This window comes from Mobula birostris, chromosome 29 (genome assembly GCF_030028105.1).
Source record: "Mobula birostris isolate sMobBir1 chromosome 29, sMobBir1.hap1, whole genome shotgun sequence".
In the NCBI taxonomy this organism is placed as follows: Eukaryota; Metazoa; Chordata; class Chondrichthyes; order Myliobatiformes; family Myliobatidae; genus Mobula; species Mobula birostris.
The window spans coordinates 29,467,739-29,539,303 of record NC_092398.1 but is presented as its reverse complement, the minus strand read 5'-3'; the positions used below and the strand labels follow the sequence as shown (position 1 = coordinate 29,539,303).

Genomic DNA, 71,565 nt, shown 5'->3' with positions numbered 1-71,565 from the left:
GGTTGGGGAATGGGACACGGAGAGAGCTAAGGGTGTCAGGACTGGGACACGGATACAGGGAAGGGGTGGGGGAATGGGATACGGAGACGGAAGGGGTGGGGGAATGGGATACGGAGACAGGGAAGGGTGTAGGGGATTGGGACACGGAGACAGGGAGGGGTGGAGGGGAATGGTACACGGAGACAGGGAAGTGTGGAGAGGAATGGGACACGGAGATAGAGAAGGGTGGAGGGGAATGGGACACGGAGACAGGGAAGGGTGGAGGGGAATGGGACACGGAGACAGGGAAGGGTGGAGGGGAATGGGACACGGAGACAGGGAAGGGTGGAGGGGAATGGGACACGGAGACAGGGAAGGGTGGAGGGGAATGGGACACGGAGACAGGGAAGGGTGGAGGGAAATGGGACACGGAGACAGGGAAGGGTGGAGGGGAATGGGACACGGAGACAGGGAAGGGTGGAGGGGATGGGATACGGAGACAGGGAAGGGTGGATAGGAATGGGACACGGAGACAGGGCAGGGTGGAGGGGAATGGGACACGGAGACAGGGAAGGGTCTAGGGGAATGGGACACGGCGACAGGGAAGGGTGTAGGGGAATGGGACACGGAGATAGGGAAGGGGTGGGGGATAGGGAAACGGAGACAGGGAAGGGGTGGGGTATAGGAAAGCGGAGACAGGGAAGCGGTGGCGGATAGGGAAACGGAGACAGGGAAGCGGTGGGGGATAGGGAAACGGAGACAGGGAAGGGGTGGGGGATAGGGAAACCGAGACAGGGAAGGGGTTGGGGAATGGGACACGGAGAAAGGGAAGGGTGGAGGGGAATGGGACACGGAGAAAGGGAAGGGTGGAGGGGAATGGGACACGGAGACAGTGAAGGGTGCAGGGGAATGGGACACGGAGACAGGGAAGGGGTGGGGGATAGGGAAACGGAGACAGGGAAGGGGTGTGGGATAGGGAAATGGAGACAGGGAAGGGGTGGGGGATAGGGAAATGGAGACAGGGAAGAGGTGGGGGAATGGGACACGGAGAAAGTTAAGGGTGGTGGGGAATGGGACACGGAGAAAGGGAACGGTGGAGGGGAATGGGACACAGAGACAGGGAAGGGTGTCAGGAATGGGACACGGAGACAGGGAAGGGGTGGGGGATAGGGAAACGGAGACAGGGAAGGGGTGGGGGAATGGGACATGGAGACAGCGAAGGGTGTCAGGAATGGGACACGGAGACAGGGAAGGTTTGGGGGAATGGGAAACGGAGACAGGGAAGGGGTGAGGGAATGGGACACAAAGACAGGGAAGGGGTGAGGGAATGGCACACGGAGACAGGGAAGGGTGGAGGGGATGGGATACGGAGACAGGGAAGGGTGGATAGGAATGGGACACGGAGACAGGGCAGGGTGGAGGGGAATGGGACACGGAGACAGGGAAGGGTCTAGGGGAATGGGACACGGCGACAGGGAAGGGTGTAGGGGAATGGGACACGGAGATAGGGAAGGGGTGGGGGATAGGGAAACGGAGACAGGGAAGGGGTGGGGTATAGGAAAGCGGAGACAGGGAAGCGGTGGCGGATAGGGAAACGGAGACAGGGAAGCGGTGGGGGATAGGGAAACGGAGACAGGGAAGGGGTGGGGGATAGGGAAACCGAGACAGGGAAGGGGTTGGGGAATGGGACACGGAGAAAGGGAAGGGTGGAGGGGAATGGGACACGGAGAAAGGGAAGGGTGGAGGGGAATGGGACACGGAGACAGTGAAGGGTGCAGGGGAATGGGACACGGAGACAGGGAAGGGGTGGGGGATAGGGAAACGGAGACAGGGAAGGGGTGTGGGATAGGGAAATGGAGACAGGGAAGGGGTGGGGGATAGGGAAATGGAGACAGGGAAGAGGTGGGGGAATGGGACACGGAGAAAGGGAAGGGTGGTGGGGAATGGGACACGGAGAAAGGGAACGGTGGAGGGGAATGGGACACAGAGACAGGGAAGGGTGTCAGGAATGGGACACGGAGACAGGGAAGGGGTGGGGGATAGGGAAACGGAGACAGGGAAGGGGTGGGGGAATGGGACATGGAGACAGCGAAGGGTGTCAGGAATGGGACACGGAGACAGGGAAGGTTTGGGGGAATGGGAAACGGAGACAGGGAAGGAGTGAGGGAATGGGACACAAAGACAGGGCAGGGGTGAGGGAATGGCACACGGAGACAGGGAAGGGGTGGGGGAATGGAACACGGAGACAGGGAAGGGGTGGGGGAATGGAACACGTTGACAGGGAAGGGGTGGGGGAATGGGACACGGAGACGGGGATTGGTATAGGAGAAAGGGATATAGAGACAGGGAAGGGTATGGGGTATGGGACACGGAGACAGGGAAGGGGTTGGGGAATGGGACACGGAGACAGAAAAGGGTGGAGGGGAATGGGACATGGAAACAGGGAAGGGTGGAGGGGAATGGGACAAGGAGACAGGGAAGGGTGGAGGGAAATGGGACACGGAGACAGGGAAGGGTGGAGGGGAATGGGACACGGAGATAGGGAAGGGTGGAGGGGAATGGGACATGGAGACAGGGAAGGGTGGAGGGGATGGGACACAGAGACAGGGAAGGGTGGATAGGATTGGGACACGGAGACAGGGAAGGGTGGAGGGGAATGGGACACGGAGACAGGGAAGGGGTGGGGGAATGGGACACGGCGACAGGGAAGGGTGTAGGGGAATGGGACACGGCGACAGTGAAGGGGTGGGGGATAGGGAAACGGAGACAGGGAAGGGGTAGGGGATAGGGAAACGGAGACAGGGAAGGGTGGATAGGATTGGGACACGGAGACAGGGAAGGGTGGAGGGGAATGGGACACGGAGACAGGGAAGGGGTGCGGGAATGGGACACGGAGACGGGGAATGATATAGGAGAATGGGATATAGAGACAGGGAAGGGTATGGGGAATGGGACACGGAGACAGGGAAGGGGTTGTGGAATGGGACATGGAGACAGCGAAGGGTATCAGGAATGGGACACAGAGACAGGGAAGGGTGTAGGGGATTGGGACACGGAGACAGGGAAGGGTTGACGGGAATGGGACACAGAGACAGGGAGGGGTGGAGGGGAATGGGACACAGAGACAGGGAAGGGTGGAGGGGAATGGGACACAGAGACAGGGAAGGGTGGAGGGGGAATGGGACACGGAGACAGGGAAGGGGTGGGGGAATGGGACACGGAGACAGCGAAGGGTGTCAGGAATGGGACACGGAGACAGAGAAGGGGTGGGGGAATGGGAAACGGAGACAGGGAAGGGGTGGGGGAATGGGACACGGAGACAGGGAAGGGTGTAGGGGATTGGGACACAGAGACAGGGAAGGGTGGAGTGGAATGGGACACGGAGACAGGGAAGGGTGGAGGGGAATGTGACACGGACACAGAAAAGGGTGGAGGGGAATGGGACACGGAAACAGGGAAGGGTGGAGGGGAATGGGACAAGGAGACAGGGAAGGGTGGAGGGAAATGGGACACGGAGACAGGGAAGGGTGGAGGGGAATGTGACACAGACACAGAAAAGGGTGGAGGGGAATGGGACACGGAAACAGGGAAGGGTGGAGGGGAATGGGACAAGGAGACAGGGAAGGGTGGAGGGGAATGGGAGACGGAGATAGGGAAGGGTGGAGGGGAATGGGACACGGAGACAGGGAAGGGTGGAGGGGAATGGGACACGGAGACAGGGAAGGGTGGAGGGGATGGGACACAGAGACAGGGAAGGGTGGATAGGATTGGGACACGGAGACAGGGAAGGGTGGAGGGGAATGGGACACGGAGACAGGGAAGGGGTGGGGGAATGGGACACGGCGACAGGGAAGGGTGTAGGGGAATGGGTCACGGCGACAGTGAAGGGGTGGGGGATAGGGAAACGGAGACAGGGAAGGGGTAGGGGATAGGGAAACGGAGACAGGGAAGAGTGGATAGGATTGGGACACGGAGACAGGGAAGGGTGGAGGGGAATGGGACACGGAGACAGGGAAGGGGTGGGGGAATGGGACACGGAGACGGGGAATGGTATCGGAGAATGGGATATAGAGACAGGGAAGGGTATGGGGAATGGGACACGGAGACAGGGAAGGGGTTGTGGAATGGGACATGGAGACAGCGAAGGGTATCAGGAATAGGACACGGAGACAGGGATGGGGTGGCAGAATGGGAAACAGAGACAGGGAAGGGGCGGGGGAATTCGACACGGAGACAGGGAAGGGTGGAGGGGAATGGGACACGGAGACAGGGAAGGGTGGAGGGGAATGGGACACGGAGACAGGGAAGGGTGGAGGGGAATGGGACATGGAGACAGGGAACGGTGGAGGGGAATGGGACACGGAGACAGGGAAGGGGTGGGGGAATGGAACACGGCGACAGGGAAGGGTGTAGGGGAATGGGACAGGGAGACAGGGAAGGGGTGGGGGATTGGGACACAGAGACAGGGAAGGGTGGAGGGGAATGGGGCACGGAGACAGGGAAGGGTGGAGGGAAATGGGACACGGAGACAGGGAAGGGTGGAGGGGAATGGGACACGGAGACAGGGAAGGGTGGAGGGGATGGGATACGGAGACAGGGAAGGGTGGATAGGAATGGGACACGGAGACAGGGCAGGGTGGAGGGGAATGGGACACGGAGACAGGGAAGTGTCTAGGGGAATGGGACACGGCGACAGGGAAGGGTGTAGGGGAATGGGACAGGGAGACAGGGAAGGGGTGGGGGATAGAGAAACGGAGACAGGGAAGGGGTGGGGTATAGGGAAACGGAGACAGGGAAGCGGTGGGGGATAGGGAAACGGAGACAGAGAAGGGGTGGGGCATAGGGAAACCGAGACAGGGAAGGGGTTGGGGAATGGGACACGGAGAAAGGGAAGGGTGGAGGGGAATGGGAGACAGAGACAGGGAAGGGTGGATAGGATTGGGACACGGAGACAGGGAAGGGTGGAGGGGAATGGGACACGGAGACAGGGAAGGGGTGGGGGAATGGGACACGGCGACAGGGAAGGGTGTAGAGGAATGGGACACGGCGACAGGGAAGGGTGTAGTGGAATGGGACATGGAGACAGGGAAGGAGTGGGGGAATGGGACACGGCAACAGGGAAGGGTGTAGGGGAATGGGATACGGAGACAGGGAAGGGTGTAATGGAATGGGACACGGAGACAGGGAAGGAGTGGGGGAATGGGACACGGCGACAGGGAAGGAGTGGGGGAATGGGACACGGAGACAGGGAAGGGGTGGGGGATAGGGAAACGGAGACAGGGAAGGGGTGGGGGATAGGGAAACGGAGACAGGGAAGGGGTGGGGGAATGGGACACGGAGAAAGGTAAGGGTGGTGGGGAATGGGAAACGGAGAAAGGGAAGGGTTCAGCGGAATGGGACACGGAGACAGGGAAGGGTGGAGGGGAATGGGACACAGATACAGGGAAGGGGTGGGGGATTGGGAAACGGAGACAGGGAAGGGGTTGGGGAATGGGACACGGAGAGAGCTAAGGGTGTCAGGACTGGGACACGGATACAGGGAAGGGGTGGGGGAATGGGATACGGAGACGGAAGGGGTGGGGGAATGGGATACGGAGACAGGGAAGGGTGTAGGGGATTGGGACACGGAGACAGGGAGGGGTGGAGGGGAATGGTACACGGAGACAGGGAAGTGTGGAGAGGAATGGGACACGGAGATAGAGAAGGGTGGAGGGGAATGGGACACGGAGACAGGGAAGGGTGGAGGGGAATGGGACACGGAGACAGGGAAGGGTGGAGGGGAATGGGACACGGAGACAGGGAAGGGTGGAGGGGAATGGGACACGGAGACAGGGAAGGGTGGAGGGGAATGGGACACGGAGACAGGGAAGGGTGGAGGGAAATGGGACACGGAGACAGGGAAGGGTGGAGGGGAATGGGACACGGAGACAGGGAAGGGTGGAGGGGATGGGATACGGAGACAGGGAAGGGTGGATAGGAATGGGACACGGAGACAGGGCAGGGTGGAGGGGAATGGGACACGGAGACAGGGAAGGGTCTAGGGGAATGGGACACGGCGACAGGGAAGGGTGTAGGGGAATGGGACACGGAGATAGGGAAGGGGTGGGGGATAGGGAAACGGAGACAGGGAAGGGGTGGGGTATAGGAAAGCGGAGACAGGGAAGCGGTGGCGGATAGGGAAACGGAGACAGGGAAGCGGTGGGGGATAGGGAAACGGAGACAGGGAAGGGGTGGGGGATAGGGAAACCGAGACAGGGAAGGGGTTGGGGAATGGGACACGGAGAAAGGGAAGGGTGGAGGGGAATGGGACACGGAGAAAGGGAAGGGTGGAGGGGAATGGGACACGGAGACAGGGAAGGGTGCAGGGGAATGGGACACGGAGACAGGGAAGGGGTGGGGGATAGGGAAACGGAGACAGGGAAGGGGTGTGGGATAGGGAAATGGAGACAGGGAAGGGGTGGGGGATAGGGAAATGGAGACAGGGAAGAGGTGGGGGAATTGGACACGGAGAAAGGGAAGGGTGGTGGGGAATGGGACACGGAGAAAGGGAACGGTGGAGGGGAATGGGACACAGAGACAGGGAAGGGTGTCAGGAATGGGACACGAAGACAGGGAAGGGGTGGGGGATAGGGAAACGGAGACAGGGAAGGGGTGGGGGAATGGGACACAGAGACAGGGAAGGGTGGAGGGAAATGGGACACAGAGACAGGGAAGGGTGGAGGGGGAATGGGACACGGAGACAGGGAAGGGGTGGGGGAATGGGACACGGAGACAGCGAAGGGTGTCAGGAATGGGACACGGAGACAGGGAAGGGGTGGGGGAATGGGACACGGAGACAGGGAAGGGTGTAGGGGATTGGGACACAGAGACAGGGAAGGGTGGAGTGGAATGGGACACGGAGACAGGGAAGGGTGGAGGGGAATGTGACACGGACACAGAAAAGGGTGGAGGGGAATGGGACACGGAAACAGGGAAGGGTGGAGGGGAATGGGACAAGGAGACAGGGAAGGGTGGAGGGAAATGGGACACGGAGACAGGGAAGGGGTGGGGGATAGGGAAACGGAGACAGGGAAGGGTGGAGGGGAATGGGACACAGAGACAGGGAAGGGTGGAGGGAAATGGGACACAGAGACAGGGAAGGGTGGAGGGGGAATGGGACACGGAGACAGGGAAGGGGTGGGGGAATGGGACACGGAGACAGCGAAGGGTGTCAGGAATGGGACACGGAGACAGGGAAGGGGTGGGGGAATGGGAAACGGAGACAGGGAAGGGGTGGGGGAATGGGACACGGAGACAGGGAAGGGTGTAGGGGATTGGGACACAGAGACAGGGAAGGGTGGAGTGGAATGGGACACGGAGACAGGGAAGGGTGGAGGGGAATGTGACACGGACACAGAAAAGGGTGGAGGGGAATGGGACACGGAAACAGGGAAGGGTGGAGGGGAATGGGACAAGGAGACAGGGAAGGGTGGAGGGAAATGGGACATGGAGACAGGGAAGGGTGGAGGGGAATGTGACACAGACACAGAAAAGGGTGGAGGGGAATGGGACACGGAAACAGGGAAGGGTGGAGGGGAATGGGACAAGGAGACAGGGAAGGGTGGAGGGGAATGGGAGACGGAAATAGGGAAGGGTGGAGGGGAATGGGACACGGATACAGGGAAGGGTGGAGGGGAATGGGACACGGAGACAGGGAAGGGTGGAGGGGATGGGATACAGAGACAGGGAAGGGTGGATAGGATTGGGACACGGAGACAGGGAAGGGTGGAGGGGAATGGGACACGGAGACAGGGAAGGGGTGGGGGAATGGGACACGGCGACAGGGAAGGGTGTAGGGGAATGGGTCACGGCGACAGTGAAGGGGTGGGGAATAGGGAAACGGAGACAGGGAAGGGGTAGGGGATAGGGAAACGGAGACAGGGAAGGGTGGATAGGATTGGGACACGGAGACAGGGAAGGGTGGAGGGGAATGGGACACGGAGACAGGGAAGGGGTGGGGGAATGGGACACGGAGACGGGGAATGGTATAGGAGAATGGGATATAGAGACAGGGAAGGGTATGGGGAATGGGACACAGAGACAGGGAAGGGGTTGTGGAATGGGACATGGAGACAGCGAAGGGTATCAGGAATGGGACATGGAGACAGGGATGGGGTGGGAGAATGGGAAACAGAGACAGGGAAGGGGTGGGGGAATGGTACACGGAGACAGGGAAGGGTGTAGGGGATTGGGACACAGAGACAGGGAAGGGTGGAGTGGAATGGGACACGGAGACAGGGAAGGGTGGAGGGGAATGTGACACGGACACAGAAAAGGGTGGAGGGGAATGGGACAAGGAGACAGGGAAGGGTGGAGGGGAATGGGACACGGAGAAAGGGAAGGGTGGAGGGGAATGGGATACGGAGACAGGGAAGGGTGGAGGGGATGGGACACAGAGACAGGGAAGGGTGGATAGGATTGGGACACGGAGACAGGGAAGGGTGGAGGGGAATGGGACACGGAGACAGGGAAGGGGTGGGGGAATGGGACACTGCGACAGGGAAGGGTGTAGGGGAATGGGACACGGCGACAGTGAAGGTGTGGGGGATAGGGAAACGGAGACAGGGAAGGGGTATGGGATAGGGAAACGGAGACAGGGAAGGGTGGATAGGATTGGGACACGGAGACAAGGAAGGGTGGAGGGGAATGGGGCACGGAGACAGGGAAGGGTGTAGGGGATTGGGATACGGAGACAGGGAAGGGTGGAGGGGAATGGGACACGGAGACAGGGAAGGGGTGGGGGAATGGGACACGGAGACGGGGAATGGTATAGGAGAATGGGATATAGAGACAGGGAAGGGTATGGGGAATGGGACACGGAGACAGGGAAGGGGTTGTGGAATGGGACATGGAGACAGCGAAGGGTATCAGGAATAGGACACGGAGACAGGGATGGGGTGGGAGAATGGGAAACGGAGACAGGGAAGGGGCGGGGGAATTGGACACGGAGACAGGGAAGGGTGTATGGGATTGGGACACGGAGACAGGGAAGGGCGGAGGGGAATGGGACACGGAGACAGGGAAGGGCGGAGGGGAATGGGACACGGAGACAGGGAAGGGTGGAGGGGAATGGGACACGGAGACAGGGAATGGTGTAGGGGATTGGGACACGGAGACAGGGAGGGGTGGAGGGGAATGGGACACGGAGACAGGGAAGGGTGGAGGGGAATGGGGCACGGAGACAGGGAAGGGTGGAGGGGAATGGGACACGGAGACAGGGAAGGGTGGAGGGGAATGGGAGACGGAGACAGGGAAGGGTGGAGGGGAATGGGACACGGAGACAGGGAAGGGTTGAGGGGAATGGGACACGGAGACAGGGAAGGGTGGAGGGGAATGGGACACGGAGACAGGGAAGGGTGGAGGGAAATGGGACACGGAGACAGGGAAGGGTGGAGTGGAATGGGACACGGAGACAGGGAAGGGTGGATAGGAATGGGACACGGAGACAGGGAAGGGGCGGGGGAATGGGACACGGAGACAGGGAAGGGTGAATGGGATTGGGACACGGAGACAGGGAAGGGTGGAGGGGAATGGGACACGGAGACAGGGAAGGGTGGAGGGGAATGGGACACGGAGACAGGGAAGGGTGGAGGGGAATGGGACATGGAGACAGGGAAGGGTGGAGGGGAATGGGACACGGAGACAGGGAAGGGGTGGGGGAATGGAACACGGCGACAGGGAAGGGTGTAGGGGAATGGGACAGGGAGACAGGGAAGGGGTGGGGGATTGGGACACAGAGACAGGGAAGGGTGGAGGGGAATGGGGCACGGAGACAGGGAAGGGTGGAGGGGAATGGGACACGGAGACAGGGAAGGGTGGAGGGGAATGGGACACGGAGACAGGGAAGGGTGGAGGGGAATGGGACACGGAGACAGGGAAGGGTGGAGGGAAATGGGACACGGAGACAGGGAAGGGTGGAGGGAAATGGGACACGGAGACAGGGAAGGGTGGAGGGGATGGGATACGGAGACAGCGAAGGGTGGATAGGAATGGGACACGGAGACAGGGCAGGGTGGAGGGGAATGGGACACGGAGACAGGGAAGTGTCTCGGGGAATGGGACACGGCGACAGGGAAGGGTGTAGGGGAATGGGACAGGGAGACAGGGAAGGGGTGGGGGATAGAGAAACGGAGACAGGGAAGGGGTGGGGTATAGGGAAACGGAGACAGGGAAGCGGTGGGGGATAGGGAAACGGAGACAGGGAAGGGGTGGGGCATAGGGAAACCGAGACAGGGAAGGGGTTGGGGAATGGGACACGGAGAAAGGGAGGGGTGGAGGGGAATGGGACACGGAGAAAGGGAAGGGTGGAGGGGAATGGGACACGGAGACAGGGAAGGGTGTCAGGAATGGGACACGGAGACAAGGAAGGGGTGGGGGATAGGGAAACGGAGACAGGGAAGGGGTGGGGGAATGGGACACGGAGACGGGGAATGGTATAGGAGAATGGGATATAGAGACAGGGAAGGATATGGGGAATGTGACACAGAGACAGGGAAGGGGTGGGGGAATGGGACATGGAGACAGCGAAGGGTGTCAGTAATGGGACACGGAGACAGGGAAGGTGTGGGGGAATGGGAAACGGAGACAGGGAAGGGGTGAGGGAATGGGACACGGAGACAGGGAAGGGGTGAGGGAATGGGACACGGAGACAGGGAAGGGTGTAGGGGATTGGGACACGGAGACAGGGAGGGGTGGAGGGCAATGGGACACAGAGACAGGGAAGGGTGGAGGGCAATGGGGCACGGAGACTGGGAAGGGTGGAGGGGAATGGGACACGGAGACAGGGAAGGGTGGAGGGGAATGGGACACGGAGACAGGGAAGGGTGGAGGGGAATGGGACACGGAGACAGGGAAGGGTGGAGGGGAATGGGACACGGAGACAGGGAAGGGTGGAGGGGAATGGGATACAGACACAGAAAAGCGTGGAGGGGAATGGGAGACGGAGACAGGGACGGGTGGAGGGGAATGGGACACGGAGACAGGGACGGGTGGAGGGGAATGGGACACGGAGAGAGGGAAGGGTGGAGGGGAATGGGACATGGAGACAGGGAAGGGTGGAGGGAAATGGGACCCGGAGACAGGGAAGGGTGGAGGGGAATGGGACACGGAGACAGGGAAGGGTGGAGGGGAATGGGACACGGAGACAGGGAAGGGTGGAGGGGATGGGATACGGAGACAGGGAAGGGTGGATAGGAATGGGACACGGAGACAGGGCAGGGTGGAGGGGAATGGGACACGGAGACAGGGAAGGGTCTAGAGGAATGGGACACGGCGACAGGGAAGGGTGTAGGGGAATGGGACACGGAGACAGGGAAGGGGTGGGGGATAGGGAAACGGAGACAGGGAAGGGGTGGGGTATAGGGAAACGGAGACAGGGAAGCGATGGCGGATAGGGAAACGGAGACGGGGAATGGTTGGGATATAGAGACAGGGAAGGATATGGGGAATGGGACACGGAGACAGGGAAGGGGTGGGGGAATGGGACATGGAGACAGCGAAAGGTGTCAGGAATGGGACACGGAGACAGGGAAGGTGTGGGGGAATGGGAAACGGAGACAGGGAAGGGCTGAGGGAATGGGACACGGAAGACAGGGACGGGGTGGGGGAATGGGTCACGGAGACAGGGAAGGGTGTAGGGGATTGGGACATGGAGACAGGGAAGCGTGGAGGGGAATGGGACACAGAGACTGGGAAGGGGTGGGGGAATGGGACACGGAGACGGGGAATGGTATAGGAGAATGGGATATAGAGACAGGGAAGGGTATGGGGAATGGGACACGGAGACAGGAAAGGGGTTGGGGAGTGGGACACGGAGACAGCAAAGGGTGGAGGGGAATGGGACACAGAGACAGGGAAGAGTGGAGGGGAATGGGACACAGAGACAGGGAAGGGTGGATAGGAAAGGGACATGGAGACATGGAAGGGTGGAGGGGAATGGGACACGGAGACAGGGAAGGGTCTAGGGGAGTGTGACGGAGACAGGGAAGGGGTGGTTGAATGGGACACGGCGACAGGGAAGGGTGTAGGGGAATGGGACACGGAGACAGGGAAGTGTGTAGGGGAATGGGACACGGATACAGGGAAGGGGTGGGGGATAGGGAAACGGAGACAGGGAAGGGGTGAGGGAATGGGACATGGAGACAGGGAAGGGTGGAGGGGAATAGGAAATGGAGCTGGAGAGGTGGACACGCGGATGGGGAGGGAAGGTATCACTGAGTCGGTGAGGCGTCTTGGGGACAGCAGGGGGTCACAGAGATAGGGAGAGTTCATGGGAAAGGGATTGGAAGGATGGGCCTTTGAGGGTCAGACAGGAAGGGGTGTGGGGGAGGAAGGGGATCACAGAGATGGGAGGGGTGTAGGGTAGGAAGGCGGTCACAGAGACAGGGAGAGGTGTAGACGTTCACCGTGATGGGGAGGGAGGAGAGTCACAGAATTGGGGAGGAGTGCTGAAAATTAGGGCAAGTCCTCTCTGAGTTTTCTGCTCACTCCCGCTGCTGTGCGGGACGGACAGGGTTAACGAGGCAGGGTCATTGGAATCACCTCACCCCAGAGTGCTATGCTGATTCACCATGAGAAGGCTGCCTTAACCCCACCCACTCCCATTGTACCTCTCACAGTATAGCGACGGGTCCCACAGACAGCGGAATCCAGGAGCGTCTCTACCCAATCATTATTTTCCAACTCTGGGTAAGAGGGGCCCCAGAGATGTCGACTAAGCGTGGGAAGGGCGGTGAGGAAGCGCTGTACCCCGAGGGGGCTGCGAGGGAGCGTCTTACTGCGTGGAAGGGGGCTGTTAGGGGTCGCTGCCCTGGGTGGGGGTGGGGGTGGGGGTGGGGGTACCAAGAGGGAGCTCTGGAGCGTTGAATGGGCAGTGAGGTGGAAGTTTTGCTCCGCTGTTTTGCGTTGGGAGAGCGCCACACCGTGTGGGAGCGTCGTACAACGGGAGGGAGACGATGACGAATCTTAATGCAGTGGTAGGGACGTTGAGGGGCTCCACAGAGTGGGAGGCGAGATAAAGAATTGTTGCACGGTGGGTGGGGGAGAAGCGAGGTGTCGGAACCCCGGACGGCCTGAGGGTAAGAGGGAAGAAATCGAAGCAGCGCCTCCGTCCGGCCGACCTGCGCGATTGTTAGGACGAAGAGGGCGGGGTTTGGAGGTGCGCAGGAGCATGCCGGAAGCTGATTGGCCGACGCCGGTGGCAGGCTACACCTGTCGCCGGGGTGACGGGGATAATGTATCTTTTGTGGTCCCGTGACGTCAGGGCGCGCAGGGAAGAAGCGGAAATGGGGATCCCCCTCAGCACGGGTCAGTGCGAATGCGGATGAAATTTACAAAGGCACCACACCGTCCCGCTCCAACCTGACCGGCTTGGAGGTGGAGCAGAGGACGCGTAGGCCGTCCCTCGCCCTCTGCTTCCTCGCCTTCTCGCTCCTCCTTTCACTTCTCGCACTGCATCTCCTTTTCATTTTCTTCCTCTTCCTCTGAACGCGTTGCATCTAATCCTCTTTCTCTTCCTATTGTGCGGCAGCAGTCCGCAGGATGAGTTTCTTCGGGCAAAGGCCGTCTCCTCTCAGCCAGTCGGACATCGTGGATATTTACCGTCACGACCTGATTGAAGACAAACGCTTCAGGCAGTCTGACCCACACGTCCTTATAGTGCTGGGAGCCTCGGTGAGTTCGTCCGGGGTCTAGTACTTACAAACTTATCCGGTGTCTCTGCATTGTTTTTGAACTAATATACTTGCCTCAAAAGTAATTTCAAGTTAATCGGATTTTAGTTAAATTGTAAACACGGGTGAAACGTTGCCCGTCAGGAATGGTGTTTGTATTTTCGTTTATCGTGGCACCCTTTGGTTCAAATCCCAGGGTCGAAGGGTGTTCTGGAGACAGGATCGATTCTGCAAGCGCAGGATCTCAGAGTAAAGCCCTTTGAACCTGTGACAGGTGTTTGGAAGAGTCAGGAATTTCCCGCGCTTTGTCTGTCTCTTCCTCTCTTTGTCTCTCCAGCTGCCTGCCCCAAACGGTCCTTCCAGGCGAGGTAACACTTCACCTGCGAATCTGGACAGAGATCAGAATTGTATGAAGTGAAATTTGCTGCTTGTGGCATAATAATATGTATAAATTACAATAAAAACTGTTTATAAAGATTAGTGCAAAAAGAGAAAATAACAGAATATGTATAATAAAATGAGAATAATAAAATAACGAGTAAAATAATAACAATAATAACGTGTATAAATAACAATAAAAAATATATATAATTAATTAGTGTTTGGGGGGAAAAGTAGTGAGGTAATGTTCATGGGTTCAATGTCCATTCAGAAATCTGATGGCAGAGGGGAAGAAGCTGTTCCTTCAGGCTCCTGTACCTCCTCCTGGATGGTAGCAATGAGAAGAGGGGGTGTCCTGGGTGATGGGGGTCCCTAATAATGATACCACCGAGGCATCTCCTTTTTTTTTTGGAAGGTGTCCTCAGCTGGATCTGGTGGAGGGGGTTCCCAATCGTCTCCGGGCCATGGTGCCCTGCCATTGGCCAAAGGGTCGGTGGGCTGCAGGCTGGGAAACCCTGCGATAGGGCTTTATAAGATTCTGAGAGGGGTAGAAGCCTGACGTCCCCTCGCCGTGAGGGGTGGAAATGGGTAAAGCTGGCCCACAGGGTGAAGCCAGTCCTCTGTACAGCGGATTACAGAAACATTGATGAAGTCCAACTCTACCATCGACCTTGGACGATGGAGGTGGGAGGTCATCACTGGCCTGTGCTCCTTCTTCCCTTCTTGAGGCAGAGGGTAGAAACATCTAATTCCAGTGGGCATGCATTTTTAGATTTGATTAGATTATGAAGGTCCTGACTGGCCGTTATGCCCCTGGTGTTCAGGGCAGCAATGAAAGTCCTCCATCTCTGGAGGTGCTCAGGGTTTTCCTGTAAGTAGCTTCCTCCCGGTTTTCTCCACCGTCAGTCACGCAGGTCCCAGGTGGAGACTCAGGAATACTGCCACACACAGATATAGAAGGATTCTTCATTGCCGTTTCTGTAAGTTTTGTTTGACCGTTCAGGATTGTTGGCCCTGAGCTGAACCCCCCAACCTGGAGGACCGGTGAACCTCTCCTAGTCTGGCCTCTACCCTCTGACCTGTTTGGCATGAGAGACCCTACCAAAGTGTAATGCCCTGACTCCAGCAGGACATTGAAGCACACGACTCCAAACCCTACGGCAAGCTGTGCTCCTCTTGGAGGGTGTATTTAAGGGGAGGGGAGGGTAATTTCAGAAGAGATGCGAGCAGAATTTTAATTTTTTTACATGGAGTGGTGGATGCCTGAAATGTGTTTCCTGGGCAGATGGGAGAGGCAGATATGTCACCGTATGCTGCCCTGAGATTCATTTCCTTGTGGCTGTTCACAGTGTAGGCAATAGACAATAGGTGCGGGAGTAGGCCATTCGGACCTTCGAGCCAGCACCACCATTCACTGTGATCATGGCTGATCATTCACTATCAGTATCCAGTTCCTGCCCTATCCCCATAACCTTTGATTCCGCTATGTTTAAGAGCTCTATCCATCTCTTTTTTGAAAGCATCCAGAGACTTGGCCTCCACAGCCTTCTGGGGCAGAGCATTCCATATATCCACCACTCTCTGGGAGAAAAAGTTTTTCTTCAACTCCGTTCTAAATGGCCTACCCCATATTCTTAAACTGTGGCCTCTGGTTCTGGACTCACCCATCAGCGGGAACATGCTTCCTGCCTCCAGCGTGTCCAATCCCTTAATAATCTTATATGTTTCAATAAGATCCCCTCTCAGCCTTCTAAATCCCAGAGTATACAAGCCCAGTCACTCTAATCTTTCGATATATGACAGTCCCACCATCCTGGGAATTAACCTTGTGAACCTACGCTGCACTCCCTCAATAGCAAGAATGTCCTTCCTCAAATTTGGAGACCAGAACTGCACACAGTACTCCAGGTGTGGTCTCACCAGGGCCCTGTACAGCTGCAGAAAGACCTCTTTGCTCTTATACTCAATTCTCCTTGTTATGAAGGCCAGCATGCCATTAGCTTTCTTCACTGCCTGTTGTACTTGCATGCTTGCTTTCAGTGACTGATGTACAAGAACACCTAGATCTCGTTGTGCTTCCCCTTTTCCTAACTTGACTCCATTTATATAATAATCTGCCTTCCCGTTCTTACCACCAAAGTGGATAACCTCACATTTATCCACATTAAACTGCATCTGCCATGCATCTGCCCACTCACCCAGCCTGTCCAAGTCACCCTGCATTCTCATAATATCCTCTTCACATTTCACACTGCCTCCCAGCTTTGTGTCATCGGCAAATTTGCTAATGTTACTTTTAATTCCCTCAGCTAAATCATTAATATATATTATAAACAGCTGCGGTCCCAGCACTGAACTCTGCGGTACCCCACTGGTCACCGCCTGCCATTCCGAAAGGGACCTGTTAATCGCTACTCTTTGTTTTCTGTCAGACAGCCAATTTTCAATCCATGTCAGTACTCTGCCCCCAATACCATGTGCCCTAATTTTGCCCACTAACCTCCTATGTGGAACTTTATCAAAGGCTTTCTAAAAGTCCAGGTACACTACATCCACTGGCTCTGCCTTGTCCATTTTCATAGTTACATCCTCAAAAAATTCCAGAAGATTAGTCAAGCACGATTTCCCCTTCGTAAATCAATGCTGACTCGGATCGATCCTGTTACTGCTATCCAGATGTGTTGTAATTTCATCTTTTATAATTGACTCCAGCATCTTTCCCACCACCGACGTCAGGCTAACCGGTCTATAATTCCGGTCTGTTTTCTCTCTTCCTCCCTTCTTGAAGAGAGGGACAACATTAGCCACCCTCCAATCCACAGGAACTGATCCTGAATCTATAGAACATTGGAAAATGATTACCAATGCGTCCATGATTTCTAAAGTCACCTCCTTAAGTACCCTGGGATGCAGACCATCAGGTCCTGGGGACTTATCAGCCTTCAGACCCAACAGCCTATCCAACACCAGTAGAACAAAGAAATAAAACAGAATCAATGAAAAGCCACACACAGACTCGCAAACAATGCAAATGCGAAAGATGACAAATACAAAAAATAAATAATAACAAATACTTTGTTGATCCCGAGTGGGAAATTCTTTTTGTTGCAGTAGCAACATTTAATAACATACTTAGTGGTGTGCAGACTTAACTAAGAATAAAGTGCAGATAATATGCACAGTAATAATTTACCAATGTGCAATAATAATGTACAAAATAATAAAACAGACTATCGTACTACGATGTGTGTTCTCCTGTCGCACAGAGATGAACTGCTGAATGTGCTTAATTGCATTTGGTAGGAAAGAAAACCAAGATATCTATCTCCCCACTCTGCATTTTTGCTTTTAAATAATTCTTGTTCTGGAGTTAAAAATGTAACAACGTGGACTGTGTAGGCAGAAGAGATTAGTTTTGTTGACCGTTTGATTACTAATTTAATTGGTTACTAATCACATTGTGGGCCAAAGGGCCTGTTTCCGTGCTGGAATATCTGTCTGTCTGTGTCTCTGCTTTCTGTCTGGCCGTCAGCTATCTCACTGTCTCTCGCTGTAAGCCTAACCAGCTGTCTGCTCTTCTGCTTGGCCCGTCTAGCTGTGTCTCCACCACTCTTGCTGTCTGCCCGCCTGTCTCACCACCTGTCTGTCACACGGTGTTTGCCTCTGGCTGGAATCTTGAGTTTTATCTTGAAAGTACAGTACCATGGAAAAGTCCAAGGCACCTGCATATAGCTCAGGTGCCCAAGGCTGTTGCACAGTACTGTACCTCCCCCACACCCCTCCTCCAGCCCTGCCACTATCTCCTGCCATCCAACCAGTCCAGTCGGGGCCAGGCTGTGCGTGTGCAGGCTGCAGTTTCTCAGGAGCCTGGAATTTGTAACTGGCCGCAGCTGCAGGTTGTGTAACTGTCAGTAATGGGGAACTGAGACGGATTGCAACAGTGGAGAGGGAACTGCTCCCAGAACTTGTGGTTCATCTCTCCTGGGCCACTGGGTCAGACACAGAGTGAATCTCCCTCCACACCGTCCCATCACACACTGCCGGGGTCAGACACAGAGTGAAACTCCCTCCACACCGTCCCATCACACACTGCCGGGGTCAGACACAGAGTGAATCTCCCTCCACACTGTCCCATCACACACTGCCGGGGTCAGACACAGAGTGAAACTTCCTCCACACCGTCCCATCACACACTCCCGGGGTCAAACACAGAGTGAAACTCCCTCCACACCGTCCCATCACACACTCCCGGGGTCAGACACAGAGTGAATCTCTCTCCACACCGTCCCATCACACACTCCCGGGGTCAGACACAGAGTGAAGCTCCCTCCACACTGTCCCATCACACACTCCCAGGGTCAGACACAGAGTGAAGCTCCCTCCGCACCGTCCCATCACACACTCCCGGGGTCAAACACAGAGTGAATCTCTCTCCACACTGTCCCATCACACACTCCCGGGGTCAGACACAGAGTGAAGCTCCCTCCGCACCGTCCCATCACACACTCCTGGGGTCAGACAGGGTGAAGCTCCCTCCACACCGTCCCATCACACACTCCCAGGGTCAGACACAGAGTGAATCTCTCTCCACACTGTCCCATCACACACTCCCGGGGTCAGACACAGAGTGAATCTCTCTCCACACTGTCCCATCACACACTCCCGGGTTCAGACACAGAGTGAATCTTTCTCCACACTGTCCCATCACACACTCCCGGGGTCAAACACAGAGTGAAACTCCCTCCACACCGTCCCATCACACACTCCCGGGGTCAGACACAGACTGAATCTCCCTCCACACTGTCCCATCACACACCCCCGGGGTCAGACACAGAGTGAATCTCTCTCCACACTGTCCCATCACACACTCCCGGGTTCAGACACAGAGTGAAACTCCCTCCACACCGTCCCATCACACACTCCCGGGTACAGATTTGGAGTGAAGCTCCTTCTGCACTGTTCTAATAAACGTACACAGTCTGAGCCTTTTGTTTTAAATCCTGTTTTTTTTAATGCATAAAATTAAATAAATAGTGCAAAAAGAGAACAAAAAGAGTGAGGCAGTGGTCATTAGTGAGTTCATTGTCTGTTCAGAGGGGAAGAAGTCATTCCTCGGGCGTTGAGTGTGTCTTCAGGCTCCTGGACCTTCTCCCTGGTGCATGATGTGGTTCTGAGGCCTTGAGTCCGAAGGGTTCGTGTTGATGGAGGGGGGTCCGTATTCACCATTTGAGAGTGTGTTTGCTGAGCAGCCACCGAGAGAAGCTGAAACATTTGCACTGGGACAAATATGTCACCGTGGAGTGGGAGTCATACGTCACAGAGAAGTTAGTGTGGGAAGTCCTGGTGATGCGAATTATTTATGATGTTCAGTATACTGAGCCCTCTGCTCTACTCACTTTACACTGCGACTGTGCTGCCACACGCAGCTCCAATCTGCTGATCGAACTCGCAGACACGACGTTGATCGACCTCATTTCCGGCGGAGATGAGACAGCGTAGAGAGGAGAGGTTAACACCCGGTGGTGCCAGGATAACAATCTCTCCCTCAACGCCCAGAGCTGATTGTGGATTACATGAGGGACGGAGACAGGCTGGCCCCAATCAACATCAGTGGGACTTGCAGTTGAGAGGGTGAGTGTTTTCTCAAGTTCCTTGGTATACACATCACCGAAGATCTCACTTGGACTGTACACACCGCCTGTGTGCTAAAATAAAAGCACAACAGCCTCTCTTCCACCTCAAACGACTGAAGACATTCAGCATGGGGCCCCCAAATCCCCAAGACCTTGTACAGGGGCACAATTGAGAGCGTCCTGACTGGCTGGTATGGGAACTGCACCAACCTTGATTGCTGGGTACTGCAGAGAGTGGTACAGACAGCCCAGCGCATCTGTGGATGTGAACATCCCTCCATTGAAGACATTTACAGCAGCAGGTGTGTAAAGAAGGCCTAAAAGATCACTGGGGACACCAGTCACCCCAACTATAAACTGTTGTAGCTGCTTCTGTCTGACAAACAGTACCACAGCATTAAAGCCAGGATCAACAGGCTACAGGACAACTTCTTTCTACAAGCCATTAGATTTATAAATTCACACGTCTGTACATTGCCACGGAGTCATACCAAAGGTTGTAACTGCCTCAGGTTGTGTGATGGATGTAAGATTTAAATAAATTAAATTCGATTCAGTGTCCACGTTATCAGGTGCACCAGTACATTTGCTGTTTAATACTAATCTCCAGTGACAATCCGATGCAGCCTAGCCGGAGATTTAAATGGCTGAGACTCCTCTGCTGAACGCCCTGACCGATCGGGGGAGGCAAGCACATTGTATTGCTTCGGGTGGTACGCCCCGTGCCCGATCTGCGGTTTGTATTTTGGCGCCGGGTCAGGATGTCGTGCCAGAGGAACGGGCCGGCGTTCAGCTTTACTTATCTCCGCATTGAGCTGAGGCTGTGGTCTGCAACTAGCAGGCTCCTGAATTGGTCACAGCGATGACTGGCTTCATGGCCATGGCCTCACTCTCGAGAACTTCAGTTCTGAAAGTTATTTGCTTGCTCTTGTTTTTTTGTTGCACAATTTGACTTTTTTTCCCTGCATATTGGGTGCTTGTTGGTCTTTTTCATAATGGGTTCTACTGGGTTTGGTTCTGGCTGCCTGTAAGGAGATGATTCTCAATGTTGTATGTAGCATACGTACTTCCATAAATGCACTTTGAACTTTGAACTTCACCCTGTCTAATCATGTGGGCACTTTCAGGGAACTGTAGATTTGTATCCCAAGATCCCCCTTCTACATCAGTGGTGTGAAGGGTCCTGTCATTGACTGTACAATCTTCTGCTTTTGATCTCCCAAAGAGCAACACCTCACACTTGCCCGGATTGAACTGTATCTGCTGTTTCTCTGCCCAGATCTACAACTGATCTCGGCCCAGTGGCCACTCTTATTAGGCTCACCTGCTCAATAATGCAAATATCTAGTCGGCCAATCATGTGGCAGCAGCTCAATGTATGAAAGCACGCAAACATAGTCAAGAGATTCAGACCAAACATCAGAATGGGGAAGAAATGTGATTGAAGTGACTTTGACCATGGGATGATTGTTGGTGCCAGATGGGGTGGTTTGAGTATCTCAGAAACTGCTGATTTCTTCGGATTTTCACGCACAACAGTCTCCAGAGTTTACAGAGAATGGTGCAAGAAACAAAAAGAACATCGAGCGAACGGCAATTCTGTTGGTGAAAACGCCTTGTCAATGAGGGAGGTCAGAGGAGAGTGGCCAGACTGGTTTAAGCCAACAGTAACTCAAATAACCACTTGTTACAACAGTGGTGTGCAGAAGAGCATCTCTGAACGCACAACACGTTGAAACTTGAAGTGGCCAGGCTACAGCAGCAGAAGATCATGAACATAAACTCAGTGGCCACTTGATTAGGTACAGGAGGCCACTGGGTGTATGTACTTGAATGACTCGTAGGGGATGGGATGGCGCCTAAGGTTCCCGAAGTTGCTGGTGACCGGGAAGCAGGTACGATATAAAAGGCGCTGAAGGAACTTGACAGAGGGAAATCCACCATTCAGTCCTAATGAGGGTCTCAGCCTGAAAGATTTACCACCCATTTCCCTCTGATGCCGCCCGACCGACTGGGTTCTTCCTTTGCCTTGGGCGTGTGGCTCCAGATTCTAGCCTCTGCCGTCCATTGTGTGTCCCGGTAAATTGGTTCACTCATGTCATGTGTGCTGCCATGCTGTTTAATGTGCTGTTCATACCAATCATTTCATTGAGGTAGGACAAGGGGAAAAGAATCAGATCTGGTTTACTATCTCTGAGGTATGTCAGAAATTTTTTGCACTGCAATACATACATAATCATGTATGAATTACAGTAATATGTATGCAAATATGTACAGTAAATATATAAATGCAAATTAAAATATATTATGTAAATATATATAATAAATATTTTGATTTACATACTGTACATATGTTTCAATAATTTACATATTACTGTAATTCATACTTGTGGGCATCCGTTAGTCTCGTGAGACCTTGGATTTGTGCCTTGGAAGGTTTCCAGGGCGCAGGCCTGGGCAAGGTTGTATGGAAGACCAGCAGTTGCCCATGCTGCAAGTCTCCCCTCTCCACACCACCGATGTTGTCCAAGGGAAGGGCATTAGGACCCATACAGCTTGACACCGGTGTCGTTGCAGAGCAATGTGTGTTAAGTGCCTTGCTCAAGGACACAACACACTGCCTCAGCCAAGGCTCGAACTAGCGACCTTCAGATCACCAGACAAATGCCTTAACCACTTGGCCACACGCCAACACAATTCATACTTATGATTATTTTTACATATATATTTAGTAATACAGGGTGGAGCAGGCCTTCCCGGTCCTTCAAGGCACATCACCTTGGCAACACCACAACGCTGATGAAGTCTAACCTCATCACAGGACAATTTACAAAGACCAATTAACCTACCCCGTACATCTTTGGACTATGGGAGGAAACCAGAGCACCCAGAGGAAACCTGGGCATTCCACCGGGAGGGCGTACAAACGCCGGAATTGAACTCCGGAGCGCCCTGGGCTGTAATGGCGTTGTGCTAACCACAACTCTGCCGGGGTGCAAAAGAGAGCGAAACAAAAAAAAAAGTTTGTCATTAATAGAATGTCAAAGTATAATGGCTACAGAGAAAGTGCATTGCAGGCAGATAATAAGAGTCAAAATAAACGGCCTGCCAGTGAGAGAGGTCAGAGGAGAATGACCAGCCTGGTTCAAGCTGACAGGAAGGCGACGGTAACTTCACCGTACCAGTGACCCAGGTTCAATTCCCGCTGCTGCCCGTAAGGAGTTTGTACATTCTCCCCATGACCCCGTGGGTTTCCTCCGGACTTACCGGTTGGTAGGTTAATCGGTCATTATGTGCCCATGAAGATTCTCAGTCACACAGGTCTTTGTGCATCAAGCAGTAGTAAATCAAAGCAACCGGACTTGCTGTGTCGTCTAGAAGACGTTTCACCTCTTATCCGAGAAGCTTCTTCTGTTCTGATCCATGGTGCGTAGTTTTCTGGCTTATAAACTCAGTGAGTTTTAAAAGTTATAGCAATCACATGAAGGCCATTAAGAGTCATAGAGGTAACGAGAGGGTCACTAGTCTTCGCATGGATGGAGGTGTGAACTGTTATGGAGATACTAGGGTAAAGATGTTAGGGCTGCACTGGTGGTGTCGTTCCCCACCCCTGGACAGCCTGCGTCACAATTCCACAACAAAAAGTTCTCGGGCAGACCAGGAGGCTGAGAAACAGCTGTCTTGTCCGTTGATCCAGTAGGTCAATTTCAGTGATGCCGAAGGGTCTTGGGCCTGAAACGTCAACTACTTTTCTCCCCCCCCCCCCCCCATAGATGCTGCCTGGCTTGCTGAGTCCATCCATCATTTTCTCTGTGTCACTATTGATGCGTTAAAGCAGTGATAGCCAACGACAACAGGGTCTTGTTGCACAACCACCGGCCACCATTCCATAGGCAGCGTCTGATTTCATTGAATGTGCTCCACTAGCCCAACGTACCAGAGATAAGGAAAGACAAAGGAACAAGTTTATCATTTTGGCAAACAACAGGAATTCTGCAGATGCTGGAAATTCAAGCAACACACATCAGAGTTGCTGGTGAACGCAGCAGGCCAGGCAGCATCTCTAGGAGGAGGTACAGTCGACGTTTCAGGCCGAGATCCTTCGTCAGGACTAACTGAAGGAAGAGTGAGTAAGGGATTTGAAAGTGGGAGGGGGAGGGGGAGATCCAAAATGATAGGAGAAGACAGGAGGGGGAGGGATGGAGCCAAGAGCTGGACAGGTGATTGGCAAAGGGGATAAGAGAGGATCATGGGACAGGAGGTCCAGGGAGAAAGACAAGGTGGGGAGGGAACCAGAGGATGGGCAAGGGGTATAGTCAGAGGGACAAAGGGAGAGAAAGGAGAGAGAGAAAGAATGTGTGTATAAAAATAAATAACAGATGGGGTACGAGGGGGAGGTGGGGCATTAGTGGAAGTCAGAGAAGTCGATGTTCATGCCATCAGGTTGGAGGCTACCCAGACGGAATATAAGGTGTTGTTCCTCCAACCTGAGTGTGGCTTCATCTTTACAGCAGAGGAGGCCGTGGATAGACATGTCAGAATGGGAATGGGACGTGGAATTAAAATGTGTGGCCACTGGGAGATCCTGCTCTCTCTGGCGGACAGAGCGTAGGTGTTCAGCAAAGCGGTCTCCCAGTCTGCGTCGGGTCTCGCCAATATATAGAAGGCCACATCGGGAGTGCCAGGCGCAGTATATCACCCCAGCCGACTCACAGGTGACGTGTTGCCTCACCTGGAAGGACTGTCTGGGGCCCTGAATGGTGGTGAGGGAGGAAGTGTAAGGGCACGTGTAGCACTTGTTCCGCTTACAAGGATAAGTGCCAGGAGGGAGATCAGTGGGGAGGGATGGGGGGGACGAATGGACAAGGGAGTCGCGTAGGGAGCGATCCCTGCGGAAAGCGGGGGGGGGGGAGGGAAAGATGTGCTTAGTGGTGGGATCCCGTTATTCTCCGTAACTTCCGCCACCTCCAACGTGATCCCAATGTGCAAATACGAAAAAGCAAAGTAAAGGAGTAAATAGAAAAGTTCAGAGATGGGTAGATAAAGGTTAAATAAATTAATGCAGGTACATGCAACAAAGAGGATCTAAACAATATAAAAATATACAGATTGGTGAGGAGAGAGGGAGACAGCACTCGGGTTTAAGATGGCTCTGGTGAATATGAGCGGCTTCTGGCTTTTGCCTGATGAAGCTAGGAAGAGGAGTAAATACTTTGTTTAAACACTTTCTCAGGATAAGCATCCGCTACCTATTAAATGCTCCCAATGGCGTGCGTCTCTGATAGCCTCTGACGACCAAGTCCAGCTCCTGGCCTTCACGTGTGGCTTGTCTGCTGAGCCCAGAGGGACCGTTTCTACTGACAGGAGAGGGGGCAAAGGCCGGGGACTGGCACCTTAAAACCAGTCACTTCGGGCCAATGGGGCTCGCCAGCCGTGGTTGGCAGCTCGTGTAGGGGAAGGGAAACTCCGGTCTTAAGCCTCCGCTGTCTTGCGGCTGTACCCACTCATGGGGAAGGCTTCGGGAGTAGACCCTGAGTCCAGAGCTCAGGGTCCCAGGTTGAATTCAACGCTGACTGGCGACTCCTGTGACGCTGCTGGTCCCAAACTGTGTCAGTCTCTGCTGTTCCTTCGGGTTCATCAGCTGCGTGGAGAGGGGGAGTTACTACAAGAGCAACGGCTTGCACTCCATAACGAACTGCCCAGGCTTGCGTATCTAGCTGGGGTGAACATCCACGGTCGACCCTGACCAACGGAGGCCTCGCTCTCTTTTTGGCAAACGATCACCGCAGGCAATCGTCTGTAACTTCCCTCTGGACTTGGAGGCAATTCGATGCGGCAGAACCCAGGAGGGGCGAGGCGGCCCAGGCTCGGTCCATTTAAGCGCCGGGCCGGATCGAGGCAGCGGGGCCCAGGCCCCGGAGCACATGGACGTGACTGAACCCAGGCCCAGGCCCAGGCCCCATGGAAGTGACTGAACCCGGTGTCTGGTCGATGATTTAGGGGCCGGGCCAGATTGAAAAGGTCAGGGTGACTGGGCCGGAGGTGCGGGTCGAGCCAGATCAGCTGCTGTGTGCTGAACTAAGGATGTGTGGACGGACTCTTTGTGAACTTCATTTCATACCACTATTGCCCTGTGTATATTGCTTGCATGATTTGTTTTTTTTCCTCCGCACATTGGGTGTTTGACGGTCTTTCTTTAACAAGAAACAGGAGAGACAAGTGTGTTGCTTTTTTTTTTAAAATGGGTTCGTTTGGGTTTTTGTTTTGTGGCTGACAGTAAAGAGATAAATCTCAAGGTCGTATATAGTATACGTGCCTTGAAAATGTACTTTGAAGTGAAGGACAAGGTTAAAGACAGGTTTACGGTTGTGCAAGAGGTGGTCTGTAGTGTTCTGTTGCTGAGGTGGGGTTTGGGGTCTTTCCAGTCAGGCCAAGAAGCTGATGGGTGAAGGGAGGTAACCTGAACCTGTGAATTTGGGTTTTCTGTACCCGCTGCCCAACGGGAGCTGCAAGAACCCGGCGTGGTGGGGATCTTTGGTGGATGCCCCCTTCTCCAGAGGTTTAGACACTCGGGGGGGCTGTGCCCACCAGCCTCTTACACTCTGTGTACCAAGCCACTGGTCTGGAGAGGAAGGTGAGCCCTTCCGAAGGGTCTCAGCCCAAAGTGTCAACTCATTCCTCATCTCCATAGATGCTACCCAACTAGCTGAGCTCCTTCAGCTTTGAGTGTGCTGTGCTCAACATTTCCAGCATCTACAGAATCTCTGGTGTGTAGGTGAAGGGACTTTGCTGTCTAGTGTGATGGTGCTGGGCGTTTCAAATCAGGAACCCTCGTTCCACTCGCACAGGTATTGCTGAGGCCACGCCTTGAGGGCCGGGCATATTTCAGGAGAGGTGTGCCATTGCTGTGGGCAATCTGAGAGAGATTCATAGAGCCACTTTCTGTCCTTGTTGAGTTGCCAGAGCTGAAGGCACTGTGCCTGAACTCAGTGGAATTTTGTAAAACAAAGGGTGATCTTATTAGAACATACTAGGCTCTGGTGGGTGAAGTTCCTTCAACACCCGTCCCATCAGACGCAGAGTGAAGCTCCCTCTGCACCATCCCATCACACACTCCCAGGGTCAGACACAGAGTGAAGCTCCCTCCACACTGTCCCATCACACACTCCCAGGGTCAGACACAGAGTGAATCTCCCTCCACACCGTCCCATCACACACTCCCGGGGTCAGACACAGAGTGAATCTCCCTCCACACCGTCTCATCACACATTCCCGGGGTCAGACACAGAGTGAAGCTCCCTCCACACCGTCCCATCACACACTCCCAGGCTCAGACACAGAGTGAAGCTCCCTCCACACCGTCTCATCACACACTCCCAGGGTCAGACACAGAGTGAAGCTCCCTCCACACCGTCCCATCACACACTCCCGGGGTCAGACAGAGTGAAACTCCCTCCACACTGTCCCATCACACACTCCCAGGGTCAGACACAGAGTGAAACTCCCTCCACACTGTCCCATCACACACTCCCGGGGTCAGACACAGAGTGAAGCTCCCTCCACACCGTCACATCACACACTCCCGGGGTCAGACACAGAGTCAAGCTCCCTCCACACCGTCCCATCACACACTCCCAGGCTCAGACACAGAGTGAAGCTCCCTCCACACCGTCCCATCACACACTCCCGGGGTCAGACACAGAGTGAAACTCCCTCCACACCGTCCCATCACACACTCCCAGGCTCAGACACAGAGTGAAGCTCCCTCCACACCGTCCCATCACACACTCCCGGGGTCAGACACAGAGTGAAACTCCCTCCACACCGTCCCATCACACACTCCCGGGGTCAGACACAGAGTGAAGCTCCCTCCACACCGTCCCATCACACACTCCCGGGGTCAGACACAGAGTGAAACTCCCTCCACACTGTCCCATCACACACTCCCGGGGTCAGACACAGAGTGAAGCTCCCTCCACATCGTCCCATCACACACTCCCGGGGTCAGACACAGAGTGAAACTCCCTCCACACCGTCCCATCACACACTCCCAGGGTCAGACATAGAGTGAAACTCCCTCCACACCGTCCCATCACACACTCCCGGGGTCAGACACAGAGTGAAACTCCCTCCTACACTGTCCCAGAGCAGTTCCTGAATCGTTGAGTGTGTGTCTCTGATGCCAGCAATGAGAAGAGGGCGTGACCTGGACGGTGAGGGTCCTTAACGATGGATGCTGCCTTTTTGAGGCATCGCTCCTTGAAGACGTCCTCGATGCTGGGAGGCCAGATTGAGCTGGCTGAGTTTAGAACTACCTTCAGCTTTTTCCCAATCCTCTACACGGGCGTCTCCATACCAGACTGCGATGCATCCGGTTAGAATGCTCTCCCCTGTACGTCTGTAGGAATTTGCTGGAGCCTTTGGTGACAGATGGTGTGCCTCCTTCACGATTGCACCACTCTACATTGGCGGCAGAGCAGTGGAAACTGTGGGCGGTTTCATATCCCCGCGAGGGCGCATCTTGCACAACAACTCACAGTCCCAGAATGCAGCCGAAACAGTCAGGAAAGCTCACCAATGCCTCTATTTTCGGAGGAGGCCGAAGAGAGCTGGACTTTACACCTTCATTCTCTCATCATTCTGCAGATGTGCAGCAGAGAGCAACCCAACACGCTGTATCATTGCATGGTTCCAGAAACTGCAATGGAACAGGCAGGAAGATCAAAGTCACTTTCCCCAAGCAGTAAGGCTGATCAACACCACCACCCACTACCCCTGCAATTACCACTGATTTATCATTTCCTGCCAGTCACTTTGTGTACAGACGTCCCTGTATCTAACGTCACCTTACAGATATACAATCTATGTAAGCTATTTCGTGTATTTATATTTATTGTTTTATTATTGTTGTGTTCTTCATTTTTATGCGCCATAGGATCTACAGTAACAATTATTTCAGTCTCCTTACACTTGTGAACAGGAAATGATATTAAACAATCTTGAATATCATCATTTATTACGTTGTGATTGAACCGACCGAATGCGTTCTGTGCGCAGCCGGGCCGTGAACCACAACATTCAATTCCCGACGAAGGATCTCGGTCCGAAACGTCTTTTGTATTAATGCTGCCGGGCTGCTGAGTTCCTCCAGCATTTTGCGTGCGCTGCATATTTATTTCCGCACCCTTTCGTTGAAAAACAACAACATTGGGCCCGCCCGCTCCCTTCTGGAGGCAGGACACGATGGTCCCACCCCCTCCGCTCCGGGCAGTTGCCAGGGCAACGGGCGATTCCACGCACAGGAGGGGTGAAATGCAGGAGGGGAAATGACTCAGCATGCATTGTGACCGAGAATTTGAGGTTAAAGGAAGACGAGCAGCAAAAATCAAATGGGAATTCGGCGCTGAATCGAAGGGATCGTACTGGTATCATCGTTTGTCGGGAGGCAAGAGTAATAACCCATTGCAGCCCTGCGCCCCTTTTCTGGGATTGTTCCATCTGAGATGGCGTTTGGAAGGATGGGTGGTGTGGGCGAAACCATTCGATTGAGGGGGTGGTGGAGCCGAGAGAAGCCGGGAGCGGGGTTGTGTGTGAGAGAGAGAGGGGGGGGGGCGGGTGGGCGTGGCTTGAGCGTTGGGGGCGGGGCCTGCGCGTGGGGGCGGGGCCTGCGCGTGGGGGCGGGGCGTGGTCACTGTGCGGAAGATGCAGCACCCTCGGAGCTGCGTGGTGGTGCTTGGCGCCTCGGTGAGGGGACGCCGAGGGGAGGGAGCGGGGAGCGGGGAGCGGGCGGAAAATTGCGATGAGGGAAGGAGGACGGGAGGTGAGGGTGGAGGTGGAAGGATGGAAGATGCGGGTGTGTGAAGGGGAGGGTTGGAAGTTGAACGGGAGGGATGATGAGGGGCGGTGGTGGAGGAGGGAGAAATGATGGGGCAAAGGAGATTGGAGGGGGAGGCAGGGCAGGGATCGAGGGATATATGGCTGGGGAGGAAGTGTAGATGCTCAGAGATTTGCCGGAACAAGCAGGGATTGGAGTAAACAGACTTGGTGGAGGCTTGGGGAGTGAGGAGGAAAGGGTGGAAAGATTCTGAGGGAATGGTAGGAGTGGGGAGGAATGGAGGTAAAGACTTTCATGCTCTGGGGGAATGGTTTGCTTGAAGAGGAGTAAACAGTTGATGCTTCGGGCTGAGAACCTTCAGCTCAGCCCGAAACGTCGACTGTTTATTCATTTCCATAGATTCTATCTGATCTGCGGAGTTCCTCCAGCATTTTATTTTTGTGTATCTTGCCCTGGATTTCCGGTATCTAGAGAATCTCTAGTCTTTCGGAGGACTGTTTTGCCTCTGGTGATATGCAGAGCAAAGGAGGAGGGAGTCAAGATGGCCTGCCCTAATAGAAAATAGTCATTTAACCTTGTATCGAGTACTTCGGAGAGCAGCGTGTCCCAACAACGTCTGTTGTTGATTGAGTAACGGGTGGGAGGGGGTGGAGAGGGAGGGATGGGGGTGAGAGGGTGAAGGAGAGAGTGGGTGGGTTGGGGGGGAGAGGGGTGGGTGGGAGAGAGGGTGAAGGAGAAAGTGGGTGGGTTGGGGGGAGAGGGGTGGGTGGGAGAGAGGGTCTGGGAGTGAGGGAGAGGGGAGAGAAGGGGTGCGCACACTCAGCAGTTCAGGAACAGCTTCTTCCCCTCTGCCATCTGATTCCTAAATGGACATTCAACCTCTGGACACGACCTCACTTTTTTTAATATACAGTATTTCTGTTTTTACACATTTAAAACAAAATCTATTCAATATACATAATTGATTCACTTGTTAATTTATTATGTTTTATTTTATTAGTATTGTTTTCTCTCTCCCTGCTAGATTATGTGTTGCATTGAACTGCTGCTGTTAAGTTAACAAATTTCACGTCACATGCCGGTGATAGTAAATCTGATTCTGAGTTGGGAGAGAGGGGGTGGGAGCAGGGAGAGAGAGCGGGGACGATAGATGAAGGAGAGGAGATGGTGAGTAGAAACTATAGATGCGGGGGGAACAAGATATGGTGTCCACACTCCTGGCAGAGTCTCAGTGGATGGGATATGTTTACAAGACAAAAGGGCCGCTCCTTGAACACATTGAGGAGCTCAGGAACTGTCCTTGTGCTAAACTAATTAAGCTCATAATAGCTAATCCCCTTTCACAAACACGAGAAAAATCTGGAGATGCTGGAAACCCACAGCAACACACACAGGAAATACTGGAGGAACAGATCAGGCAGCATCTTTGAAAATGAAAATGCGGTTGACGTCTCGGGCTGGGAGCCTTCAGCAGGACTGGAAAGGGAGGGGAGAAGTCAGAGTGAGAAGGTGGGGGGGGAGGAGGGGAAGAAGGATCAGGTGATAGGTGAAATGGGGAGGGGGTGAAGTAAAGAGCTGGGAAGTTGATTGGTGAAGGAGATAAAGGGCTGGAGAAGGGGGAATCTGATAGGAGACCATGGAAGGAGGGGGAGGGAGCACTGGGGGAGGTGATGGGCAGGTAGGGGGATAAGGTGAGGGTGGGCAAAACAGGAATGGGGAATGGTGAAGGAGAGGGGCAGGGGCAATGACCAGAAGTTCGGGAAATCGATGTCCATGCCATCAGGTTGGAGGCTACCCAGGCAGAATATAAGATGTTGCTCCTCCAACCTGAGTGTGGCCTCATTGCGGCAGTAGAGGAGGCCATGGATAGACGCCCCCTCCCTGCCTCCCAGTTTCACCAACCACCTTGTACTTCTTCCTCTCCTCCCCCCCGCCTTCTTACTCTGACCCCTCTTTCTTTCGGATGCGGGGCCTCAGCTCCAAGCGTTGACTGTTCACTCTTTTCCATAGACGCTGCCTGGCCTGCTGAGTTCCTCCAGCATTTTGATGTGTGTGTTCCTTGATTCCCTTTGCCTGTGCATGGGCCTGTCCCTCTGCCTCCCTCATTTCCATGTGCCTCTGTAAAATTCGAGCCTGCACGTTCCTGGAGCCCACAACTCTGTGTATATATAAAAAAAATTGTCTCCCCCTCCCATACATCTTCTTTGAACTTTCCCCTTAACACCGTAAATGTATGCCCTCTGGATTTTGGCCCTAGGAAACAGAAACCGGCTGTCTTCCTCATCTGTGCCTGATAATCTTATAGACCCCTTTATCAGGTCTCCCTGCCACTCCAGAGGAGACAACCCATGTTTGCCTAACGTGTCCTTGTAGTTCACGCCCTCAAATCCAGGCAGTGTCCCAGGGAGCCTCTTCTGCATCATAAGACATAGGAGCAGAATTAGGCCATTCAGCCCATCGAGTCTGCTGCTGTGCTGTTTCATCGTGGCTGATCCCGGATCCCACTCAACCCCAAACACCTGCCTTCTCGCCATGTCCTTTGAAGCCCTGACTGATCAGGAAACGATCAACTACCGCCTTAAATCTGCCCACGGACCTGGCCTCCACCACACCCTTTCCAAAGCCTTCCTGTAATGGGTCGGTCAGATCCACAAGTGTGATACTGGAGAAGTGGCTTAACTAGTTTTGTAGTGCTGCAGCATAACTTCCTGCCTGTTGGACTTGTGTCGTGACTGACAGAGGCAGGTATGCCACACACCTTCTTCAGCACCTTGTCAGCTTGTGCAGCCCCTTTCAGGGAGCTGTGAACTTGGTCCCCATGATCTGTCTGTCGAGCCTGCTCTGCCATTCAATAAGATCATGGCTGATCTGGCCATGGACTCATCTCCAACTACCTGCCTTTTCCCCAAAACCCTTAACTCCCCTACTATGCAAAAATCTATCCAACCTTGTCTTAAATATACTTACTGAGGTAGCCTCCACTACTTCATTTAGCAGAGAATTCCACAGATTCACCAATCTGGGGAAAGCAGTTCCTCCTCATCTGTCCAGAATCTACTTCCCCAAATCTTGAGGCTATGTCCCCTAGTTCTAGGCTCATTTACCAGAGGAAACAACTTTCCTGCTTCTATTTTTATCCCTTTCATAATTCTGTGTGTTTCTATAAAATTTCCTCTCATTCTTCTGAATTCCAGCGAGTACAGTCCCAGGTGACTCAATCTCTGCTCTTAGTCGAACCCCCTCATTTCAGGAATCAACCTGGTGAACCTCCTCTGCACGGCCTCCAAAAGCAGTCTATCCTTCCTCAAGTAAGAAGACCAGAACTGCACGTACCCACCAATCTCTGTGTGGAAAAAACTTACCCCTGGCATCCCCTCTGCACCTACCTCCAAGCACCTTAAAACTGTGCCCTCTCATGCTAACCATTTCATGCCTGGGGAGCAAAGCCTCTGACCATCCACACGATCAATGCCTCTCATCATCTTATACAGCTCTATCAGGTCACCTCTCCTCCATAGCTCCAAGGAGAAAAGGTCGAGCTCACTCAATCAGTTTGCGGGGGGGGGGGGGGGTCCCATCTCAGGCTACGGGTTCCGAAGGCCAGGACTGAAGATGGGGGAGAATTCTTTTCACCCAGCCGTTTGGGAAACGTCTGGGGTTATATCTCCAGAAGGCGGCCCAGTGGACGTGTCTGTGGACGGAGTCCTGGGTGCGAGGGATAGCAAGGGGTAGCGGGATACAGGATTGGGATGGGAGGGAGGGTTGGAGGGCCTCTTGTGGCTTTGGGGCCGTTGTCCTGAGAAAGGGTGGCTCCCGGACTCCTTGGGTGGGAGAGCAGCTCCGCTCCTTGGGGAAGAAAGGGACGGGAGGGGTGGGGATAGAGGGATGGAAGGAATAGGACAGAATTGGCAGAAGTGGGGAGGGAGTTGAGGAAGTGAAGGGAGGATCAGGGGAAAAGAGTAGGGGATAAGGGAAACGGGGGTAGTGGGAGTTGGGACAGTGGATGTAGAGGGAAGAGAAGAGGGCTGGGAGTTGGTTGAGGAGGGAGAAGGAGGTGGGAGGGATTGGAGGGTAAGGGCCAGTGGGGAAAGACGAGTGAGGGCAGAGGGGGGACGGTTTGGGGGGAAGGACAGCACGGAAGGGGCTGAGGGAGCGGTGTAGGTTCAGGAACGGATGGTGCGAGTCGCAGGAGTGCACTTTGGAAGGGGATGTCATGGAACACAGAGACTGGAGGCTCCGCCATCTACGGGGAGTCTGCGGGCGAGAAGATTAAGCTGGGGTTGAGAGGAAGTGGGGCAGGTGTCAGGACTCGGACTGCAGAGTGGGCATTACGTGGTTAATGATCCCAATCACACTGCCTCCCCCACCTCCCCCCCGGCCTTGACTGCACTGACACTGACACGGCTTTCTTTTTCCTGCCTGCAGGGTGACTTGGCCAAGAAGAAGATCTACCCCACGCTCTGGTGAGGCTTCCTCCTCGAATGTGTGCTCCTCCCGCCCTGCCTTCCCCGATTTGGTAGCTTCCGCCTGCTGCCCAAGCCTGGCTGCCTGACGCCCCCCCCACCCCCAGGGCAGCGGACTCACTTGACGTCTCCCCTACAGGTCACATAAATCAGAAGCAGGCTGTTCAGCCCAGCTGGTCCCATTCGGCTGCGTTTGGCCCCAATCTATCGAAACCTTGTCGTGTTCTTGAACCTGCCAATGTTTGTAATGCTCCAGCTTCTGGCATAAACGGACACCTAGGGGAAGAAATTGTCCCTCGCGTCCCATTTAAAACCTTCCTCGGGTTCCCTTTAAACACTTACTGCACCATTTCCCCCCCCCGGACCCTTTTAAACGCCCCCAACCCCCCCCCCCCAGATCCCATTTAAATTCTTTTCCCCCCTCCCCCGTGTCCCCTTCAGACCCTCCCCCCGCGTCCCCTTCAGACCTTCCCCCCGTGTCCCCTTCAGACCCTCCCCCCCGCGCCCCTTCAGACCCTCCCCCCCGCGCCCCTTCAGACCCTCCCACCGCGCCCCCCTTCAGACCCTCCCACCGCGCCCCCTTCAGACCCTCCCCCGCGCCCCCTTCAGACCCTCCCCCGCGCCCCCTTCAGACCCTCCCCCGCGCCCCCTTCAGACCCTCCCCCGCGCCCCCTTCAGACTCTCCCCCCGCGTCCCCTTCAGACCCTCCCCCCGCGCCCCTTCAGACCCTCCCCCCGCGCCCTCTTCAGACCCTCCCCCCGCGCCCCCTTCAGAACTTCCCCCCACGCGTCCCCTTCAGACCCTCCCCCCGCGCCCCCTTCAGACCCTCCCCCCGCGCCCCCTTCAGACCCTCCCCCCTGCGCGTCCCCTTCAGACCCTCCCCCCCGCGCGTCCCCGTCAGACCCTCCCCCCGCGCGTCCCCGTCAAACCCTCCCCACCTCCGATGGGTCACCTTCAAACCCTTCTCCCTGGCCGCTGCTGATCCCCTTTAAACTGTTTTTGCTCCCTCCCCACTGGGTCACCTTGAAACACTTCCCCCACCCCCTGGGTCACCTTTAAATGCTTCCTCACCTCTCCTTTAATGTACTCAGCCTGGTTCTCCCTTTTACAAGAGTCGGGGGGGGGGGGAAGGGAATGTGTCTCTGAGGCGCACGGTGATTTGTACATCCTGCCCATGCCACATTCCCCCCAACACCAGTCCAGCTGACCTCCTCTCTATGGGTCTGATATTTTGTTTCCCCCCCCCCCCCCGTCCCCACTGTAGGTGGCTGTTCAGGGATGGATTACTCCCGGAGGATACGCACGTGGTGGGGTTTGCCCGCTCTGCTCTCACCATGCAGAACCTCCGCGACCAAGTGCAGCCCTACCTGAAGGTAACGCTGAGACACGTCGAACTCCTGCTCCTCCCTGCCTCCTCGCTCGGTTTCCCTCCCTTGCCCCCTCCATCCCTCTCCCCCTCCCCACCTCCCCCCCTCCCCACCTCCCCCAGCCTCAGCTACTCCAGTGTAACCCTCTTACTCCTCTGTGCCTCCTTACCCTTCCTCCCCCCAGGATCTTCCCTCCCTGACCCCTGCATTCGCACCGGACCCTCCATCCTCTTTGTTCCCCCCCCCCCCCCGTTGCACTCCCCCGTCCCCGCAGCCGTTCACCCTTTGCGCACCTCTCTCTCCCCCCCACAGGCAACGGAGGGCGAGTTGGACAAGTTAGACCACTTCTTCCGCTGGCACTCCTACCTGCAGGGCAAATACAACGAGAGGGCCAGCTTCCAGCAGCTGGACCGCCACATCATCTCCCTCCAGCACGGTGCCCGGGCCAACCGCCTCTTCTACCTCGCCCTGCCGCCCAGCGTCTACGAGGACGTCACCCGCAACATCAAGGAGGCCTGCATGGGCAAGGAGTGAGTGTGGGGAGTGGGGAGCGGGCAGCGGTGCTGTGGATGGGGTTGTTTGTATCTGAAGCTGACTCCCCCAGTGGCCAACCATTTCGATTCCACTTCCCATTCCCACTCCGACTTGCCCTGCTGTGATGAGGCCACGCTCAGATTGAAAGTGCAGCACCTTGCATTCCGTCCTACCTGATGGCATCTCCTCCCTCTTCTTTCGCCCCTCTCACCCCTTCTTGTCTCTGGTGCCCCTCCTGCTTCCCTTTCTCCTATAGTCTGCCCTCCTCTCCAATCAGATTCCTTCTTCAGTCCTTCACCTATCACCTCCCAGGTTCTTAATTCATTTTGCTCCCCCCACCCATCTACCTGCCTCCTCACGTGTCACCTGACAGCTCGCCCTCCTTCTCCCGGCCCCCCCTTCATATTCAGTGTTCTTCCCCCTTCCTGTCCAGTCCTGATGAAGGGTCTTGGCCTGAAACGTTGGCTCTTTATGACGCTGTCTGACCTGTTGAGTTCCTTCAGCAGTTTGTGTGTGTTACTCAGCTTTATTTTACCACTGATGTGTGAATGGAAGGTCACATCAGAAGGGCCGAGTGTCCTAATCCTCCTTAATCTTTAAGGTCACGGCTGGGAGAACACGTACAGCAGACAATGCTCCGTCACTTCATTCAGTACTTCCTATACTTAATAAAGTGGCCACTGCGTGTATGTTCATGGTCTTCTGCTGCTGTAGCCCATCCACTTCAAGGTTCAACGTGCTGTGCATTCAGAGATGCTCTTCTGCACACCACGGTTGTAACGTGTGGTTATTTGAGTGACTGTCACCTTCCTGTCAGCTTGAACCAGTCTGGCCATTCTCCTCTGACCTCTCTCATTAACAAGGCATTTTCACCCACAAAAATGGCTGCTCACTGGATTTTTTTAAATTTGTTTTTCACGCCATTCTCTGTAAACTCTAGAGACGTGTGCGTCAAAGTTCCCGAGGATCAGCTATTTCTGACTCAAACCGCCCGGTCTTGCACCAACAATCATTCCACGGTCACAATCACTTAGATCACGTTTCTTCCCCCATTCTGATGTTCAGTCTGAACAACATCCGAACCTCTTGACCATGTCGGCATGCTTTGATGCACTGAGTTGCTGCCACGTGATTGGCTGATTGGATATTTGCATTAATGAGCAGGTGCACCTGATCAAGTGGCCATTGAGTGTAGGTTTCGGGCGAGAGGGGAATCGGAAACAGGTTTGTTATTGTTGACTTGATAGATTTATTTCACAGGGGCATGCAGTGAGAATTGTGCTGGGGGGGGCAGCCCACAAGTGTCGCTTTGGCCCTCGGTGGCTGGGAGGGTTGTGCCCGCGATGGAGTTGGCTGTGTCCGCAGCCTTTTGCGCTGGAGCCAGTCAGAATGCCCTCCGCCGTACGTCTGTGCCACTGCCCGGGGTAGTGCACCTGAGGCTGCGGAGGCATCCTAGCCCGTCGGGGGCCCTCCAGGGGTTGCAGTGTCCTGCCTCGAGGACCTCCGCCATCCAGACCACCTCCTGCTCATGGCTGCTCCTGTTGAGCCGGGGGTGGTGGGGGGGGGGGAGCGCAGAAGCCAGGAGACCCTCTCTGGGGTGCCCCGGCAGAGTGGTACCTTTTGTATCTTCTGTCCAACGGGAAGGTGAGATGGGATGCGTCTCTACCAAAGGAGGTGTAAGGCACTCCTTCCCTCTGCTAGCCTGCAGGTCACCCTGGGGCAAGGTGTAGCCCCTGCTTAGCCCCCAGATCAGGGTCATGTGAAGCCATGGGAGCAGGTGGTGGATGGTCGTATGAGCAGCTGGTCCATATCACAAGTCCTGGTTATCTGACCACTGACACCAGGCAGACTATCTCTGAAGAGTATTGATGGGGTCACCCGTCTTGTAAAGACACTGCCCAGAAGAAGGCAATGGCAAACCACTTCTGTAGAAAAAATTTTGCCAAGAACAACCACGGTGATGGAAAGAGCATTATCACCCATGTCATATGACATGGCAAATAATGATGACGTCACACGACATGGCACATAATGATGATGTCATACAACACGGCGCATGACCCAATGAACTGGGAGGGGGAGAAGAGAGAACTTCTGGAGTGGGTGGGGTCCCTGATTTTGCTGGCTGCTTTACTGAGGCAGAAATTGGAAGAAATTGTTGGTGGAAAACATTTGGCATACTGCAAAGTTTTGTACTCTTATCTACAGGAGCTGATGGGGTTATTATGAAGGTGTATGATTTTTGGTCGTCATTACCCTAAGGGTTAAGTTCAAGTGGCGCAAGGTAGTGTTGCAGCTCCCTGGTTCAGTTCTTACGCACAGCCTGTTACGTCACTGGTGTTTAGGGCAGCAATGAAGGTTCTCCATCTCTGGTGGGGTTTGGGGGCTTCCTTCATCGTGTCAGTAGCTTCCTGTCAGTTTTCCCTCGGTTTTCAGTCCTGTCGCTCGTGCAATTCCTGGCTGGAGACTTGGGAATGCCGTCGCACTCCGTTGCAGAGGAGTCTTCGTTGTGGTTTCTGTAACAATTCTGTTTCACCAGTCAGGGTTGTTAGCCCTGAGCTGAACCCCCGAACCTGGAGGACCGGTAGACTTACTCTGGCTTTGATCTCTTGTTTAATTCTTTGTTTTAGTTCCACAGTTTCTTGTTCGGCTTCTTCCTGTTCTTGTTTTCCTTCGACCTGTTTACCAAGAGTCATAGTCATAGTCATACTTTATTGATCCCAGGGGAAATTGGTTTTCGTTACAGTTGCACCATACATAATAAATAGTAATAAACCATAAATAGTTAAATAGTAAAAAGTAAATTATGCCAGGAATTAAGTCCAGCACCAGCCTATTGGCTCAGGGTGTCTGACCCTCCAAGGGAGGAGTTGTAAAGTTTGATGGCCACAGGCAGGAATGACTTCCTATGACGCTCTGTGTTACATCTTGGTGGAATGAGTCTCTGGCTGAATGTACTCCTGTGCCCAACCAGTTCACTATGTAGTGGATGGGAGACATTGTCCAAGATGGCATGCAACTTGGACAGCATCCTCTTTTCAGACAACACCGTCAGAGAGTTCAGTTCCGTCCCCACAACATCACTGGCCTTACGAATGAGTTTGTTGATTCTGTTGGTGTTTGCTACCCTCAGCAGATGACCTGGACTCCAGCCAACATCGCTGTCCGGGTCATTGAGGCACACAAGCCTCCAAACCACGACAAGGTTGTTGTCTTCTTGGAGCATTGTGTTCCGCTCTAGTCACCTCATTTTTGGAAGGGTGTGGAAGCTTTAGAGAGGGTGCAGAGGAGATTTACCAGGATGCTGCCTGGATTGTAGAGCATGCCTTATCAGGAAAGGTTGAGCAAGCAGGCCGTCTGGCTTTGAAGTAAAGAAGGATGAGAGGTGACGTGATGGTGTTGCACTCCTCTGCGGATCATCACCTTGAGATGGTGGAGAGGCTTGCGAGTTTCTGAGGTCCTGAGAGCGATGCTGCCCTGGAGCATGGCTCCTGGTAGGGTCACCCTCGGAGATAAGGTCAAGGGGGAGGTCCCAGACAATGGGCAAGACCTCAGTGGTGGAGACGGCGCATCACAATGGCAGTGAGGACGGAGTGAAGGTCTCCAGTCATCTTGCATTGCATGTCACTGGACCCCGTCCCTGGCTATCTGGGGCCTGTTCGTGCATCAGCCTCCCCACTTTTAAATTTACACACTGCTGATCTCCGTAAAGACAATCCATCCTAACATCCATCCTAAAATCCCGTGGTGATCAGCAAGTGGCAAAGTGGCAGGATTATATTGATCCCAGATCCGCCTCTACAGTCACCTGAGGACCCATCAAGACCCCTTAGGAGAATCAAATACTCGACTTGAGCGATCGCAGTACCGGAGGTGTATAAGATTATGAGAGGCAAAGATAGTGTGGAGAAGCCAGTGCTTTTCTCCCCAGGGCAGCAATATTTAATACAGGTGGACTTTCGTTTTGGGTTATTGTAAGAAGGTTCAGGGGCGGATGTCAGGTTTTTTTTTTACCCAGAGAGTGGTGGGTGTGTGGAGTGCACTGCCAGGAGTGGTGGTAGAGGCAAGGTCATTAAGGGCATTGAAGAGACTCTTCAGTAGGCACATGAGGGTTATAGGTAGTGGAGAAGGGAAGGGATAGATTGGTCGTAGAGTAGGTTTGTATAGGTCAGCACAACATTCACTGCTCCCTCTAAGCTGTGTGGGTGCGCGGCCACGCAGTGACTGAAATACTTCTGCGCACGTAGCCTTCGTTGCCATGCAGCTGTAACTTTATTTTATATAATGTTAGTATAATTCTGAAATTATTTTATTATATTGAAATTATGCCAATTGTGAAATACCCTGTTAATTATGTGTTAATGAATATAATCCATAAAATTTCACCAAATAATACACATACCACAACCTTTACTTTGAAACATTTTAGAGCTTCAACATATTTACATTGTCAGTGTTTCGAGTTACAACACTGTTACAAATTGTAACAATAAACACAGAACACAGAATAAGTCAGTAGCTCATTTTTTTTAAACTGCCGGTCTGCTGAACGCCGACACCATCTAGTCAAAACATTGTACTTCTGCATTGAGCCTGTCAGTTGTTCAGACTGCCTGACACCGTTTACTTGTGTTGTGACTTGTGGTTTATGATTGTTTGATGTACATATTAAACAAAAAAAACATTTAAAGTGCAGCGCAGTTTTCAGGCTGTGTAGAAAGTTCCTGCTCAGAGCAACAGTTGGTCCGTGCAGCTGTAAAAGAAAAATTTAGAGGGAACGTTGACAACATTGTGGGCTGAAGGGGCTGCACTGTGCTGTAATCTCAATTTGTGTGCACATACCAGAGATGGACAGAGTTCTTAAGGTAATGGCATTAGTAGCATCGTTTGCATTTGGTGACTGATATAAGTTGTCCTTGTGACTTATCAGGGGCTTTTCTTTACTTATCCTTGGGACGTGGCACGGCATGTTACGGAAACCAGCCTCTTCCCCAAGGATAAGGATGTAATGTTGAGACTTTATAAAGCACTGGTGAGGCCTCACAGAGCACTAAGAGCAGTTTTGGGCCCTTTGTCTAAGAAAAGATGTGTTGGCATTGGAGAGGGTTCAAAGGAGGTTCAGGAAAATAATTCCAGGATTGAATGGCTTGTCATGTGAAGAGCGTTTTGATGGCTCTGGGTTTGTGTTCACTAGAATTCAGAAGAATAAGGGGTGATCTCATCAAAACCTATCGAATGGTGAAAGGCTTTGATATGGAGAGGATGTTTCCTATGGTGGGAGAGTCTAAGATCAGAGCACATGGTCCAGATTCGAGGGGCGTCCTTTTAGAACAAAGATGAGGAGGAATTTCTTTAGCCAGGGAGTGGTGAATCTGGAATTCATTGACACAGGCAGCTGTGGAGGCCAAGACTTAACTTAAGGCAAAGGTTGATAGATTTTTGATTGGTCAGGGTATGAAGGGGTGTGGGGAGAAGGCACGGGATTGGGGCTGCGAGGAAAGTTGGATGAGCCTTGATGAAATGGTGGAACAGACATGATGGCCCAAATGGGCTAATTCTGCTCCTGTATCTTATGGTCTACTGGCTCTGTCAGCAATGCTCGTTGACTTGGTAAGGCAGCCAGCATGCACCACAATTGCTGTCATCGCTGGTACCCCAGGAGGCTGTGTCCTCAGCCTTCCCACTCCCCGTCTACTCATGACTGCGCAGCCAAATTGTGCTCGTACTCTGTTGGCAAGTTTGCAAGTGATGCCCATCGAAGTGAGCCACGTCTCAAATAACAATGAGTCAGGGTACAGAGAGAGAGAGCTCGGTGTCATGACAACAATGCCTTCCTCATTGTCAGCAAAACAAAGGATCCGGTCATTCACCTCGGGAAGGAGGGGAGGTGCCCAGGCTCTTGTTTACATCATCGGTGCCGAGGTCCAGAGGGTTTGAGAGCTTCATGTGCCTAGATGAGAACATCACCAATAACTGTTCTGGTCTAACCGCATAGACGTCATGGCCAAGAAAGCTCACCAAGGCCTCTGCTTCCTTGGGAGGCTAAAGAAGTTCAGTATGTCCCTGTTGACTGTTACCAATTGTTATTGATGTCCCTGACACTCGAATTTCTGATATACTGTGAAGACTTGCCTAATAAAATTCATTGACATTCCTTTGTCCCCCATTACTAACTCTCCAGCATCGTTTTCCAGTGGTCCGATATCCACTCTTGTCTCTCTTTTGCCCTTCAGATACCTGGCAAAAGCTTTTGGCATCCTTTTTTAAATTATTAGCTGGCGTACCTTTGTATTTCATCTTTTCCCTCCTTATTGCTTTTTCTAGTTGTCTTCTGTTGGGTTCTTTGAAAACATCCCTTGAGGGTGAAATATTTAAAGGGAGCTTGAGAGGGAGCTTCTTCATGCAGAGCGGGGTGGGGTGGGGGGTTTGGTTCTCAGCCTGTGGTCTACAGACCCCTCTGTTAATGGTAGGGGTCCATTTCATTTAAAAAAAATTTGGGAACCCCTGACCAGGAGTGCAGAACAAGCTGCCAGTGGAAGTGGTGGCCACGGGTTCGAGCTCAACATTTGAGGGAAGTTTGATGGGTGTGTGGATGGGAGGGGTGTGGAGTGATGTGGTCCTGCAGGTCAATGGGGCTAGGCAGTTGAGAAGGTCAGCATGGGTTAGATGGGCTGAAGAGCCGGTTTCTGTGCTGTGGTCCTCTGTGACTCTATAATTTTTAATTTCAACAGGGGCTGGAACCGTGTGATCGTGGAGAAGCCGTTTGGGAAGGACTTGGAGAGTTCGAACAAGCTGGCTGCCCACCTCTCTTCCCTCTTCAAGGAGGAGCAAATCTACCGCATCGATCACTACCTGGGCAAGGAGATGGTGCAGAACCTGATGGTCATCAGGTGAGTGGCGGCTGTGCTAGGCGTCACCGGACACCGAGGGTGGCAGCCTACCTGAGGCACCGGGGCTTGGTGGGGTGAATTGGTTCTACTTGAGGAAGTGCGAAGTGATTTATTTTGGAAGAGTGCAGGGTTCCTGACAGGATTCTTAGCAGCGTGGAGGAACTGAGGGATCTTGGTGTTCACGTCCACAGATCCCTCAATGTTGCCGGACAAGTTGAGAGGGTGTTCTTAAGAAGGAGTTCAGTGCGTTGGCCTTCATTGTCAGATAGTCAGGGGACTGAGTTCAAGAGCCGTGAGGTAACGTTGCAGCTCTATAAAGCCCTGGTCCAAGCACAGTTGGAGTGTTGTGTTCAGTTCGGGTTACCTCATTATAGGAAGGATGTGGTAACTTTAGAGATGGTGCAGAGGAGATTCACCAGGGTGCTGCCTGGAATACAGAGCATGCTTTATAGGTTGAGTGAGTTAGAGCTTTTGCCTCTGGAGTGAAGGAGGAAGAGAGGTGACTTGATGATAAGAAACTTTTTCCCAGGGCATAATTTTAAGGTGAGTGTGTAAACGTAACTTTGCTGGATCAAATAACGACAGCAGAAGAAGATCGTTACTGATCTTTTTACCCGTTTATTTCTTCGAGCTCAGCTGGGGGATGAACTTGGACCCGACATCAGGGAGAGACCCTTTCTCATCTCCCCGGCGGTTCTACAAGTTCACTGCCCGATGTCAGAATTGTCAGAAGTTATAAGGCCACCGATACACAAGCACAATCAGTTTGATAACCATTCCAGCCAAGTCAGTGGACTATTGACACAAAAGTACAATCAATTTGTTAGACACCCCAGCCACCTAAATTAGAGAAAAGAATGTCCTACCTGGTTTTCTGGAGCCACAACTTAATTACAAAGATAAGAACATCAGTGAAATTTATGCTTTAATTAAGAAAGGATTGTTCTGTCTAATTTGCATTTTGTCAAAATCAAAAGGTGTAAAAAGCCCAGAGACACCTGATGTGGATCTGGGCGAACTTTAACCCTTATCTTGCTCCAAAGAAGGCAGCTGTGAGATATTATTCAAGCACACTGCAGTCACAGACATTGTACTGAATCCATTGTTTACAGGAATCTTGAGGATCTCCCTTTCTCTTAAACTTTATCAAGTGGAGAAACGTATACAGATAAGTTCTTCACCCAGTGAGTGCTGCCTGCAACGACCTGCTTGTGAGGTGGTAGAGGTGGATATGTAGAGGACATTTAATAAATGTCTTAGGTAGGCATATGGATGAAATAAAAATGGAGGGGGGGAGGTGCTAGTGAGATGAGTGCAGTATAGGCGTGTATTTTCGAGCTCCTCATGGCACACCAAACTTTGAGATAAAACTGCCTTTTTGAACGCTTGACTCTCAATTTTTGTTGCAAGATCTCCATTGTTTGTTTCTCTTTTACGCCACCAAAAAGTGTAACATGACATGTCCAGTAAAACAGCATGAGGCGGAAAGGGAGCCGCTCGCCCGCTAGCCGATGCTGCAACGAACGTTAGCCGGGACCAAGCTAAGAAGAACCCTCCAGGCATGTCGTCAGCCGAAGAGGAAGATGAGCTTCCTCTTATTTGACAGAAAATTTCAAACAAACTCTTGCAATCCTTCAACGACCGGATTGACAAGTTTGAGCACAGTTTCCAGAGTCTGTTGTCCGCCCAGCAAGCGCTCACTGAGAGACTGTCGAGCACCGAAAATCAGATCGCCGACCACGAGCAGCGAATCCACACCGTGGAAACTTCAGTCGCCGAGCTGCAGCAAGAAGATAAAAGGCTGCGGGCCAAGCTTTCAGATCTGGAAGGGAGATCCAGACGCAATAACATAAGGATTGTTGGCGTCCCAGAAGGCGTGGAGAAAGGGAAGCTGACTGAATTTGTCACTAACCTGATCCCCAATCTGCTGGGGGATGACAACTTCACCAAGCCAGTTGTTATCGGTGGAGCGCACCACACACAAAAGCCCAAACCACCGGAAGGCTCGAGGCCCCGCATGTAATTGCACGGGTGCATTTCGCACAGGAGAAAGAAAAGATTCTGCGGTTCGGGAGGCAACTCTCGGTGGATTACGGAGGACATCGAATCTTAATCTTCCCTGATCACACCACGGAGGTTATTAGATTATGAAGACACGCAGTCCTCTTTTATTGTCATTTAGTAATGCATGCATTAAGAAATGATACAATATTTCTTCTGGTGTGATATCACAAAACACAGGACAGACCAAGACTGAAAAAAACTCACAAAATCACATAATTATAACATATAGTTACAACAGTGCAACAATACCATAACTTGATAAAGAAGTCTATGAGCACAGTAAAAGTTCAAAGTCACTCAAATGTCCCACATCTCACGCAGACGGGAGGAGGAAGAAAAACTCTCCCTGCCTTACCCAACCACGGTCCGATTCTGAGTCATCCGAAAACTTCGAGCTCTGATCAGCTCTCCGACACCGAGTACTGAGCGCCATCACTATCTGAACGATTTGACCTCCTTCTCGGTCGCCAACAGCAGGCAAAGCCGGGGATTTTGAGGCCCGCCCTCCGAAAGATTCCCGGCCGCGCAGTAACGACAGCAGTGAACGAGCGTTTCAGAAATTTTCCCTGATGTTCCTCTGTGCTTTCACGTCCATCTTCATCAAATCAGGATTGTCCACGGCCCCGATTTAACAGATACGATATCATTTTTCACCGGAGGGCTGTGCACGCGCGGCGCGCTGCTTCTCTTCTCCTCCCGCCTGTGGAGCAAGGCTGCGTTTCCGTGAGGTGCTGCAACTGCTGAGGGAGAAGGAGGTCTGGCATTCGCTACGTTTCCTGGCCAGGCTCCAAGTTCATCACCAAGAGCAAGTAAAAGTATTCAGCAACCCGGATGAAGCCAAGACTTTTGTAGACCAAAAACTTTGAAAGGCTATTTTTCACAACATAAATGAAGAGAGTCTAAACGTGCTCTGAGCAGACTTTAATCATGGCAGTTCTTTTTTCTATCCTCAATTTGTTCTTTTATTATGTGTGCTAATGAGGGGCTGTTAGTTGGAGGTGTTTTTCTACGCTTTTGTCCGGCAGTCCCAGATTAGGATGAGGGCAAGTCTGCTCCGTTTGGGGAAGCAATGGGTGGGGGTTTTGTTCACATATTTGTTAACTGTTCATCTTATTTTTTGTTGGTTTTTGTTGGCTGCTAGACTGAATGTTAAGTTTGTGTTTCATTACAATGCAAAAGGTACCACAAATGAATAATACTCTTGACTCCTTATCCTTGGTCTCTTGGAATGTGCGCGGTTTTGGTCACCCAATAAAGCAAGGTAAAGTTTTTGCACATTTGAAGCCATTGAAATCTGACATTATATTCTTACAAGAAACTCACGTTAAAGCCACTCAGCATAGGAGTCTCAGGGCTAGTTGGACTTCACAGGTCTATCAGGCACCTTTCACATCCAAAGCCAGAGGCGTTGCCATTCTCTTCCGTAAGACTGTGCCTTTTCGTTTTCGTTCATCCACAATTGATCCAAATGGTAGGTTTATAATTTTAACTGGGCATATCAATTTACTTCCCATTACACTGGTAAACGTTTACAGACCGAACTCGGACGATCCAGGTTTTCTCTGTAACTTGATCCCAGATAACGATTCAAGCCACATATTGATCGGGGGTGACTTTAATTACTACCTGGACCCGTATTTAGATAGGCTGTCCTCTGCCCCCTCCCACCCAATATTCTTGCTGTGCAAACTCTTAACAACTTGATGAAGTCGAAGAAGGTGGTGGATATTTGGAGACTACAACACCCATCTGACCGTGATTATTCTTTTCATTCCCATGTACACAGATCATATACACGGATCGATTATTTTTTAGTCGACTCCAGATTAATCTCTAATATTGACCACACCAAATATCACAACATAATAATATCTGACCATAGTCCTGTCAATCTCAATCTTCAACTGTCCCTCCCTATAACTGGCGCTTTAATGCCTTCTTGCTCAAGGATCAGGCATTTAAAAAATACATTACGACGCACATCTCGCAGTTCCTTGAGACCAATGACAACGGCGAGGTGAATGACTCAACACTGTGGGAAACACTTAAAGTGTATATCAGAGGACAAATTATTTCTTATGAAGCAACACTGAAAAGGGCTAAGCGAGGTCGATTGGAAGTGATTGAGGAAGAATGACTAGCAGCTGAACAGGCTTACAAAAACGCCTTGCTCCAATCAGATTATAATATTCTCAAATTAAAATACGAATACAACTCCATTCTAGGGGAACAAATTGGCAACATACTACTTAAACCTGAACAGCGGCACTTTGAGTTTGGTGACAAAACACAGAAGTTATTGGCAAGGCAGTTGAAAGGAGAACAAGCAAGATGATCCATTTACAAAATAAAATCCAAATCTGCCCCGATGCTTACGGATATTAACAAACGATTTAGTGAGTTCTATTCAGAAATTTACACCTCCAAATCAACAGCTACACAGGAAGATTTTGATAAGTTTTTTGATCTGCTCCACTTCCCACAATTGGATGCAGCTTTCAGGGAGAATTTGGATTTAGATTTTTCACTACCTGAGTTACAGGATGCCATCGAAGCATTTCCCACTGGTAAGGTGGCTGGACCAGATGGGTTCCGGCCAGGGTTCTACAAAGCCTTCCGAGATGTCCTTACACCGACTTTGCTGAGAATGGTTCATGATACCTTTAAAAACAAGCGGCTCCCACCCTCTCTCAGTGAAGCAAATATCTGTGTTTTATTAAAAAAAGACAAAGACGAAACGGACCTTGGAAGCTATAGGCCCATTGCACTACTAAATTATGATCTGAAAATAATTACAAAAGTGTTAGCACATCGGCTCGGTAAGCACATAGCAAATATCATTCACCTGGACCAAATGGGATTCATCCCGGGCAAGTACTCCTTCTGTAATGTCCGCAAAATTCTCAATGTTTTGTATGCCGATTATGGGAAAGATGATAGAGCTGCTATACTGTCTCTAGGTGCCCACAAGGCATTCGATATGATAGAGTGGCCCTATCTAATAGTTTGGATTCGGGGACACTTTTATTGAATGGGTCAAAATATTATATACTGATCCAAAATCCTTCATTCTCACAAATGGGGATAAATCCAGTCCGTTCTCTCTGCAATCTGGTGTTCACCAAGGAGACCCATTGTCCCCCCTGCTGCCTAACACAGCGCTGGATCTCCTGGCAATTGGCATTAGGGGCCACACAGGTATTAAGTTGGGCAATATTGAGACCCGTGTGATTCTGTACGCGGACGACCTTCTTGTCTGTCTAGCCGACCCAGTGGTCTCTATTCCCAGCCTACTAGAATATATAAATCCCTCGGGGAAAGAGCAAATTCAAGCCCTTAGTGGATCAATTTGCTGAAGACGTCCTGAAGAAGTCGCCTTTTAGAGTAGAGAAGGACTGTTTCACCTACTTTGGGATTAAACGGACTAAGAACCCAAAGCATCTTTTCAAATTTAATTTTATAAAATCATTAGAAAAACGCAGAACAAATATCGAGTCCTGGAGGAAATTGCCCTTATCCATGATTGGATGGGTAAATGCGATCAAAATGTTGAGCCTAGCCAGCTTTCTATATCTTTTTCAAAACCTGGCTATATATTTAAATGCATCCTTTTTCAAGAACCTTGAGCCTATCATATTGCCCTTTGTGTGGGGCTACAAATCACACAGGATATTTAAGGCTCACCTACACAAACCTCTTAAGAAAGGCAGTCTTGGTCTGCCAATTTTCAAACATTACTACTGGGCAGCTAACTCCAGGGCTCTTACATACTGGAAATGTGGAGGTGCTGGGACCCAGGAAAAACCTTTATGGCTGCAGCTGGAAGCCTCTGTTGTTAAATATTCTTCACTTCCTGTTCTCCTGCTTTCCACTTATGCCTCAGCAGACAAGCTAATCCAACAAAACTTTACCTTAAAGAATTCTTTATGAATATTAAACCAGATAAAAGTGGCTCACCAAACTCCCATACTTTCCATACACGTTCCCACTTGTCAAAATCATTCATTCAAGTCCGGACAATTAGATGGGATGTTTGCAGTCTGGAGAGAGAGGGGTACCAAACTTTCTTAGATCTGTACATCGACGGCCAATTTGCATCATTCAAACAATTAAGCACTAAGTTCAACCTTCCAAATTCACATTTTTTCGCCATCTCCAAGTCAGACACTAGGTTAAGGAAAAGTGCCCACACCTCGAGCCTACCTCCACCACCCATCCCTTTCTTGAAAACCTCTTGCTCCCTCCAGACTCCAAACAGCTAATATCAAAATTTGTGAATTGCTTTACTCTGGTTTCTACAGATTTTATTGGGGAAGCCTGGGCCAGGGACTTGAACTCAGAGATATCAGCGGAACTTTGGGAGGAGGCAATGTCCCGGGTCCACTTTTGTTCTATTAATTCACGCTACAGGTTAATCAAGGTGATGGATAGATTGCATTATTCAAAAGCAAAACTGACCCGCTTCTTCCCATCTGTGTCTCCTGAATGCGACAAGTGCAGTTCTGCTGAGGGCTCACTGGCACATCTTTTCTAGTTTCTCCCTACATTATACAGCTCTTGGACTGCAATTTTTGAATGGCTCTCAAAAGTCTATTCCAGAGACATTCAGCCCAAACACGACCTCGCCATCTTTGGATGCTCTGCAGAGACTCTTGAGTTGCCGCACGGCATGCAGATTGCTCTGCATCTTGGAATGGTGGTGGCTGAGAAACATATTCTTCTGACCTGGAAGTCTACTACTCCACCCACCTTCGCACACTGGCTCAAGCAGATGTTGTCTATTATACAAATGGAAAGAGTGCGTCTGCACAAACCCAATACACAGAATACATTTGAGAGAATATGGGGACCCTTATTGGCTCGGTGTCATATTGCCTCCCGTACATAGTGACCTTGACCTGTCTAGTCTCATGAGTAGATGTTCTGCCTAACCGGATTCCTTTATTCATTTTACTTTACATTGCCTCCGTGATGTCACTATTCTGTCAGCTCTTTATCTGGAAGTTTATTTATGTAATCTTGTAAATTGTCTGGCAGCCCTTTTGGTTTTTTTTTGTTCTTGATTTGTTTTGTCTGTGCTCCACCTGGAACTGTATTCCCTTTGTATTGTTTTGTACGTCTTTTATTTACCTTGTCTTTGTAAAACTGAAAATTGTAAATAAAGTAAAAATGGAGGGCTCTGTGGGAGGGGAGGGTTAGATTGATCTTAAGTAGGTTAAAAGATCAGCAGCACACCGTGGGCCAAGGGACTGTACTGTGCAAAGTATTATTCTGTCATAGAGTGGTGCAACAATATGGCTTGGGTACAGACCCTTCGGCACAAGCAGACCGTGCTGACCGCGGCACCCACTCAGCTACCTGGGCTCGGGCGATATCCCTCCATGCCCTGCCCCTAACCAAGAGCTTCTGAAATGATATATCGTCCCTGCCTCAAACCACCTCCCCCAGCAGCTCGTTCCGTACACTCACCACCCTCTGCGTGGAGAAAGTTGCCCCTTGGGTCCCGTTTGAACCCCTCCCCCTCCCGCCCCTATGCCACCGGTTCAGGGCCTGCCCGCCCTCGGGTGCCTGCGCCCACCTCGTACGTGCCTCGGCTCCTCCGGCGTGGCGTCAGCTCTGTGTGTCGATCGTACTTCCAGACGTAACGGGGACCTGCCCCGTTCGCGGCCGACGACCGACGCAGTCCGAGGATGTGCTGGGGAGGGGGAGGGGGGGGTGGGGTCGGCCCGCGAGCATTGATACGCTTCTGGTGCCAACCAGGCCAAGTGGTTGCTGACTGCTGATGTTTAAAACCGAGCAAATTGAATCTCTCCGCCCTCCCCACATCGGTGTCACTTGAAGTGCTGAGGGGTGGGGGGGAGGTCATATTCAGTGCTCCCGCGAACCTGGCCCTATCCAGGGGTGGGTGGGAATGGTCGGGTATTTTGCCTGGCAGGGGGGCTAGTAGGTGTTAAACTCTAAGGTGAGGAAGGAGCAAAATGATAACGTCGCCCAGCGTATCCCTGCTGCAGGTGAGAGTATTGGGGCAGGACCAGACAGTGCTAGAGTGCGCCGGAAGCTTGGTGGTGTGGGGGGTGTTGGAACGAAGTGGGGGGTTGTCAAGCTCGGCCTGGCCTCTGCGTTCCCAGACAGTAACCGCCACCTCCCACCCTGCGCCGTCTCGCCAGGTTCGCCAACCGGATCTTCGGACCTGTGTGGAACAGGGACAACATCGCCTCCGTCGTGCTGACCTTCAAGGAGCCGTTCGGGACGGAGGGCAGAGGGGGCTACTTTGACGAGTTTGGGATTATCCGGTAAGGACTGGCAGAGGGAGAAACCACACCCCTTCTGGGAAGGGTGGGCACGGGAGCAACTGGCGGGTCACACAGCCCCCAACACGGTGGGTGCCCAGGAGAACTCGACTCGGTGGGCAGGGACTGTGGAGAGGGGAAAGGTCAGCACACTTCACCCGCTCGGACACCACCACCCTCTGCTCCTGTCTGGTTCCAAACCTCTGACACTCTCTCGCTCTCTCTCTGGGGACATGCTGCTGCTCCCTCCCGTCGGGGTCTGTTGTCCAGTATTTGCTCGGTGGCAGACAAGCTGGATTGCGTTCATCTGTGGACTGCTGAGAACTGCTTGCCAGTGACTCCCATGCATCTTCAATTTACAGGCCGTGTGCGATATAAATATTTGTGTCTGACTGTATGTTTAATGCTCTCTGTATGTTTAGTGCTGTGTGACTGTTTAGTTTTTCCTTTGAGGAATGTGTTTTGTTTGGCTGTATTCATGGATTTTCATGCATGGTTGAATGAGAATTAAATGTGAACGAGACGTATTCTGTTGCTTCCTCTGTCTCCCTTTCTGCGTCACTCCCTGTGTGTGTGTCTCACTGTCGCTGTCTGTCTGCCTCTCTGTATCTCTCTCTCTCTCTCTCTCTCTCTCTCTCTCTATCTATCTCATTCTCTGTCTCTCTCAATCTCTCTGTGTGTCTCAATCTCCCTCTCTCTCATTTTCTGTCACCCCGCCTGCTCTCCCCCCCCTGCCTCGCCCTCCGCCCCACTTCTCCTCCCCTCTCCCTATATCTCACTACACCCACCCCCGTCTCCTTTGGTCTCTTTCCTCAGCCTGGTGCGTGAGTGCGGGGAGGGCTCTGGCAGCGTCGTGGGGTGGGTGTTAAGGAGGCAGAGGTGTTGCGCGTCCCCACGGGCCCAGCCCCACCTCACTGCCTCGACTCTCTCTCCCCCCTTGCCTCAGGGACGTGATGCAGAATCACATGATGCAGATGCTGTGTCTGGTTGCCATGGAGAAGCCGGCCTCCACCAACTCCGATGATGTCCGCGATGAGAAGGTAGGTCCTGTCCACCCACCCCCATGTCTGACCCAATCTTCAACCTGGGAGTGTGTGATGGGACGGTGTGGGGGGAGTTTCACTCTGTGTCTGACCTCGGGAGTGTGTGATGGGACGGTGTGGAGGGAGCTTCACTCTGTGTCTGACCCCGGGAGTGTGTGATGGGACGGTGTGGAGGGAACTTCACTCTGTGTCTGACCCTGAGAATGTGTGATGGGACGGTGTGGAGGGAGATTCACTCTGTGTCTGACCCCAGAAGTGTGTGATGGGACGGTGTGGAGGGAGCTTCACTCTGTGTCTGACCCCAGGAGTGTGTGATGTGACGGTGTGGAGGGAGTTTCACTCTGTGTCTGACCCCAGGAGTATGCGATGGGACGGTGTGGAGGGAGCTTCACTCTGTGTCTGACCCCAGGGATGTGCGATGGGACGGTGTGGAGGAAGCTTCACTCTGTGTCTGACCCCTTTTTTTTTACAAAATTCTTTATTACAAATGTCGGTGCTATACAATATTTACAAAACCAGTGACTTACATATTTACTACACTACAAACAGACAATACATGTTAAACCAATATATTGCCATCCTCATCAATGATGGCATTTACACCCCGCAGAGCCCAACGGTCCCGGAACACCTCTACGGTCGCTGTGGACTGTGCGTATTCCTTTTCAATGTTCACCCGGGCACGAACATACCCCCTAAACATAGCCAGGCAGTCCGCCCGGGGAGAACCTCCTGCCACCCTTTTCCAGGAGCCACGGATGGCAATTTTCGCCAGCCCCAGGAGCAAGTTGACAAGGACATCCTCATCCCTCTGTGCCCCTCTCCTTACTGGATGACCATATATGAATAGGGTGGGACTGAAATGCAACCAGAAGGCGAGAAGCAGCCCACGCAAATATGCCAAAAGGGACTGCAGCCTCACACACTCCACGTACATATGGTACACGGTCTCCTCCAGCCCGCAGAAGTGACACGCGGCTGGGAGATCCGTGTACAGACTAAAGAACTTATTGCAGGGCACCGCTTTATGCAGCACCCTCCAGCCGAGATCCCCAAGGTGCATGGGGAGGACTCCCTTGTAGAGGGACTTCCATTGGGGACCCCCCTCACCTCCAGGTGGGAAGACCGACCGCCATGGCGTGTCGGGACGGTGGACAAGGGCTAGGAAGTGGAGGGTGTGGAGCAACAGCCCATAAAGGTACCTCCTGCTTGCATCCCTGAATGGGATTGTGGGTGTCGGTGAGAGACGGCTCAAGTTGTGTGGATTCGTCTCCCGGGTAAGGCTGCGGGGCCTGGGCCTGATGAGCAGCTCAGCTTGAGTCGATCCACACACCCGAGCCGCACCGACATCCGTTGAGGCAGGGCAAGGGTCGGCCAGGACCCCGCCCTCTGCCAGAGGAGGGGATTCCCGGCCTGAGGCAACCATGTTCCAGACTCTCAGTAGGTCCTGATAGAAGCCGGGCAGCCTCTGCAAAGCAGCACGGCTGACGCCCGCCGGTGGTAGCTGCATATCTTCGGCAAGACAGCAGCCCCTCCGGAGGAAGAAAGTCGCCAACACGTGCCACCTGGGAGGGTGCTCGGCATACAGGAATCTCTGCAGCGTCCTGAGGCGGAGAGCCGCCAGTCGTGTGCGTACACACACCTGCGACTGTCCGCCCTCTCCTTCTGGGAGACTCAGAACCGCTGCAGAGACCCAGTGTTTCCTGTTTCCCCAGAAGAAGTCCACTAGCTTCCTCTGCATTCTTGCGACAAAAGGGGCAGGGGGGGCCAAGGTGACCATCCGGTACCACAACATGGAGGCCACCAGCTGGTTTATGACCACCACCCTGCCTCGATAGGAAAGCACCCTGAGAAGGCCTGACCAGCGCCCTAGCCGGGCCATGACCTTTGTCTCCAGGTCCTGCCAGTTCGCCAGCTAGGTCTCCCTAGAAGGACGCAGGTAGACTCCCAGATAGAGAAGGCGTCTGGTGCTCCACTCAAAAGCTCTCATTTCCTCCGGCAGGGAGTCCACCTGCCACTGGCCTACCAAGAGTCCGGAACATTTCGCCCAGTTGATCCTGGCGGAGGATGCCGCCGAGAAAACATCTTGAGAGAGCCAGGAGACCCAGAAAGCTCGGAACGAATCCCGGAATCGGCCGTCCTCCAGCAGCCGGTTGTTAAAATGCCAATACCCGGATCCCACTCGAGGGTGTAGTGGAATAAATTCCATCCACACAAGGTGATGATCCGAGCACGACACCGGCCGCATGGAGGACGCCGACACGCGGGAGACGTAGGCCCGAGAGATGTAAATGCGGTCTATCCTGGAACCTCCTTCTCTGGACCTTCTCGAGAAGGCGCTAGAGTTGGGGTGAAGATTCCGCCAGCTGTCCACCAAGTCAAAGGAGCCGACTAGCTCCTTTAACCTTTTTGCCGATGCTGGGTCGCGTTGGAGGCCCGAACGGTCCTCCGCCTCGAGGGTACAATTGAAATCTCCCCCGAGGATGACGCAATCCCCAGGATCGATGGAGCTCAGCAGGGTGGACAGCTGGCAGAATAGGCGCGTCTGCATCACACCGCGCCTGGGAGCATACACATTGATAAAATGCAATGGTACGCCATCCAGGCGCACAACCAGGTGGAGCAGACGGCCGGGCACAACGTCCTGGACTCTTTCAATTACTGGCTGGAAGGTCGGGGCCAACAGGATCGCCACCCCGCTAGAAATGGAGCTGAGGTGGCTCATGTAGACCCCGCCCCGCCACTCCAGGAGCCAAGCAGACTCGTCCCCAGGGATGGTATGGGTTTCCTGCAGGAAACTCACCGTATACCGCCCATCCCTGAGGGCTGAGAGATTGTTATGCCTGCGAAGAGGACCCCTGCTGCCGTTTACGTTGAGACTAGCTATGGTAAGCTTCATGGCGGGAGCACACTCGGGCTCAGCAGCTGTGCCCATTTCGGTGAGAGCGGAGGCGCCCTCCACCACACTGTCCGGAAAGAAAGCAAGGTTACTTTTTGCCTTCCGGGCTCGAGCGGTACCAGCGACACCCTGTGACCCACCATCCCCCGTAGGAGCGAGGCTGCTTCTCCCTCTAATGTCCCTTACTTGGTCATCTAGGAAAGATTTTAGTTGCCATCTGTCGTTCCCCGCCACCGCATTCCTCTTTCCCTTTCCCTTTCGTCCGAGGATGACTCGCAGGGACCTCACCAGCCTCGGCATGCTGGGCCAGCGTAGCGAGGCTAGTTGAGGCCGGTGCTTGGCACCCTCAGAGGTGAGAATAAAATGCTTAATTTCCTCTACAGGTATCAATGGGGACTTCTCAGGAGGGGTGAGGATGTCCATTATTTCACTATCGAAAGAGTCCCCCTCCAACCCGTCACTGCAGACAGAATCCCCATCGGCCTCCCCGCATTTTCCAAAAGATGGCTGCGCTTGTGACCCATACCGCGCAGCGGGCACCTCGCTCTTACCTGCCCGCTCCACCGTCGCATCAGCCTCATCCACATTTGCGACAGTGGAGGGACAATCCCCAGGGACTCCCTGCAAGTCATTAATTGCTGGGGTCGACGTGCACAGAAAAACGCCCTCCCCAGGGGGCAGGCATAGAGGGGAACCCGGCACCTTTGGTCCAAGGGATTCACAAGCAGCCTAGTGCTGAGAATGAGAGAGCCTTGTCTCGTCTCCTCTTACACTATTCGGTACACTGGCCTCCAGAGAGGCGCTGACTTGTAGGTCCTGGGTGGAGGCCTCCAGGGCTGCCTCAGTTGTGCAAACAGGGCTATCACAAGCTTTTTGCACAACCACACCATCTTCCCCAGGACTGGTGGCTACATCTGGGGACTCAGGTTTAGAACCAACCCCTACCCGGATTCCCACCCCTTCCTGGGACTCCCCCGCATCTACATCCCCTGCCCTCTTGCGGGAACGTTCCCTTCTCCTCTTCACACCGGAGGAGCACACAGGTGCAGGCTTCACCGATGGGGCGGTGCTCTCTGTTTCCATCGCCCCGTCTGCTTGCGCACCTCCCCGAGCCCCACGCTCCACTTCAGGCGAAATGGGCGTGAGCTCTGCAGCCTCAAAGGCCCGCTTCTTACTGTGTTTGGATTTCCCCTTTGCCTTCTTACTCCGCACAGACTCCACCCCGTCCCCCACCTGAACCACAGGGAGAGGAGCAGGGACCGACCCAACCGTAGGGGTAGGGGTAGGGGCAGGGGCAGGGTGAGGGGCTGGGGCAGGATCACGGGCGGGGGCAGGGTCAGATGCAGGCGCAGACGCACGCGCAGGAGTAGGATCAGGGGGAGAGGTAGCTGGGGCACTGGTGCCCGAAATGGGCTCCCTCGGGTTCCGGGCGGCAGGACAGTCCCTCCGAAAGTGCCCCACCCCCCTGCACGCATGGCACCGCAGGCGCTCGGAGCTCCAGTACACCTGATAATCCACTCTCTCGTGCCGGACAGTAAACCGGCCCTCAACATCGTCCTCCCTTTCCAGCTGCATGAATACCTGACGCCGGAAAGAGATTACGGTGCGGAGGGTGCGTCTCTTAAATTTGTGTCGGATGGCAGTGATCTCCAACCTTACTTGCCCTAAACGGGCCAGTGGGGGTAGCAAGTCCTCATTTGGAATGAAAGGCTTAACATGCCCAAGCACGATACGTTGCGTGGGGGCCGTCACCAGCTCCATAGGTAAAAAGATGTTGTCTACCGTGACTCCCCTGCTTAGGGCCCGGTGCACTAGCTCTTCATTCGCCAGATAAAACACCGCCTTTCCGAACTCCTTCTCGGTGGCCAGAATACCACCTTTCCCAACAAGGTCCTCCATTGCCTCCGTACACTTTTCTAGTGTCATCCCAGGGCGCAAAATACATTGCACCCCACGTTCCACCTTCACCGACCGAAAAAGGGCGTTGTCCGAGGCCGGGGAGGCAGCCGCCCTTGCGTAACTCCCCGAAGGCCCGCGACTCCCTGGAGACCGGTCCGGCATGCTGGCGCTCTTTCCAGTCCGAGAATCCTACAGCGGTGCCGGTTAGAAGTCCTGGAACGAGTCGAATAACTGGCCGGGAAAGTTTGCAGTCGACAGTTCCTCGCTGGCTCGACGCCAGGAAAGGCTCCGTTGGACTTGCAGAGACCCAGGCCGGGAGAGGCCGAAACGTCCTTCCAGATGCTCCGGCACCAACACCGGACGAAAATCAGGAAAACAATGTAGGAGGAACGTTGCCCCGCTGTCAATGGGGGGGAACGACGGCGCTTGCCTCCGGTTTTGGAGCGAACTGGCTTCCTGGCGAGTTGCCAGCGGCCGCAGCTGGGAGCTACGCAGTTAGCAGCCGCCAACAAACCCAGCCCAAACCGGCAGTAAAACTGCACACCGAGTTTCCATACCAGCGCCGTCACTCACTCGGTTGTCCAAGAGACTTTTAGAGCCACCTCCAAAGTATTCCACGAACTTTATCCAGTAGTTTTGCCTCGATTTCTCCCAGCTCAGTCAGCACAGCTCCTCTCTGTGTCTGACCCCGGGAGTGTGTGATCGGACGATGTGGAGGGAGCTTCACTCTGTGTCTGACCCCGAGAATGTGTGATGGGACGGTGTGGAGGGAATTTCACTCTGTGTCTGACCCCGGGAGTGTGTGATGGGACGGTGTGGAGGGAGTTTCACTCTGTGTCTGACCCCGGGAGTGTGTGATGGGACGGTGTGGAGGGAGTTTCACTCTGTGTCTGACCCCAGGAGTGTGTGATGGGACGGTGTGGAGGGAGTTTCACCCCAGGACTCTGTTCCAGGTGAAGGTACTTAAGAACATCTTGGAGATCCAGATGGAAAACGTGGTGGTCGGGCAGTATGTGGGGAATCCTAACGGAGAGGGTGAGGCAAAGAAGGGTTACCTCGATGACCCCACCGTGCCAGTGGGCTCCACCACGCCCACCTTTGCCACCGTGGTGCTCTACGTCCAGAACGAGCGGTGGGATGGTGAGTTCTTAGCCCCCAGTGACCCACCCGTCCCCGTCCCATCTAAGGTCCCATTCAAGTTCCTTCAGTCCCCACCGATCGCCCCCTCTCTGCTCCTGCCCCTCGCCAGTGAGTGACGAGTGCCGGCCCCCCCCCCCCCCCAGCCACCTCTCGGCTCCCTCCCTCCTCCCTCCCCCCCCCTATGTCTCGAGCGCCGCACTGTTCTGACGAGGGAACTGTGGACACGGGTGGGGAGCGGTTCAGAACGGACACCGGTCTGACCCCAGCCCTACGCTGCAGGAGTCCCCTTCGTGATGCGCTGCGGGAAGGCGCTGAACGAGAGGAAGGCAGAGGTTCGCCTCCAGTTCCGGGACGTGCCGGGCGATATCTTCCAGCAACAGTCCAAACGCAATGAGCTGGTCATCCGCGTCCAGCCCAACGAGGCCATCTACACCAAACTGATGACCAAGAAGCCCGGAATGTTCTTCAACCCTGAGGAGACCGAGCTGGACCTCACCTATGGCAGCCGCTACAAGGTCGGGAAGCGCTCGGTCGCCCTGGGGTCAGAGAAGTGAGGGAGCTGGATTAACGTCAGTGAGGATACTGTCAGTGACACAGGACCCTGGGGGAGAGGGGTCACTGGGGGACAGTGTGAGGTTGCTGAATTAACGTCGTGGGGATACTGTCAGTGACACAAGATGCTGCGGGAGAGGAGTCACTGAGGAATGGTGTGAGGAGCTGGGTTAACGTCAGTGGGGATACTGTCAGTGACACAGGACGCTGCGGGAGAGGAGTCACTGAGGGACCATGTGAGGGAGCTGGACCAACGTCAGTGGGGATGCATTCAGTAATAAAGGGCACTGGGGGAGAGGGGTCACTGAGCGATGGTGTGAGGGAGCCAGATTAACATTAATAGGGATTCAGTCAGTGACAGAGGGCGGTGGGGAGAGGGGACACTGAGGGACGGTGTGAAGGATTCGGCCAGTTCTGCAGATCCCTGGTTTCCCCTGAGTGGTCTTTAACGGCTGATTTCTCTCCCAGGATGTGAAGCTACCTGATGCCTACGAGCGCCTGATTCTGGATGTGTTCTGTGGCAGTCAAATGCACTTTGTCCGGAGGTTTGTACAGAGGGCGCGTCTGTTCAGTACTGCAGCCTGCACGGTGTTCCCACTCATCCTGCACCAGTAGGTCACGGGGCACCAGCGCGTACCTGCGCGTACACACGTACAAACGCACATGTTCACTGATGCACATGCACACTGTCACAGTTTTACCTGGCAATACGTTGACGTTTATTTACTGAGATACAGTGTGGAACAGGCCTTTCCAGCCGCGTGCCCCAGCAATCCCCCAAAATTACCCTAACCTGATCATGGGACAGTCGATACTGACCCCGTAACCTACTAACTCAGGGGTGCCCAACCTGTTTTGCACCGCGAACCGGTTTAATATCGACAATACTCTTGCGGACCGGCCGACCGTGGGGGTGGGGTGTTCAAGTGTGTTCAAGTAGGGTTAAACTCAGCTCATCATGTCTTTTACAGTTCGGGTTGCCAACTTTCTCACTCCCAAATTAGGGACAAAAGTAGCAGTCAAATATTGGACACTTGTGAAGGACTACCATGACCATGAAGCCTTGTGCGGGCACCTGTGTGCGCATATGTGACGTGCGCATGTGCGTACGTGCTGATATTTTTACACAAATTGGTTTTGGCGTAATCTTCCTGACTGTACATAGATTACTTCTACGTTATATAGGCTGTGTATTTATCATATCATTCCTGCTTTTACTATATGTTAGTGTTATTTTCGGTTTTATGTGTTATTTGGTATGATTTGGTAGGTTTTTTTTGGCTCTGGGAACGCTCAAAACTTTTCCCCATATAAATTAATGGTAATTGCTTCTTCCCTTTACGTCACTTCTGCACGAAAGATTTCATAGGAACGCTCTACCTTAGCGGGGGAAATACGGGACAAGGGCGGTCCCGAACGGGACAAACCAATTTAGCCGAATATATGGGATGTCCAGGCAAATATGGGACAGTTGGCAACCCTATGTTCAAGTTCAACAGTGCATGACAGGGAATGAGGAAAGGTGCAGCTGACTCATATCGTTTCCTCGTGGCCCAGTAGCACATGCTTTGCGGCCCGGTATCGGTCCGCAGGCCGCTGGTTGGGGACCGCTGTACTAACTGGTACGTCTCCCAGGAAACCAGAGCCCCCGGTGGAAACCCACAGGGTGAACGTACAATCTCCTCACAGGCACCGACGGGAATTGAACCTGGGTCGCCTGGACTGTAATGCATTGTGCTAACTCTACACTACCCTGCTGCTCTGCTGCAGTTTTGGGTTCACCAGAGACTCTGCTTTATTTTTCCCTCTCAGTGACGAGCTCCAAGAAGCCTGGAGAATATTCACACCCCTTCTTCACAAGCTGGAGTCTTCCAAAATTTGCCCCGTTCCCTACGTGTACGGCAGGTATGTGAATGCACACGTCTCTCTCGTCCTGCTCCCCCGGTCACCACCCAATCACCCCAGGGTTAGAGAGAGAGGGGGGATCAGCCAGGGTTCCTGCACCCCATCACTGCACAGTCATCCCGGGGTTAGAGAGAGAGGGGGGATTAGCCAGGGTTCCTGCACCCCGTCACTGCCCAGTCACCCCGGGTTTAGAGAGAGAGGGAATTAGCCAGGGTTTATGCTCCCTGTCACCACCCAGTCACCCCGGGGTTAGAGAGAGAGGGGGAAACAGCCAGGGTTTATGCACCCCGTCACTGCCCAGTCACCCCGGGGTTAGAGAGAGGGAATTAGCCAGGGTTTATGCTCGCCGTCACCACCCAGTCACCCCGGGGTTAGAGAGAGAGAGGGAATTAGCCAGGGTTTATGCTCACCGTCACCACCCAGTCACCCCGGGGTTAGAGAGAGAGGGGGAAATAGCCAGGGTTTATGCACCCCGTCACTGCCCAGTCACCCCGGGGTTAGAGAGAGAGAGGGAATTAGCCAGGGTTTATGCTCGCCGTCACCACCCAGTCACCCCGGGGTTAGAGAGAGAGGGAATTAGCCAGGGTTTAAGCACCCTGTCACTGCTCAGTCACCCTGGGGTTAGAGAGAGAGGGGGAATCAGCCAGGGTTTATGCTCCCTGTCACAGCCCGGTCACCCCAGGGTTAGAGAGAGAGAATTAGCCAGGGTTCCCTGCCCAGTCACCCCGGGGTTAGAGAGAGAAGGGGAATTAGCCGGGGTTTATGCTCCCCGTCACCGCCCAGTCACCCCAGGGTTAGAGGGTTAGAGGGTGAGCTACAGATAGATATGGGAGGAAATCAAACAGGGTTCCTGCTCCCCATCACTGCCCAGTTTCCCTGTGGTCTGAGAGAGACGGGTGAGAGACAGAGAGGGAGATGGAACGGAGAGAGAAAGAGTAGGAAAAGAGTGAGGAGGGAAAGAATCAGCCAGGGTTCCTGCTCCCCATCACTGCCCGGTCACCTCTCGATTGGGCGGGGCGGGGGGGGGATTATCAGCTAGAGTTCCTGCTCTCCTGCATTGCCTCCCCAGTCTCAGCACTGGTCAGGAACACCAACGCCTCTCTCTCCTCCCTCCTCACCAGCCGCGGACCCCCAGAGGCCGATGAGATGATGAAGAAGGTGGGCTTTCGTTACGAGGGCACCTACAAGTGGGTGAGCCCCAACAGGCTGTGAGCCCGGTGGCCGGGTGGAAATGGAGAGAGGGGGAGTGGATGGAGACAGAGTGTGACACACACACACACACACACACACACACACACACACACACACCCCACACCCCACACCCCGCACCCCACACCACACACCCACACACCACACACCACACACCACACACCACACACACAAAACACACAACACACCACTGACACTCTACCCTTCCACAACCTCCACACCACTACCTCCCACCCCTCCCCATAGCAGTTCCATCGCACCTCCGGGAAGAACAGAGGATCTCTCTCAGAATGATTCAGGCCAGAATGTACGGAGCGTCAGGACAAAACTCTGTCACTCACAAAGCCAGCGTTGCCCTTTGGACCTGATGAATGTACTGTCTCCTTTCGTTACTTCTATCCACAGAGAGTGCTAGAGCTTAAGTTATTGCTGTCTTGTCGTTGCTTGCTTAAGAGGGTGGTGAAACTTCACGGATTGCCTGTGCTGCTGGCTAGGTGGGTTGTTTTCAGGGTTTCTTCACAGCTGTGGCTTGTCGGTGTGAAAGAACCCACGAGGACACTCCTTCCCTCTCGCCCTCCTTGTCCAGAAATCACTGTCCTGCCTGGTAACCCTGCACAGAACGTGTTCAGGGTTCCGGTGGAGACAGATATACTGGGAGTGTGTGATGGGACAGTGTGAAGGGTCAACACTCTGTGTCTGACCCCGAGAGTGTGTGATGGGACGGTGAGGGGGGAGCTTCACTCTGTGTCTGACCCCGGGAGTGTGTGATGGGATGGTGTAGAGGGAGATTCACCCTCTGTCTGACCCCGGGGGTGTGTGATGGGACAGTGAGGAGGGAGCTTCACTCTGTGTCTGACCACGGGATTTTGTGATGGGAACTTCACAAAGGGAAAGGGTACTTCATTCTATGTCTGACCTTGGAAGTTTGTGGTGGGACAGTGTGAAGGGAACATCACTCTGTTTTTGTCCTTTTCTCCGGAGGCAGTATACATGTTAAAGGTTTTAAAAACTAGTAAATTAGAATTTTATAAAGACTGCTTATTAACAACTTTATTAAAATGCAGAAGAAGGAAAACTTTTTAACCGATACAATGTGGGAGAAACCCTTCAGTATCGAATCGCCTTTGCCGCAGCCCCTCCCTCCCTCCCTGCCTCGTTGCCCCCGTCTCCTCCGGTGACATTCTGCCTCCTCAGCCTGAGGCGAGGTTCCAGTTTGGATGAAGAAGGAGCCCATTTTATATCCCCCAGAACCTGGTACTTGAGGGGGACCAGTCAGGCCGCGGGACTCGGCTGCACCTTCTCGCCTCCCGGCTGAGACATGGTTCACGGACAGAGGCAACTTGCTTTGCGGCTAAACCACGTACATCACCGTTACCTGCGCTCAAAGCTTTGTGCCTGAGTGTACTCTAAACATTCCTACTTCCCACACTTCAGTCTTAATACCAACTGTCTTTAAGCTGCATACTCTTGTACGCACTGAGGAGGATTGAAACGTGACTTGCACTCCCCTCTTCTCCAGCTAATTCGTACTCTAAAGAGAGAGAGAGAGAGCCCCAACTGACTTGTGCTTCCTTAGTTATCGTGGGTCTGATGTAATGAGTCATTTTGCTGGTTGAAGGGGGAAGAGAGAGATCGAAGGGAGGGTCACAGTTTGGATCGGGATCATTTTTGTAATTGCTGTTGTATATTTCAGTTTATTTAGTAAAAACCTGTTAGTTATTTGTGCTTTTTCTTAAATGTCTTGTTTACAGAGTGCATCGATGGGCTGTGTGCAGGTGACATGGTTGGTGTGTGCGTGTGTGCGCGCGCATGAGTGTTACTGCCCTTCGGGCCATCTAGTCTGTACCATTGTACCGTGGTAGCAGGTTCACAGGTTTGGTGAGTGAGGCAGAAAACATTGTCTGTGAATAAGCATGTCAACCATCTATTTACAAACAGTAAAATATTGGACCAAACATTTAAGTCCCTCCCCTCCCCAAGGTTACACCAACTCGACTGGTGGTATATTGGTCCCAGAACCAGACATCGAGGCAAATGGTCCTGGGTTCGAATCCGGCTGGCTCCTTGCACGCTTTCCATCCGTGCTGGCTTGATCATCGAACTAGCAACTTGGTCTTGTAAAAAAAACCAGAGAAATGCTGAGGGAACGGCAGGGTTGCCACCCGATGCGCAATCTTGTAGTAACGATCAGGGAGGCACAGAGAGAATCTGAATTTACTGATCGGTATCTTTATAATCTCAACAGGACAACACGTGAATTTACACAAACAAATAACTCTCTGCTCGCCTACTAAGTTTTCCTGACCAATCAAAGAACAGCAAACTGACCATGTTGCTGACCACATGTCCCTCGTTTCGAAACTCCACATTTTCACCGGGCACCTCACATCCGCGATAGTTGGCCTCCTCCAGAGTTACCACCAACAGCACACTTGAAGCGTCTGCTTTTATATTCATTTCTTACCGATTCAGATATTGCATTCCAGTGCCATTGCCTGTAGGTCAAGTGTATGACCTTTAACACCTTCTTATTATTGGCTCTGCTCGCAGCCAGCGTCCATTTATTGCCCTCTTCCCAGCAATTGACAATTGGTAACTTACGGCCCTTTGTTCCCAATCAACAACTGGCTTGACTCACGCATAACAGATTCAGAACCCCAACAGTCAAAAACCTGCATGTATATCCAACCGAAGAACACTCCACAAATAACTTCTTATTTGGTAAATGATCCCTAGTTCAGCAGATTACCTGAGGCATCATCGTGTCGACTTCAAAACACTGATCAAGCCAAGCGACTGACTCACAAAATGGAGAGAAAGCAGTTTTTTCATCAAATGGCAGCCTCCATTTCCTCCCTCATGGCAAGAGGAAAGGCAATGGGATTGGCTCCTTCCATTGTCCTTGATTCATTTGAATTCACTGATTTGCAGACGGTAGTTCTCTCTGGCCAACAGCAGGGAGAGGAACAAGTTTCACAAACTACAAACTAGATATTCACAACCTGATAAAGGGCTGGAGAAGGGGGAATCTGATAGGCGAGGACAGAAAACCATAGAAGGGAGAGGCACCAGAGGGAGGTGATGGGCAGGTAAGGACATAAGGTAAGAGAGGGAAAAGGGAATGTGAATTAGCGAGGTGGGGAGGGGGGCATTACTGGAAGATTAAGAAATCGATCTTCATGCCACCAGGAATGACCAATACGGTGGAAGGAGCTTTTCACCATCAAATAAGTCACCCCCGACATGACAGACATATAACCTTCACCCAGAGCCTAGCTGTCCAAGTTTCAAAGTTCAAAGTACAATTTATTAGCAGCGTACGTACATGTCACAACATACAATCCTGAGAGTCTTTTATCCTGCTGGTAAACTTAGCAAATCTATAGAATTTCGCTTATGCGCTGGAGTCAAATTCGAACCCACTAGTTCCACTGGCAGCTCATTACACACTTGTACCACGCTCTGAATGAAGACGTTGCCTCCTCAGTTTCCCCTTAAAATCAAGGGTTCACATTCTGATTTTTATTAAAAAAAGGGGCAATAGCATTAAGCAAAGGGGTCGTGGACTCTTTGCCTTAAATAGAGAAAGATTAGTTTAATTTATCAGTAAGCATTGAGCCATGCAAGTGAAATGCATCATTTGCGTCAACAGCCCCCACAGTCCGAGGATGCAGCTGGGGGCAGCCCGCAAGTGTTACCACTGTGTCATACCCACAACTTTACTCACCCTAACCCGCAGGTCTTCGGAACGTGAGGGAAGACAAGAGCAGCAGGAAAAACCGACATGGTCCTTGGAGAACGTACTGTTACGTACAAGCAACACTGGGGGAAGTACCGGTTACCAACGCGACACTAAAAGTATCAGCAGCAATAGAACACACCTGGAGTCTGGTTTTGATGTTAAAATCCACTATCTTTATTAGTAACTACTAAATACAGTAACTTAATAGGGTGATCTAAAGTTAGCAGTGTTTTGCATATATAGGTGTATAGATAAACTTCCCAAACTTATTCCAGGTGGGAAGAGTTGTAGTCTTACGATGGTATGTAAGAAAATTCAGTTCAGTTCAAATACACAGAGTTGTTATTGTTGTTATGAGGGAGAGATTTGTAATCCAAGGTGAAATCCACGATAGGAGAAAAATAAACAGGTGTCGTCGATCTTCCCGTTGTCCTCCGAATCCTCACATGAAGTATCACCAACAGTAGCTTATCACAAAGGGGACCATCTTCAAGGGAACCACCACCCAGACAAGGGTAGACACACCGGTAGATTCCACAAGGTCACCCCAATCACACACAACGTGATAGCCACTTATCCAGTTCCACGACATACGAAATAACTCCAACAGTGATTTGCCACAGGTGTGCCTTTCTTCGGTGAACTACCACACACAGAGGAGGGTAAATACATATGTGGTATTATCAAAGTTTTTCCCCTCACCAGAGAACACACTCCTGTGGATTAACTATGTGACAATCACACTTTCGTATTCAAATGGAATCAAACTCACCCTTACGGGCTACTTGGAAGAGAGTGCAAACAGTGATATCTTTATCACTAGGTTTCCTCTGTTTCAAACCTTTCTCTCCCTCCTCTTTGCAAACTTCTCGTAGCAGTACTTTGTGAGAGTCGTTTACCAATACTCTGGATCCATCTCAACTCACCCCTTTTGGGCTACTGAAAGTTTAAACCAGCGATCTCACTCACTGGTGTCTTTCCTTGATCGAAACTTCTCGACTGTGAACTGTATGTGTATGTCTGTGTCCGTAAGAGGATCATCTAACCTTGCTCATTCAAAACAGGCCGCGAGAAACTATAAACAATCATTGTCCATCAAACAGCTCTGCCTCTCTCATCATAGTAACCAAATAATTTTGTAGTCAGCAGAAATCCAACAGTGCCCCAAAAGTCAGTCTCATTCTCTCGGCGTTTTAAAGTAACAGTCCACAGAAAAAATGAACCCTAGGGGTATATAACAGTACAAACTCCTTACAGAGAGCATTGGGAATGAACCTCGATCTCTGGCACGGCAAAGTGACGCCACTAACTGCTAGGCCACCATGCCACGTTTCACCCTTAACCTATGACCTCTACTTCCTGTCTCACCCAACCTCAGAGGAAAAAGCCTCCTTGCATTTCACCTATCTATATCCGTCACAATTTTTAATCCCTCTATCAAATCTCCCCTCATTCTGCAGGGAATAAACTCCTAACCCATTTAACCTTTCCCTATAACTCAAACCCCAGTCAGACGACAGGGCACATCGGGAAAGAATGAACCAAACTCATCAACTCTGCTGCTATCTCTCTTCTCCTCCTTCCCACTCTCTCTCCTCTCCCCCCAGAGTGGACCTGAACCAAAATCTATCACATTACACTCTACAGAGCCTGCAGTCGATGTTCACTGTCTGTAAGGAGTTTTTACATTCTCTCCATGACTGTGTGTGTTTCTTCCCACATTACGAAAGATATAGAGGTTAGGGTTAGTAAATGTGGGCATGCTATGTAGGTGCTGGGAATGTGGCGACACTTCCAGGCTGCCTCCAGTACAGTCGTAGGTCCATTGGTCATTGGTGTAAACAACGCGCATTTAAGACACAAAGAGAAAAATCTTCAGATGCTGGAAATCCAAAGTAACACACACAAAATGCTGGAGGGACTTAGCAGGCCAGGCAGCATCCTGAGTCCTGCTGAAACGTTTCCACCTGAAACGTCGACTCTTTACTCCGTTCCACAGATGCTCCCTGGCCTGCTGAGTTCCTCCAGCATTCTGTGCGTGCTGCAACGCATTTCACGATATGCTTGGATGCACTGGTGTCAAATAAAGCTCATCTTCAGCAGGTTTAATCCTGTCCTCAGCGGGAATGACGCGCCTGTTCCTCACAGGTCGCCGAGTTTCCCATGGGAATTTATTCAACCTGCTGCCCATAAACTTTCATTTTTTCCTGGGCTATTCTGCAGAACATTCTCTCCATGAACAGGGTAGTTCACAATGTGTCATTGGTCGGCAGCTTAGTAGTTACAATATTTGCAAACCTGTACAGGGTTCTCTCTAAAACACAAGACATTCTGCAGATTCTGGAAATCCAGAGCAACGTACGCACAGAAACACAGACACAGACACACACACACACACACACACACACACACACACACACAGGGTTCGGGGCATGAAATTAGAAGCTGGGAGGTGATAGTTGGAGCGCTGGAGAAGGATTCTGATAGGACAGGAGAGTGGATCGTGGGGAAAGGGAAGGAGGAGGAGGGCGCCAGGGAGACGTAATAGTCAGGTGAACAGAAAAGGTAAGAGGGGAGACAGAAGTCCAAAGGTGTACCGGTTGGTAGCTTAACTGGCCATTGTAAATTTTGATTATGTGAAGGTTAAGTCGGTGCCTGGTGGGCAGCGTGGCTCGAAAAGCTGGAAGGGCCATATTCAGTGCTGTATCTGAATAAATACAGAAAAAGCACTGGCAAGGGAGGTCGAAGGAGCTACTCTCATGTGAAGTGACTCAAAGCTGGAGGAATCCCTCAACTTCAGTTCTCTCTGATAGAATTCATTGAGAATAACGTCTGGACAACGGAAAGCTGGATGCTGCGGAAGTTTCCATTATTTGAGACCTTTTGGTGTGGGCGTGACCCGGGAATACGGAGATGGGATGTGTGCACGATGTTCCAGGTGTGGGTCTGACCCAGGGATACGGAGATAGGATCTGTGCATGGTGCCCCCTGCGCGGGCCTGAACCAGGGGATATGGAGATGTGAACTGGGTGCAGTGCTCAGTATGGTTCTCTCCAAGGGACACAGAGACCCAGGGGATATGGAGAGCAACGTTCCCTCTAATATTTTTAAAGCTGTGCAGAAGCACCATTGCTTGGAGCAGAATTTTTTTACGTGGCCTGAAAACTGTGCAGCACTTTAACTTTTCTTTTGTAATACGTCTACTATGAATATTTAGAACGAAAATAAAAGAAACATACACTTTTTTTTATTAATTGAAGGGTATACTGAAATACAGTAGATCAAAGCAAATCTTTCACTTTGCATATTTTTTATATAGCTGCCTCCAAACTCAACTACATGGCAACAACGGCTATGTGCGCAGGAGTATTGCAGGTACTGTGTGGCCGCACAGCTTCGAGGGTACAGTGACGGGGACAGTAAACATGTACAATATGGTGATCTCCGTGTGGGTCTCACCTATAGATGCGGTGACGAGAACAATGCGCAGTACTCTCGGTGTGGGTCTCAGCGAAGGGACACGGAGATTGAAACTGCAAGGTGTCTCGGAATAGGTCTGACTCAGGGATATGGAGAGAGAAACTGTGCACGGCACTCCTGGTGTGAACCCTACTCAAGGATACGGAGACGGAAGCATGCATAGTGTTCCCGTCGTGGGTCTGACCCAGCATACGGAGATAGGAACTGTGCATGATGGTCCGGCTGTGGGTCTGATCCAGGGATCCAGAGAGGGGAACCTTGCACAGACTCCCGGCGCAGGTCTGACACAGGAGTACTCAAAAGGAACCGCGCACGGTGCTCCCGGTGTGAGTGCGACACACGAATAGGGTTACGGGAACTGCGCAAGGTGCTCCCAGTGTGGCCCTCGTCAAAAGGACTGACACAAGTGCGTGGTTATGGCGCAAGTGCAGAGGAGCTACGCAGGTTGACTCTGTGGTAAAGAAGGCATACGGTGCATTGGTCTTCATCAACCGTGGGATTTGGTTTAAGAGCGAGAGGTAATGTTGCAGCTCTACAGGACCCTGGTCAGACCCCACCTGGAGTACTATGCTCAGTTCTGGTCGCCTCACTGCAGGAAGGACGTGGAAACCATAGAAAGGGTGCAGAGGAGATTTACAAGGATGTTGCCTGGATTGGGGAGCATGCCTTATGAGACGAGGTTGAGTGAACTCAGCCCTTTCTCCTTGAAGCGACGGAGGATGAGAGGTGACCTGATAGAGGCGTATAAGATGATGAGAGGCATTGATCGTGTGGATAGTCAGGGGCTTTTCCCCAGGGATGAAACGGCTAGCACGAGAGGGCACCGCATTAAGGTGCTTGGAAGTAGGTACAGAGGAGATGTGAGGGGTACGTTTTTTACGCAGGAAGTGGTGAGTGCGTGGAATGGGCTGCCGGCGACGGTGCTGGAGGCGGAAACGATAGGGACTTTTAAGAGACTCCTGGATTGGAGCTTAGAGAAATAGAGGGCTACGGCTAACTTTAGGTAGTTCTAAGGTGAGGACATGTTCCGCACAGCTCTGCGGGCCGAAGGGCCTGTATCGTGCTGTAGGTTTTCTCTGTTTCTATGTCACTGACTTTTAATAAGAACTGTGCAAAAGGAAAACAGTAAGTACTCGGCCAACAGGGTCGTTAACTAAAAGTCTCAAAATGAAAGCTAACGCAGACACTGCGACTCCGCAGCAGTCTCCTAGTTCTAAATAAATGCCGCTCGTTCATAATCCGAACTCTGAAAACTCTGCTGATGACGGAAATCCAAAGCCGCACATGCAGAATGCTGGAGGAACTCAGCAGGTCAGGCAGGTTAATGGAACATGGGAGTAAGGAAAGGAGGAGGGGGTATCGGGTGGTGGGGCAACAGGCAATTGAGAAGAAGTAAGCGGCCACGGGTGCAGAATAGCAGAAGAGCGAAGGGAAGGGAGTCCTGACGAAGGGTCTCGGCCTGAAACGTCGACTGCACCTCTTCCTAGAGATGCTGCCTGGCCTGCTGAGTTCACCAGCAACTTTTATGTGTGTTGCTTGAATTTCCAGCATCTGCAGAATTCCTGTTGTTTGGAAGGGATTTCAACCGCGTTCAACTACGTGGGCGGTGCCGATTTCTTAGCTCTTCATTCCGAACAGTTTCTCTCACGATGCGAGCGAATGGAAATTTCACCACCTCCCGCATCTGCTCCCGGAACTTCCTCTGTGTCAAGGCGTAAAGAGCCGTGTTTGTGCAGCAGCTCAGGAGCTGCAGCATGTAGCCCAGCTCCCTTGTGGTCCACGGTGGCAACGGATCATACTTCAGGTATTGAGACTGAAAAATAAATAATCGTGTCCACATAGTGTCCACAACAAAAAGCACCCATAACACGATGAAATTCGCCGACACGACCGACAGAAAAATGAGCGACTTCCTACGGTTCTCCATTTCCGGGTCTTTGGAACTATCCCCACTGTTGCGACTCCGGAGTCTCCTCCGAGCTCTGCTCGTCACTAACACGTGTCTGATGGTCAAAGCATTGAGCAGGAGATTGACCACAAACGGAATCACAGGCGTCAGGATGTAGCTGCCGAACTCGACTGCCTTCCAGGCCACTGAGATTAGGGCATCAGAACCTACTTTGCAAAACCAAGGAAAATTAAACATCCAATATTTTCCTGAGAGCATAAAATACCAGAAAACGTTCTTTAAACAGCTCAGGGCGGCCACAGTCCCCAGAACCACAGCCGCCGTTCTCTCGGTGCAGTATTTAGCTTTCAGAATCTGGCAGCGAATAGCCACAAATCGATCAAAGGTGAACATGACGGTAAACCAGACCGAACAGTCGTCGGGGCTGCATAAAGTAGGACGGCGTGGACAGTACACACGGGGATGTTCCTCAGGAAATTAAACGCTTCCCAGTAAACAATCGGAATCTGCCTCAGTACCAGGTCAAAGATAACAACCTAGAGATCGGCTGCTGCCATGGCCATCAGATAACGAGTGACTCCTTTAGAAAGACCGCACTTTCTCCGGGACAGGACCACAATCGTCAGCACGTTCACTATAGGA

General features: G+C 52.6%; 1 protein-coding gene across 5 annotated transcripts; it reads left to right on the top strand.

The window, feature by feature from the left end:
- The first annotated feature begins 12,600 nt into the window (after nt 1-12,600).
- Nucleotides 12,601-63,511, top strand: g6pd (glucose-6-phosphate dehydrogenase). 5 transcript variants are annotated; one of them, XM_072246160.1, is made up of 13 exons: nt 12,601-12,705; nt 13,547-13,689; nt 33,963-34,000; nt 35,265-35,373; nt 35,680-35,897; nt 42,633-42,791; nt 51,023-51,148; nt 52,092-52,185; nt 57,940-58,126; nt 58,406-58,641; nt 59,147-59,223; nt 60,491-60,583; nt 61,705-63,511. In XM_072246160.1, exons 2-13 carry the CDS (start codon nt 13,558-13,560, stop codon nt 61,793-61,795), a joined length of 1,560 nt encoding a protein of 519 aa, XP_072102261.1. In that variant the 5' UTR covers nt 12,601-12,705; nt 13,547-13,557; the 3' UTR covers nt 61,796-63,511. The 5 variants fall into 5 exon arrangements, with proteins under 5 accessions (XP_072102261.1, XP_072102262.1, XP_072102260.1 ...); XM_072246161.1 differs by having other exon boundaries at nt 12,613-12,705; nt 13,550-13,689; XM_072246159.1 differs by lacking the exon at nt 12,601-12,705 and adding an exon at nt 13,236-13,323 and having other exon boundaries at nt 13,550-13,689.
- The last annotated feature ends 8,054 nt before the right edge of the window (nt 63,512-71,565 follow it).

Coding starts and splice junctions, on each gene's coding strand:
- g6pd (XM_072246159.1), top strand. CDS start 13,251: ATGTATCTTTTGTGGTCCCGTGACGTCAGGGCGCGCAGGGAAGAAGCG. Junction 35,374..35,679: donor AAGTGCAGCCCTACCTGAAG/GTAACGCTGAGA, acceptor TCCCCCCCACAG/GCAACGGAGGGCGAGTTGGA. Junction 58,127..58,405: donor CCAGAACGAGCGGTGGGATG/GTGAGTTCTTAG, acceptor CCTACGCTGCAG/GAGTCCCCTTCGTGATGCGC.